We start from the raw sequence: 72,089 nt of genomic DNA, 5'->3' as shown, positions 1-72,089 counted from the left end.
AGTTCTAAATATTTTCAAATTTTGCCAATTAAGTTCACTAGCCAATTTTGATAGGAAATTTTGATATGGATACTAGTCATACCCACTAGCCATCTTACGTGGCACAGTTGTCACCCACATAGATAATTTTTCCAATTTAAAAAAATCCACAATTTTTAATTTTTAATTTTTAATTTTCTTTTCTTTCATTTTCTTTTTCCTTCTTCCTCTGCCGATAACCATGGCCGACTAGAGGCGAGGGCTGGATGGATTATGTCGGCAATTTTCAAAAAGTTTAGGACTGAATTAGTATAATTAAAAAAAAATTACGACTTAATTGATACAATTACAATCAGTTTAGAACTTGCTATTGGTAATTTTATCTAAAAAAGAGCGTTGTATAGTTGACTTGGATTAATCTATATCGAATATGTCACGCTTCGATCCTCGAGTGCACGCCCATCCCTCACTGGTCGATTAATTTGCAACGTCCCAAGACGCATCACCGACCCTTTCATTTTAATGCCCATGCGGAAGCATATATAAAATCCTCAGACAATAAAACAATAGGATAGAAAAGAGTAGGACCACAGCTCATAACCAAAACAAGCCTTTTATTAAACAAACAGTTTTATACACAAAACCAAGCTGTTTACAAAATTATCGGCTTAACAAAAAGGGAAATGTCCTATGACCCTCTAGTCAGACAAATTCGCCGATTCTTCAATCTCCACTTTTTCAGACTCCGGGGCTTCCGGTCCTCCACCAACACCATCTAAGGACCTGAAAATGGTTATACAATAACCAATGAGACAATATCTCAGCAAGTTTAGCCCCCTAAGACTCGATTAGAAAGGAAATACGTCATAAGGGCTGCCTAAGCACAACCACGAATTGGAGGTCTTACCATGGCCTTAGTTTCCTTCCTGCAAGTTAATACAGTTCAAATAACTATTCAATCACCTCACCCAATTAGATTGAATCATCGATCAATCGACTCAGTCAATTCTATGTCAACAAGACCCTTCCCCAGTCATTTCAGTCAATACTATCTATAAAGTCCAACCATCTTGCGGACAGCTTACTCTAAGCTGAAAGATAGATAGTAGCTAGCCTCAAGGCTAATAAATAGTATACTGTTCATTCTCTAAGATGACCTATCGAGTTATCGAGCTGATAAAATATACTATCCTTTCTCCAAGATGATATATAGAGTCATCAAGCTAATAAAATATACCGTCCTTTCTCCAAGATGACATATAGAGTCATTGAGCTGATATAAAATACTATTCCTTCTCCAAGATGACATATCGAGTCACCAAGCATATAATAGTATAACGTTCTTTCTCCAAGATGACATATAGAGTTGTCGAGTCGTTATATCATATCGTTCTTTCTCCAAAATGACATATAGAGTCATCGAGCTGGTATTGTGTACCGTTCTTTCTCCAAGACGATATATAGAGTTATCGAGCCGGTATTGTATACTATTCCAATCGTACAATCAATTTACCATTTTTATCATACCCGATAAAAATACGTGTGTGGGTACACGGTCGGCCTTAGCCAAAATACAAGGTTTTCGCTTTCGAACCTCCCACTATTTTCAGCAGTCCCAAAATAGATTTTTGGCGCTATAGACCGACGCCCGGTAATTTTCCAATTTATAACCACAATTATCAATTTTTGGGATAATTACCCACAATCACTAATCACGTTCAATTTGCACAATCAGGTACTCAATTAAATAAACAGATAGCACCACTACAATCAGCACGAAATTCCGGTCACCAGCTATCCTGATGTAATTTTCGGAAATAAATAAATAATTAAATAATGATGGAAAATATTAAATAAATGCCAATAAATCCAACTTAGGCTCGTAATGCCTAATTGGACGCCGAAATGGACCCGGAAAATTTCCGAATCACTCTAGATAAATACTAAAGCTCGTCTAGGCCCTAATTGCACTAACTATCCACCTAACATGCATCGGCAAATCATTAAATTTCACTAATCTAATCTAACTAACCACCTAACCATACTTAACTTAATCTAATCAATCCCTAAGCATGAGTAACCTACTAAGCAAGGATTAGTAAGTTAAACTCACTTGATTTGCAATCCGATCGGCTCAAATTGTCAGGGACGCAACAGGGCTCACTTCTCTCCAAATTAGGCCTAACTTTCAGGGTCAAGAACGACCTTAAAACGGGCCAAGACTCTTGCTAGAAACTCACTTCCTCAACTTTTGTTTGGTGTTGGTTGGAGGCTGATTTGGTGGCGGAATGGTGAGGCAAGAGCGGCGGTGGACCGGCAGAGGTCTTAGCAGCTCGGATGGGCGGTGGCAGTGGCTCATGGCGGCGGCAGGGACTCCAACAGTGGCCCACGGTGTTCTAATGAGCTGCTGCACGCACGGCTAGGTGAGACGGCGAGGCTAGAGGCGCGAGCAGCGACGGGCTAGCGCGGTGGCATGTGTGCTGGCAACGGGCGGCATTCCGGCTTGTGGTGTGCAACGGCGAGGCTCCTCGGCGGTTCTTCTAGCTTGGCTGGAGTTCTCACGGCACAAATGAGGGGGAGAAAGGAGCTAGTTGCCGATCTTGGAGAGGGAGAGAGAGAGAGATAAGGGGACAAGGGGTCCACTTTGCCAAATTTTCTCTTCAATTGTCCCATTGACCAACCTCTACCACTAGTTGCCTTCCTAGGCTGGAAATCAGTCACCAATGCTCATATTACAACCCTTGAGAAGGTCCAAAAGCCATAGGAAAGGGGGAGCTACGAATTTTATGCATTTTCCCTCTAATTTGACACTCAAAGCTTCTCAAATCAATTCAATTTGACTCTCATAAATTCCGTTGTCCAGTCCTCAATCAAATTAGTATTTTTCCTCACCAATACAACCCACTTGCTTCTCAATTTTGTGATAAAAAATGGTCTCGGAATTTTTCTGAACAAAAATGACCCTTCCTCGACTTTTTCCCAAAAAGTCTTGGTTTGCAAAAAAATCTTTTGAGATTGAGTCGACACTCCTAGAATTAATTGTGACATGACAGAACTTTCAATTTCTCAAATCAGACTCAAATTCACGGTTAATTTCAATCTGACCCGATTTTAGCATGACCTAGGTTACCGGGTAGCTTTCAGAAACTTTTGATGCAAATGACCCGTGGTCGATTTTCTTCGAGCCACAATGAACCCACTTGACACATTGGCGACTCTCATTTGTCGTGAAAATCTTGATGATTCAAATACGGACACAAGGTACCAGAACGATAGAAAAATCAATTTAGTGCCGGTTGACTAGAATTTTTCAATTTAGTGGAGTCATCCACATTTAGCCACACATTTCAATCAAACTGACCTATCTCTGATCCCTAATCAATTTTTAACTGTGTCATAATGTCCTCAAAAGATAAGCACGGTCGAGAAACCGATTCTTGATTGAATTCTCAAATCTATTGTGTTAAAATTCGTTAATGCCTTCCCCAAATAGTCTAGTTATCTCAAGAGTGATCGGCTCTGAGAACAGCCCTATAGGCGCGTCGATGAAATGTCCGATATATTCAATAGAAAACAGGATTGAAAATCTAGGATGTCACAAAATAATTCCATATTGAATTGGTGAAACACCTGTCAACATTGATAGAGACTTAGATATGCTAATGTACAAGCACCCATTAATGAACGAGATAGACCATGGTGCCAAATATTTCAGTTTCCATGGCTATACAATTCAATTATTGTCCATAAAAGTCTTAAGATATTATTATTCTGTCCATTGCCATTAGATCCCAAACTCGACATAGATGAATATATATTTTTTGTAACAACTTTAATAGGATAAATTTTTCCTTTATTTATGTTCAACATATATGATACCACCAATGGCGTGCAAACTATATCAAGTCAGGGGCCGGAGAATTGGACTTCACCAATTTGTAGGACTTGCAAGGTATTTCATTAGCCTCCACATAACCGGGTTCTGGTGGCCGTGGGCCTTGACTATTTTTAAAAAGAACAGTAATTTGTCACGATTGAAGTCAAAAGAAAGAGGGGAAAAAGATTTGTCCCAAAAAAAGTGAATCTAATTATTTTTCAAACAACTTCATGAGCTGCTGAAGTTTCTAAGAATCGTGGAATTTGGACTCTGCCTTCAATAAACTGTATAATAATCTAATTTTGAGATGTGGTCATAGCAAACTTAGAGCAATAGAAAAGACTATCATCACTAGAAGAAAAAAATTAGGTAAGAAGAATTGGACAAAAGATTTACAACTTTATTCTAAATGGAATATCCCTACATTCGAGGAAGACATGAGGTTGTCTCTTTCTCTATCTCTCAATTTCAGACATCACTCTCTGTCTCTCACTCACTCTCACTCTCGCTCTCACATGAAGAGTTGGACAAAAGCTTTACTACTCCATTCTAGATGATTTTTTCTCTCTTTTTATTATTTTATTTTTATTTTTTGCTTTATTTTGGGTTTTTGGATCTAGGGCCAGAAAGGGTTGTCGGCCAACTCTCACCAGCCATGGGTGAGGTCGCAAAAAAAAAAAAAAAAAAAAACCATAAAATATTCAAAATATTATTTAAAAAGTACCACATCAATATCAGTTATTCATGTTAGTAATTTCCAGCCAAAATTGGCCAAATGGTTTAATTGGCAAAAAGTGAAAATGTTTATAGCTAAATTGGTAATAAGTGAAAATGTTTAGAACTCAATTTACAAAATTAAAAGATCTAGAATTAAATTGGTAAAAGTGTAATAAATTTAGAATTTTTTTGGATAATTTTCCCATGCAAAGGCAAATTGCCAAATCATGGAGGTTGGATTCTTAGTGTCGGCAAGAACGAATAATTGTCTCCGGAGATTCCCATAGTCAATGCATGCATTCGTGTTTCTCGTCATAGAATTTGTCCCCTCGTTGCATGGTTGACTGGGCAGTCCTTGTCGAGTTCAAAAATCACCGGGCCAACAGTAACTAAAAGGTGAAACATTGGGTCATCTGTAAGGAAGCAACATCATGTTGTAGTCTGCTAATGACGTTTCGGGCAGCTAGACAAGTAAACTGACTTGGCCCTCCTTCTAGACAAATTGATTTTTCTTCATCCATTGAGAATTATAATAACAGAAAAATGTAATATTCTGTACAACATCAAATGAAGAGTACATGTTTTACATAATAACTATCTAAATTAACAAATCAAGACCAATAAAAAAATACAAAACCACATAATAATATTCAGAATTATAGAATATCTTAATTGAGAGATCTGCTCCAACTCCAGTTTAATGGAATTGAGGATCGTAGACAAGTTGAGAACTTGTCGAAAACATATGGCAAGGGAAAGGTATAAGGGTTGTGATGGTCACACCCTAATGCAAGATCTTCTCCCTCTAATTTAAGAGAACTCATGTCGAAACAAGTGTTGACATTGGTTTGTGAGATATTAAGCATTCTCTGGAGATCCATGTTTCAAGACCTGGTGGCTTGATTAATTCCAAGATCGTGTTGCATTACTTCTTAGTCATATGGAAAAGATCTTTTCTCCCGGATTCTTAATTGTAATTGGATCAACACAATCTAGATAAATGTATCCTATTGGAAGGTAATCCTTCCCTCAATTTTGTCTCTTCTTGTCCTTTTCACATGCATACAAGTCTGAGCTATATGTGATGGATTGTTAACGGGGTTCAAGTAAGATGTTTATAACAAATGTTATGCGGAGGATCGATTGTCTAGGGATACATTATGAGATTGTTTGACCTTTTGTTCTAAATATATTAATCTTGAAGATACATTAGTTGATTAATCCTATAGGAATGGCCTGATGAATTTACATGTTTTCTAACGTCCCATACGCATGTATTATCATTGGGATGTTTGTAGAGGAGCATACCAGTATTCCACTAGGACAACGTAAATCCCAACATGCTCAGGCCATTTCACAAATCGTCCCTAATTACTCAGGGATGATTATTAGATGTCCCTACCGGGCAAGAAAATTGTCCCAATCTGCACGGTTCCGTCCAGAAAATATCGAGTGCATTTAATATGCCATATAGGATGGTACAATAAACTACTCAGAAATTGATACACGTCGAATTGGGCCCACATGCTAGATTTTTAAAATTTTTAAATGACCCTTTTCCTTGTCGTTAAGCTCCGTCCCACGCTCAATGAAGCTCTCTCTCTCCATTTTCTTCTTTTATTTTGCCTTGAGGCCATGGACGACGCTTGGGATGTGGATTGCAGCGTCACCGACCAGCCATGGACACCCTGTTCATGAGCACGCCAACGCTCATCCATGGCCGTCCTCGGCATCGTTTGGATATGCTATTGATCCCTGAGTATCGTTTTTTCCCATCCAACATGGACGACGCTCGTGGAAAGAAAAGAGAAGTAGAGAGAGACGAGGGGGAGAGAGAGTCACACAGAAACGGAGGGGAGGAGAGAAAGAGAGAGAGAGAGAGAGAGAGAGAGTCACGCGCAGAAACGGAGGGGAGGAGAGAGTAAAGGTAAGCAAGGAGAGTTTCCGTAAGCGTTAACGGAGAGAGAGAAATTTTGATGGTTCAATTGACAGGTGGACTCAAATTTGTCATATGTGTGGATCCGTATATCATTTATTATATCATCCTATGTTGTATATAAAATGCACCTAATATATTCTCACTGACGGCAAATACATTTCTTTGCTTTGCACTCACGCGACCTCTTTTATCTCCATTCCACGCGCGATGTCATGCACAAGACTTGTCAACAAATGCAATTAAATTCAACATGTGAGCTTTGAAAGTTCCATGTTAAACTCTAACGATGGTGAACTTCAAAAAGTTAAAATTGATGTCTTTCTTCACTACACGAAACCAGAGAAAAAGGATTTCTCATATGGAGACAAGCAATTATTAGATCTGCATCATCTTTTCCAAAATGAGATTGAACTTGGATTTTTCTCCCGGATTCTTTGCTATCATTATGGTGCACGTGATAGATGGAGCAAGCTTGGTACGCGGGTGCAATCAAATACATGTATCCTATTGAAGGCAATCCTTCAATCAATTTGGTGGTCTCTTCATATCCTTTACACAAGCTCGCAGCAAATATCATGTGGAAGGATTTGACCTTTTGTTCAAGATATTGTAATTGCGAAGATACATTGGTCGACGAACTCCACAAGAATGATAAAAGTGAATTTACATGTTCCTAATGTCCCAAACGCACATCTCATCTTTGGGACGTTTGCGGATCGTCCGAGTATCCCATTGGGATGGTGTATATCCCTACGCGCTCGGTCTAGGGACGATTATTATTTGCTTTAAGCCTGAACTTTATTTGACGTGCTGCATTTTTTCTAGGTTGGTGTCCATATTTCCAACATAAAAACGGAGATAAAAGAGGCCATGTTATGTCAAAAGAAAAGATTAGTATCTACTGTCAAAGTAACAAAACCCCCTCACTGGGGTTCAAATTCGACCAAAATCTAGAACATACTCATGACTCATTGCAATTGGAAAATTTCAGTCTTTTTTAACAATGACTAGGTACAAAAATAATCACCGAACTACATGCTTGGTGCTCCACTCAGACGTACCGTTTAATTGGGAAATCCAGGAGACAAGGACTTGGGTTCATTTTTACTTGACGGATAAATAAATCGTGCTAAATTTGGTACCGATTTACTAAAAAGAATAACATGCTAAAGTGATGTGTGAAAAATCTTTTTTTTTTTTTTAGTTATACTTGATTCTGTAGACCACATCATTTATAAAAAAAAGGTTTATTGGGATATTTTCGGAATAGTTTTATTTTAACTACACACGGTCCAAAGTAGTAGTAGTAGTGGTGGTGGTAAGGTGGCCAAGTAGTAAGTAGTAGTAATAATAATAAGCAGCAATAATAAGTGCATGGATGCGTGCATCTCCACACGTGTTTGATCTACACGTAAAAAAGCAAAGCCGTGCATGGATGCGTGCATCTCCACACGTGTTTGATCTACACGTAAAAAAATTTTGGTAATTTTGAGAGCAATCGAAGGTTTTTGGACAAGTTAAAATAGCTTTTTGAAGCTCAAGTATTTGGACAAGTTAAAATAGCTTTTATGAGAAGCTCAAGTAAGAGTGTCATGGGTCAGTCGATTCCGAATGATCCCACACCATGCAGCCTTAGGATTTTTTATCCCAAGTCAACCTCACGCACACACCCTTGAACACAAGGGGTCATATGAACAAAGGGACAAAGTTATTGCTTATAAACAAGCTAAATACAATGAGGGGGAGGGTCCCCTATTTATACAAGTTCAGGTCTCATCTCATCTATTGATCTTCCCTATAATCTAATGGTTGTGTTTGAATGTATGCCATCATTATAAATTTGTACACTAGGCCACTCAATAGCTTGGCCTTGGGAAAGCCTACGGGGCGTGTGTTAGAAGCAAGGGTAGGCCCCGACATGAGCAAGTGGGCAATCACAGGTTGTGCATGGGCCAGCTAAGCATTGATCACGGGTTGTGCACGGATCGATCGTGGGCAGCTCATGGGCTGGCCCTTGTACTGGACACAGCCCTTTCATGGACGATCTTACATCATGCTCGTCCGTGGGCTGTGTCAATCTCCCCCACCTAATCAGGTGATGCCTTCGTTGCGTTTGCGACATGGAAGGCATCGATGTGTTTCTTGAACTACCACAGGGCCTCGGACGGTTCTCAACTTGCTTTACTCTCAAGAAGGCTCTTCCATCGGACGGGGTACTCATTCTTTGGCGCACAATATCTATTCTGTATGATGCGGTCTGCCATGATGCATTCAATGTCCCGATCATAGGAGGTTTTTGCTCCAAGGGGCGCTCGTTGCGATTCGCCTCAATCCGGATCTTCCTTGTCCGCATAGAAAGGTTTCAGCATACTCATATGGAACAATGAATGTACCTTGAGTTTGGCCGGCAAGTCCAGCTTGTACACAACCTTCCTGATCCGTTACAACACTCGAAAGAGGCCTTCATAGCGACGGATCAGCCCTTTGTGCATGTTGCGGTATCAAAGAACCAAGTGTAGCTTGGCCAACACCAGGTCCCTGACTTAAAATTCTATGTGCCGTCGCTTCTTGTCGGCCCATTTCTTTGTGTGCTTTGCGGCCCTATGTAAGCACGCCGCACCAAATCCGCATGTTCATCCCATTCTTTGGCAAATACGTACGCAAATATAAAAATTATATACACTGCTTCATTAGATCAGTTCGTTATTTTACAAGCCCGTTTTGAGCCAATCTGATAAACATCCAAAAGTGTAACAAGGGGTTACTCGTAGCACCTATACGAGGGCAACTATCAAAAATGGTTTCTATTTAGAAGCCAGCTCCTCACAGCTCGAGCTCAAGGTCACAATCCAAGTCGGAGTCGAGATCATTTACAGCTCCGTCAGGAGGGTTTGCCACCAAGGTGCACCGTTAAAACTACAAAGTGGCTCAAAGACCTCATCAACCTACACGAACCATGCCTCGTAAAGATGGGGGAACTAAATACCTTAGGCCCTCATCAACTCACACCGTATGGTGTGCCTCTAATATACGATGTCGGGTATCACATCCTCTATCGAGAATCCCTCCATCTACACTGGCAAAGCATAACGGGTTGGGGTTTGGGGATGACTCATAATTACGAGCCTGAAAAAGGTGAAACAACAACAAATGAATTGAAAACTCAATAAATAAATCGCCTAAATCTCGTATGGGCGGATGATTCAATTTGGAAACCTACTAAATCCAATGCCAACTTGTCAATGGCAGATCAATAACAAAGTATTTGTTTTACCTTAACTATGAATATGAATGGAAGTCCTCAACTACCCAAATATCCGTCCTATCAAGAACCTATGAGGTATCTCATACTCATTAAAAATTCTAAACATGACAATTAATAACCTCAACAATGTAATGTATACATGCTTATCAAGCCCTAAATAATAACATAAAAATTCACATGTACCTCATATAATACAAATAATAGTCTATAAAATTCCCATGTATCAAATATTAGCTTCTAAAATATTGTCATGGTCTTTAAGTCTCAAATAATGACTTCAAAATATTCATGTCGTCTCATGTCACAAATAACGGCAATTATATCATGCACATGTCTTCCAAGTCACTAAGGTAGCGCATGAGAACATTTTTGTTTCTCAAGATTTCTGTTCTTTAGTTCCCGAAACAAAAAAAGAACAGAAACCCGTTTGGTAACGCCAAGTTGTTTTTCTATTCCCGGGAATAGAAAGTTAGCCCAAGAATAGATTTGGAGTAGAAACGAGAAGCAAAAAAAAGTTGCTTCTTGTTCCCGAGAACTATTTCTAGAAATAAGTTAATTTTCTTTTTTATTATTCTTTTATTTCTCTCTCTTGCCGCGGCCACCTTCAACCGTTCGGAGCCACCGCCCACCGCCAGCCGCCGCCGGGTCACCGACAGCCGCCACCGCTGCCGGTCGCCAGCCGTCACCGATCGCCAGCCACTGCCAGTCATCGGCCGCCGCCGCCTGTCACCAACCGCCGCCGCTGGTTGTCGGTCGTCGATCGCCGGCTGCCGATGGCTCGCGGTCGTTAGCGACCGGCGGTTGTACAGCAGTAGCGGTGGTGACAAGCGGCGGGCGGAGAGTGGCAGCAGTGATTCGTGAGCAAGAATAAAAAATGAATAAATACAAAAAAGAAATTGTTGCGTTATCAGACGCATTTCTATTATTTTTCTATTCCAAGAGTAGAAATTTTGTGTACTTACCAAACAGGTTCTTTTACTCAGAAATTGTTCCTCGGAATAGAAATAGAAAAGAACTACTTCTGAAAAAAAAAATAAATAAATAAATAACTCTTTCCCAACCAAGAAGCGTTATCATGCGCAGCCTAATACTGACAAATAAATTATGTACGTGCCTCTCACTTCACAAATAACGGCAATTATATCATGTACGTACCTTTCAAGTCACTAATAATGACAAATAAATTATGCACATACCTCTCATGTTTCAAACAATGCATGTGACATGTAACAACTTCAAAAGTATGCATGTAACACTCAAATACCTTGCATACGATTTTTGCCCCGAGAATCACATAATACCCCATAATATTATGCTATCTTGAGTCCATTTATTATACACACATAACTGAAACTCTACAGCTCTTCCGGAAATCTTTGGGGCATCATCCCGCCCCATCGAGCATGACATCCGAATCCATTGAGCATCATTCCGATAACCATCCCCGCAAAAGGCATTCGAAATCCATCGGGTATCGTCCCAAAATCTATCAGTGACGCGTTCCTCATAAATCTACACGAATTAAGCACACAACCAATTCTTATCTTCATTTTTAAGTCCAAGTAGTGTGTATCTCATAACCTATCGAATTTACATCAATAAAATATGTCGAGCACAAAACAAGAATTCATGATTTGACCCATTACATTCGAGCACCAACCTAAGTCCAATCCGGATCAAAAACGATATACCTCAATATTGTCGAAGCAAGAGTACTCAGCCCGGCATGCTTCCACGTATGTCTAACAACTATCACAAATCTCGTCTTGGAGGCTCGAGGTGTTCTCAAGCACCGATAGTGGACTATAGACATGTATATATAAAGATCCATTCAAACAAACACATATAAATCCTTGCCATCAATAATAATTAACATCATATAGAACAAACACATCCAACAATAACAATGATTCCAAATAACTCAACTTAGACAACAGCAATAACTTAACCACATAATAGAACAATGACTTCTTGAAACCAAGCATGGACATGAACATAAACAAGTCGTTTAAGCCGTGCAACCTTGATAATAGCGTAACCTTTCCCTGTCTACCTCAAACTTCATAACCCAAGCAATCTCATGAGCAAAACATACAAAATTAACACATAGTTATACCTTCTCTAAAATGGTTCAATACTATCTAACAAAATCGACCTAAATCCAAGCCACGTAACATAACGGCCTACTTGACATTTAGGGAATCTACGTACAAAAATCAAAACAAGAACAAGACGCAGACAACGACGGCTTGCAGCTCACGGCAACGCCACAGTGGCAACAAACGGTGGTGATGCAATGGACCGGGTTTGTGACTAAGTTTCAATCGAAAATGGCCTTAACACAACCTATGCTAATTAGGCGGCATCAGCGATGCTCGTGCAGCCAGACCTAAACTAAGTTTGGCATCTGTCCAGGGATCTATGCATGACCTTTGTTTGAGCCTAGCCGACCCATGAATGACCTTTGATTGTCATATAATCATGTAGGATCGATCGACTTGTCTTGGCCCATGGTCGCACGGAATCGGATTAGGGTCGTTCACAAACAGTACAGTGACTATGCAGAGTCAGTCGCGACCAATATATATTCAAGCTTAATTGATCTATATCCATCCACTAATCGATTCGTGATGACATGTGATTATCTACATTGATCCTTATGGTCAAACGATCTTTTCATGGTCGAACTCTCTAGTCTAACGTAGCCCTGATCTAGAGTCGCCTTGCCCCTAATTAGCTAGTTGGCTCATGAACAATCCCTAGGATTGACTCACGGCCTATTCTCATTATTGACATATCGATCCTTAGTCAATTCCTCGCGCCCGAGATAGGGGTCCGAATCAAGAATGTCACACAGATTCTAGGACAAGTTTTCTTTTTATTAGCTTCAGAAGCTTTGGACAATCTTCACGCTTGCCATTCACTCCTCCTCCATGCAAGATTTCAATCCAAGGAACGTCAATATCCCATAAATAAATCTTTTATCGTTGCATTTTAAGCATAGTTTGTAATCTTTTGTACACTATCTAGACAGGCCACCATAAGCGGGAAAATTATTGATGATCCAAAGCACCGCGACATGCATCTAAAAATTATGTTGTTCAACATAACGGAAGGTCTTACATCCCTCTTCTCATAATTTCTTTAACTTGACGATCAATGGTTAAAGATAGACTCTATCTCTCTTTTGGGAGTGCGACTTGGGAATCAACAATGAAAGCAAATTAAAGGACGACTTCATGCGCTTCCAAAGCGGCAAATTATATGGGAAACATATAACCAGCCACATGCATATTGAAAGTTTGTTTGTATAGAAATGCCTTGTCCCACATTGAAAAGATGTAAATACGCCCATAGACAAGATTCGGCACTAATCGATGATCATTATTTTTATTTATTAAAATTCATACTTATAATTAAAAATAATAATAATAATAACCATTGTGTCCGATTGAAACAGTGTGACTATTCATAAAGGAGTTACGGTTATTATTTATTATTTATTTATTTAATTCCGAATTTTATTGTTTCTTCCAATAGTTATCTCAGAATTCGTATTTATTCTTAATCCTTATAAGGTTGTGTTTGGCCGAATATAACTTTTTATTTTTTGCTATTAATTACTAAACAAACCTATTCATTTTGCAACTTTTTCCAAAGGGTTGCCTCTATTCAAAAGACAAAGATTACTATGTCGGTTTTAGGTGTTAGATTTTGTAAGGTTACTCCGACTATTCTAAAAGTTTAAACTGTTAAAAAAAAGCGTGGTTTATTATTTAAATATTCTAACACTCCCCTCATGCTTCATGTGGTCTTTCACCTAGTACTAAGCGTGAAAATTTAACTGGGGAAGCAAATGGGGCTTAAAAAAATTCGAACTCAAAACCTCTGGCTCTAATACCAATGTTGAGTGGTCTTTGGCCTCTCTCACCCCAAAAATAGCTCAAGAGGTGAGACTTTCCTTCACACTTATAAATTAACCATCTACCTAATATCATATAAAATAATAAACTAACAAGATGAGAATGGATGGCAATTGCCAATAAGTGTTTTTGTGTTTCGGCAATAGAATTTTTTGTTACATTCTTCAACTATGCACTGTGGTATCTTTACATAATACAAGCTAGGGTTACAAAATTAATGAGGGACACAAGCATGATCTCTTCTCTTTGGAAAGATTTGATCTTGCTTGATGAGAAAGTGGTGGAGACATTGTAGCTAAATCAAGACACGTCATTGTGATATTTTTTCTTTGTAAAGAATTGATCTTGCTTAATGAGCAAGTGATGGAGAGATTGTAACTGAATCAAGATGCGTCATCGTTCCCTTTAACATTAATCGATTATGATCAAATCTTTTCGAACTTTCTTTCCAAAAAATACAGCCATATTTTGTAATTGTTTCCATTGAGAGAACTCAGAGAAACACTACAATTGCTATCTAGTATTCTCAATCAAGACTATTTTGTATCCTAGAGGAAATTTGCCAGTAATCATTAGCAATGTTGTAGGGCAAATAACTCCTTAAAGAAAGTGATATCACTCATCAAACTCCAACTTTATTTTTCTTTCCAATCGTTCATCATATATTCCCAACAATGCCACAATGTAAAGCTGAGGTTGCCATACGGGATGTGTCACGCCCCGATCCTCCGAGCGCGCGAACATCCCACTCTGGTCGATAGAAATGCGACTTCCCAGGACACGTTGCCGACCCATTCAATTTTATTATGCATGCGGAAGCGAAACAAATCCCCTGACAACATTTAACTTGGGATAGAAAAACAGGCAATCAATCACAACCAAATAAGCTTTCTATAAACACATAGATTTATATACAGCACTGGATTGTCTACAAAATAGACAGGCTCAACAACTAGGGAACTGTCCTATGACCAACATGTCAGACACGTTCGCCGATTCTTCAGCCTCCACCTTCCGAACTCAAGGACTTTCGGTCCTCCACGACCGTCATTTAGAGACCTGAAATATTATCCCACAACCGGGATGAGACTACGTCTCAGCGAGTCCTACCCTCTAAAACTCAATTAGGAAGAAAATACACCTCAGGGCACTCTAGCCACACAAATAGGATAGAGGACTTACCTCGCCTCAGTCCCTTTCCTGCACGTCAGCACAATTCATATTCAAACAATGTTCGCACAAGCTGAAACTACCGACACACCCATCGGTCTATCAATTCAATCAATCCAATCAATCCAATTGATATCATACGATCCACATATCTATCAATTCATACCATCTATTAAACCATACCATCTATTCATCCATCAATACAATTACAGCTCGCACAAGCTGAATTGGATGCAATGCTCTCACAAGTTAATATAGATGGTAGCTCGCACAAGCTGATATATACATAGATGATAGCTCGCACAAGCTGATATATGGATCGTTGCTCTCACAAGCCGATAAACGATCATTGCTCTAACAAGCCGATAAATGATCATTGCTCTCACAAGTGACATACAATGCTCGACAATGATGCTCACACAAGCCGATACATATATAAACCAATTGCTTGCCAAAGCTGATAATTTAATAATAAACCAACTCATACCTCAATTCAATCAATCAATCAATCCAATCGATTCAAACTAGTCATACAAACCAATTACAGTGCTAAAAGCCAACACCGGGTATTTTCAAGTTAAATACCACAACTTCATCAATATCACTCAATTCCACACTTTTGGAATAATTAACCATAATCATCAATCACTCAATTTCTCAATTTAAACATACAATTAACACAAACCGACCGCACTGCTGCGATCAGCGCGAAATTCTAACGACCAACCATCGAGGCATAATTTTCGAAATTATTAAATAATTAAATTTAATTCCGAAAATTAAATAATTAAATATTATATTATAATAATATAATTTAATAAAATAATATTTATAAATTCGAAATAATTAATTAATTAATTAATTAATTAATTATGGCTTAAACAAGATTACACTATTTTAATCATACAATTCGCCATAATTAAACATCCATTAAGCTAATCATACAACTAATCTAATTTACATTAAAATAATCTAATTTAATCACATAAACCTAATTATACTAATCTAAACACCCCTTGAGCGTCATTAACTCACTAAGTAAGAATTAGAGGATAAACTCACCGGTTTTGCGCGCCGGTGAGTTCACGGCGACCATGACACCAAGGCGGTCGATAAACCCCAAAGCAGCGACACCAACGGAGGCCGGGAAGACACAAAACGGGCCTCGAAGTCTGGAACTTCTTGCTGTCTTCGCTTCGATCCGGGCTGGCGCAGAGAGAAGAAACCAGCAACTTCAACGGCGAAAACAGGCCGATCGGAGCTCCGGCGAGCGGGTGGTTGGCAAGCGGCGGCTCCCGGGGGTCAAGGAGATCTTGCTGGTGGTTGGTATGGGTGGAGGTAGGGTAGAAATGGGGAGAAAATGGCTGCAAACCGCGAAACAGGCGAAACAGGCGGAACCAAGCGAGTCCAGACGGTCCGGCGAGCGGCGGCTTCGGGCGGCCGTACGGGACGGCCGGAGAATCTTTCCGGCGAGCGGCGAGGTGCTCGGAACGGTCTGGATGTCGTCTTCGCGGCGATGTGAGGCTCGTTCGCTGATTCAACCGGGAAGTTAACTTTTACTCGAATCTTTGGCGAAAGGTCGGCTGGAGCAGAAACGGAACGAGGAGAAAACAGGGGAGGAAAACGGCCGACGATGGCCTTCCGGGCGTGCGACGATGGCCTTCCGGGTGTGCGACGATGGAGGGGCTGGTGCTGCTCGGTTCCTCTGGTTTTTGCTGAGCTTCTTCCCTTCAACAACAATGGAGAAAGCCTTGGATTAAGGGAGAAGCAGCATTTGTTGAAGAGTGGGGGTCTCCTTGGGCTCTCTAGAGCTCAACAATTGCCATCTTCTCATTTGCCCCCACCATGACATCACATGACCTCAGCCACTCTCTCTCCTCCAATCTTCCTCTACAAGCTTGGCAATAGGTGCAAAATGTCCCTAGCCCCATGGCATACGAATTTTAGACATTTGTGCATCAAATTCAATCAATTCTCACTCAATTCCATCCAATTGAAGCTCAATTAAATCAACCCATGTGTCCTCAACCTTCTTATGACTTTTCCCCATCAAGTGATCCAACTTGCATCCCAAAGATTCGATTAAAAATGGCCATCTGACAATCTCGAACAAAAACGGCCTTACTTTACTTTTCTTCCAAAAATCTCGGTTTGTAGAAAAATCTTCTGGAGATGAGTCGACATTCCTAAAATGAATTGTGACTTGACAGAACTTCCAATTTCTGTAATCGGGTTCAATTTCACGGTTAAATTCAATTTGGCACGACTTTAGCGCATCCTAATCTACCGAGTAGCTTTTAGGAATTTTCTGTGCAATTGACTTGTGGTTGATTATTCTCAAGCCACAAAGTGCATCTTCAACACATTGGCGACTCTCAATTGTCGTAGAAATCTCGAAGTTTCGATTACGAACACAGGGTACTCAAAACGACAGAAGAATCGGTCTAGTGCCGGTCGACGAAGATATTGCGATCAGGTGGAATCACCCACACTCTAATCACATATCTCAGTCGAATCGACCTATTACTTATCTCTGTTCAATTCTGACGGTGTCGTAATGATCCTTGCAGATTAATACGGTCGAGCAGTCGGTTCTTTGTCGAATTCTCAAGTCTATTGCATTTAGATTCCTTAACGGCTTCACCTGATAGACTAGTTATCTCGTGAGTGGCCAACTCAGAGAAGAAAGCTATAGACGCGAAGATGAAATGCCCGACTTATTTAATTGAAACCAGAATTGGAAAATCGGGATGTCACAGGATGAACACCAACAATTGCCAAGGCAAGTCTCACAATCCTTGGATCTGATGCGAACCAAGGAGAAATTTAAGACATTACATTGTCTGCCATCGTATTTCCCCTTATATGAATTGATTTATGATCCATTTTCTAGAATTAGATGGACTCTACTACTGCAACTTAGAAACTCCATGATGAAGGAACGGGTAGTTAGAAATAGTGGTCTAAAAATTGCCCAAGTTAGAGATAAAGAATGGCAGTGGAAACCAAAAAATAAAATTAAAATTAAAAATCTTTGATATAGTAGATATTGTATCCACAATGGCGGTGGAAGAGGCTTATAAATAGGTCTTCAAGTGCTAGTATAAGAACAGAACATGCTAAGGTCAAAAAGCTCTTCCCATGCTTCAAACTTCATAGATCACTTTCAATTAACTATTCCCTTCAGCCTAAGAAGCAAGAACTAGCCCCATTTCCTAGCCATGAAACCATTTCTCACTGAACATTATTCCCTTGTCTTTTGGTCTTTGTTCCTTACTGTGAATAGCCTACATAATATGTACACTTACTCGCTCTCCAAAAGCCAACATAGGCTTCCGCAAATCCAATAGTGATATCAAAGCCACATTTCCAATTGGTTTTGGGCATTTGTCCTAACCACCCTCTACTAAAATCACCAATCCAAATTTTCCAACACCAAATCCATGGCCAACTTTGCCTCATCCTCATTTCCCATACTTATTTTTTATGGGAATATCTATGACTATTGGAGCATTAAAATGACTACTGTCTTGATGGCCAAAGATCTATGAGACATCGTAGAAAAGGATTATGCAACTCCTCAAGAAGCAATTGTTCCTTAAAGAGCAACTCCAACAGGATGCAAGGGTGCTATGCGTTATTTAGTAACCACCCTCCGAAATGGTATGTCCAAATATAATTAGAGTGAAGATTGCAAAGAAGGCTTGGCAGGCTTTACAAGAAGAATTTCAAGGCACTAGAAAGGTATGCACTAGTCAACTTCGGACTTTGATAAGTGAATTCGAGAATTCTAAAATGAAAGATTATGATACTATTCAATAATGTTGTAGAATACTAAAAGAACTAATTAATCAAATAAGAGCCTATGGAGATGGTTTCATTGACCAAAGGGTTGTAGAAAAATGATTTATTCTACTTACTAGAAAATACAATCCTATTATCACCACCATAGAAGGAACTAAGCACTTAACAGACCCAATCGATAAGTGAATTAATTGGCTCTCTAGAAGCATGTAAGAAAAGATTGATGTCACAAGATGAAGATTAAGTTGAAAGTGCCTTTCATTCTAAAACAAATATTCGGTCTCATCAATCTAAAAATGGTGGAAGGAGGTCATGAAAAAATAAAAGAGTTGGAGAAACTACTCAAAAGTAAAAATATCCACATTGTGGTATTTGCGAGAGAGTTAATCAGAAAGATTGTTGGTTTAGAAATAAACCACAATGGTGCTTTTATAAAAGATATGGCCATGTAAAAAAAGATTGTCACTCGAAAACAAATAATCAAGTCAACTATGTTGAAGAAAAAGAAAGTGAAGAGAACACATTCTAGGCAAACCAAGTGGCAAACAATAAGAAAAATCATACATGCTACATTGATAGTGGGTGTATCAATCATATGATGCAAGATGAATTTCTATTCACTGATATTGATACATCAGTCAAATCTCAAGTGAAATTGGGCAACGGCATATTAGTTTATGTCAAAGGAAAGGGCACTATCCCGATTGAATCAAATAAAGGCCTAAAATATACTCATAATGTATACTTAGTCCCCAGTCTTGCCCAAAATCTACTCTACGTGGGTCAAATGATACAAAGTGACTATTCTCTATACTTTGGAGGAAATGTCTGCATTATTTGTGATAAATATAAAGATGTCATTGCCTCTGTTAAGATGGAGAATATGAACTTTTCTATTTGATGGGAATTTGTTAGAATTATATTCATGAAAGCTCAACTTGATAATTCCTGGTTATAGCCTCAAAGATTTAGCCACTTCAATTTTGCTAGGTTAAAATTTCTTCAGAAAAAATATGATGAGAGATTTTCTAGCCATTTGGGAATTTTCAAATGGCTGTGAAGACTGCCTTCTTGAAAAATAACAAAGGTAGTCCTTATCATCTGGAGGCCCGTGGAGAGCTAACCACGAGCACGGTTAATGACAATCGATATACACGTCATTTTTTGGGAATCCGTACCCCACTTTTCAAGGTGTTCCTATTATTATTGTCTCCAAGTGGAGTTCTTTCAAGCGACTTTTGGAAATGCTCATATCTCCTCTCCTTTCCATCCTTGGAGCAATCCCATCGTCTCAGAGTTGCACTAGAAAAGATCTTTGTAATTCAAAGTCGTGCGCTAGGTCATATCATGGAGTTCACCACTTTCATTTTGTTTGCTGTATGGGGACATTAACACCGCCGTGCTGATGCATCATCGGCACGTGCCTCGGCTTCGATTGATTTAAATATTTGCATTTAACATATAAAGAAATCCGATGTCCTCTTGAACTAAGGATGATTCGAAATAACGATACACCGACATGAACTAATCCATAGTCGACATGTTCGGGTTATCTCTAGTAACTCATATCTTCATCTGCTGTTTGCGATGGACCAAATCAGTTAAGAAGGTTACCTAATTAGCGAATGATGATTCCATGAACATGAGAGATCATGTGAATCGTCCTTTTTGCAACTCAATTTTGCTCCAGGCTTAGCCAACTATTAGTTGATAATGAACTCATTCATCTTGACAAATTTTATGATACTCTCTTGAGTTGTATTCCGTGCCTTTGTCGCTCCTTAGAACTTTGATTCTCAACGTGGTTTTTGAATTTCCAGAAAATAGAGAAATTCTCTGATCTTTCTCGAAAAATGCAAGAGTGTCGTCGTCGATGATTAGGATTATATTGATTGGGTGTGGGGATCTTCATTAAACCACATATATCTGTATGAGCTAATCCCAGTGGCTTTTTAGTTCTCCATGCGCCTTTAGATGATAAGAACTATCTTTGTTGTTTTCCAAGGAGGCAGCATTCCCAAACACCTGAAATTCCTAAAATGGCTGGAAAATCTCCCATCATATATTTCTAATGGAGAAATTTTAACCTAGTAAAGTTGAAGTGGCCAAATCTTTGGTGCGATAATCATGAATCATCAAGTTGAGCTTTCATGACAATATTTTTGACATATTTCCATCAAATAGGAAAGTTCCTATTCTCCATTTTAACATAGGCAATAATATGTTATGTTTATATTTATCATAGATAATGCAAGCATCTCCTCTAAAGTAATACCCACTTTGTATCATTTGGCCCATGTTGAGTAGATTTGTGCAAGACTAGGGACTAAATATACATTGTGAATATATTTTGGGCTTTATATGTTTCAACAGCGATAGTGCATTTTCCTACTACATCGACTAACTCGTTGTTGCCCAATTTCACTTGAGATTTTACCAATATGGATTCATCCCCCATCATATGAATGCTACACCCACCATCAATATATTGTGTATCATGTTTCTCATCATTTGCCACTCAGCCTACATAGAATGTATTATCTACACTTTCTTTTTCTTCCACAAGATTGGCTTGATAATTTGTTTTTGAGTGACAATTTTTTTCTATGTGGCCATATCTTTTACAAGAGTAGCATTGTGGTTTTTTCCAAGATTAGCTATCTTTCTCCAAACGATTGTTTTGCTTGCAAATTCTATTGGATATTTTTCCTTTTGTGTAGGTACTACTCCTCCTTTATTTTTCCATGAGCTCCTTCCATCATTTTTAGATTGATGAGACTGCATGTTTATTTTAGACTGAAGGGTCTTTCAATCGAATCTTCATCTTGTGCCATCAGCCTTTTTTCATGTGCTTCTAGAGAGCCAATCAATTCACTCATTAACAGGGTGTTAAATCCTTTGTTCCTTCTATAGTTGTGACAATAGGATTGTATTTCCTAGTAAGTGACACCAATATTTTTTTCTACAGCCCTTTGATTAGTGATTTCATCTCCATAGGCCCTCATTTGATTAACTAGTTCTTTTAATTTTCCACAATATTCTCGAACGGTCTCATAACTTTTCATTTTGTAATTCTTGAATTCTCTTCACAGAGTTTGAAACTGATTAGTGCATACCTTTTCTGATCCTTGGAAATTTTCTCTTAGATCTCCCAAGCCTTCTTTGCAGTCTTCACTCCCATTAATCTGGGAAATATAGTTTCCGAGAGTGCTTGTTGAATAACACATAGTGCCGTTGCATGAAGATGTTTTTGCATTGTCCATACTAGTTTACAAGGATACAGATATTTGTCTATCAATTCCTGATCTTACTCCTCCTGTTCTTTCTCTGCTACAAAGCAAAGCAGTGGAAGTGATAAAAGTGAGTATACCACTACCGAAATAGATTCTTGCCCCAATTGGCATGGCTTAAGAGTTATTTCGTACACATTTTGCAGGCTGTCTAGGTTTTGTGAAAGTATTAGTGTCTTGCTTACAAAATGAAGACCCAAAGTTTACTTTCCGACATTATTGATGGTGTTATTTCATGGTCATCAGTCTTCAGACATTACTTCAGATCATAGGCATGTGAAATTATACTGGGAGTTTACTGAGATGTTTTGTGATAATTCCATGCATGCATCCTACCACGGGCCTCCTTTTTGCAAGCTCGTAATGAATATCCATTATCAATGTATATGCAGGTCACAATCATTCTTGAGATAATGATTAGGAAGTGGGGTCCTGCTGTCATTCAGCTTGCTACCCAAGAAAAGTACGATTATACAGGTCACAATCATTCTTGTGGTTTTGCTGTCATGTTTTACCTTTCAGAATCGACGAAACAAAACCTCAAATGAAGGCGGCATAGCAAACAAGGAAGCTTCTGCAAGTAAGAAAGATCTCCGGGATGAGGATATGAAAAAAGATTGAAGAACCAAGACAGCTCCCTCCACTCAGGAGAATATTAAACTTCTCTTAGTGCTAATGGCAGATTAGAAGGTCCTCAATAGGATGGTGATTCAGCTGCATAAAAATTTTCTAAGATTCAATCCAATGAATCTGGAAAGAAAAGGAGGAGGACCTTTCACCAACTTAGAATTGGGGAAAAGAGAAGGATGGAACTGAAAAGAAGTATGAACGTGGAAACCACAATAAGGAATCATAAAGCATCCAGAGCACGCAATGGCAATAATGCCGGATGGAAAAAAAACAGAAGAAATAAGTAGGAAGGACGAGGATACTGGCGTCTTTTTTGCAGAGCATCTTAAACTTATCTTGAGTTTGTTTCTCCTGGGCATGTCAAAAGTTGTGCATTCGGGGACAAGTACACTTTCTAGGCTTTTGCATATATGGCCCATCGTTTTGGGGGGAAAACAAAGATCTGAATATTCCACCCGGGCCTGCTTCACAGGCAAGGACTACATTTGGAGGTCCTGGGTTTGACAAGCTCGTTGTCCTAATTTTGGTGCATCGTAAGGAAACAGAGAGCCTGTTTAAAGGGTGATTCGCCATGAAATTACTGTGTACACTTACCTTCCATTTTTTTCTTGGAAATGAGCGGAAGCTATATCTGACATAAGTCGTAACTCATTGCGCGACATATGTTTCACTTGTAATCAATATATTTTATCATCCACTATATTGAATTTTCCAATTGCTTGTGGTTGATGGCTGTTTTTCGAACAAGATGTAATCGTGACCGCTTTATCACAGGCACACATATGCAGTTACATGGTTGTCATCATTAGTGTTATTGAGGAAGGCGTCATGACAGATGATTGAGTGTTCCAAATAGCAGTTAGCATGCTTAATGTTTCCAGAATGTACCTGCTTTATCAGCACCTTACCCACCAAGGTTATGTCAGTGACGCATGTGTTCCTTGTCACAATATCCACGTACAGTTTCCCTTTCCAGTTTAATATCTATGACAAATTCGGCTTTGGATATTTATTTTTATTAGAAAGAATGTGGCGAAATTTATACCGATTTCTCGGCCTGGATCCACCCTTTCCTCTTCGTAATAAATGTAGATTATAAACCTCTTGCAAAGCATAAAATTAAGAAAGTAGTAGTAGTTTGTAAACAAGCTAAGAATAATTTCCATTTAACAAGGACGCCATTCTCTTCTTGTACCTGAGCATTAAGAAGAGTAGCAGTTTGTAAACAAACAATTGAAAGAGAAGCACGGTTACATCCCACCACTTGGAGTGATCCGGTGATATGCCGAAAGTTGTTTTGAGGATGGTCTCGCCTTTCAGTTTTGGTTCTCCTGGCTCTGCTGAATCAAACTCACAGCCAGTCATGACATTCTTGTATTGACCCTGCAAGGTATGTGAGTGATTTGTGTGAGTGAGTTATAATTCATCAGATATTTGGGAGCAGTCTTGCTCACTGATCCAAAACATATGTTGGTATTGTCGACTGCCGTGGCCAGTCGCAGAACTATTACGTGAATAATGCATGAACTGTTAAAGCGCAAAGCCAGCTGATGACCAGGGTACATGGGGCTGGGATTCAGGGTCTTCTTAGGAATAATGATGTTCACCAAGCTTCAATGGTAATGAACGCCTCTTGACAGCTTGGGCAATAGGCAATATTAACTACAGGGATATATAAGCTTCTGTGAAGCCATATTTACATCAATATCTGAAAGAGACTGATAACAGAACCTATCTAGCATGACACTATTACATTGATTAACATAATCTCTAGCATATGGAAGAGAAGGCCAACAATGAAAAAAGGAACAAGGGAATGCAAAACTGTCAACATTTCAACCCATTTCTTCACAGCAAAATGAAAGGCATCTTAATTTCTGTTGATTTGAGATTTCTTTCTCATATATGTACCGCGGGCGCAAGATAAGAATTGAACTGCAATGAGTTTGAATATGCAATGCTTAGCAGTAGCAATTTCTCAAGGTGGAGTTCTACTAGTCAGGCAGCATTTTTGAAACTGAAGACGATTATTTTCCATGTCACGGCTCTATGCAAATTATATGCTGATAAATTTTCAAGCTTGATTTCAGAAAATAGTGAATCACTATGCACTAACTACCTCAACTGCCCATTTGGCAAAACTGATGTAGGACATTGGGTACTGCCAAAAGAACTTGGGAAGATCGGGGAGAAGTCTAAAAATCTGTGATGCCATCATCATTAGAACCTGAATCCACACAAATTAGCTATGAAAACATACTTTATGACAATTACAAGAAGGAAATTTTAGGAGAGAAAATTTGCTTACGATGACACTAGCTCCAGTTCCTATGGCCATCAAGGCATTGGGGACAAATGAGGTCACAACCATCATGCAACTCTCAATAACGGTGATGCAGCAGAAGAGATTAATGCAGAAATAACCATAGTGAGAGAACTCTGGATGAAGCTTCACCATGTAGAATATCGTTGTTCCTGAAAGCAGAGAATTCGCCACCAAGAAAGGGAGCGAAGAAAGGAAATTCGCAAGCACGAACACTGTCTCGCCATAATGCCCATTGAGTCTCTCAGCATAAAATACCTGATTTAGACAAGAAAAGGATGCCATACACTGGAAAGGTTTCTCCTTTGTTATGTAATAAATGTATATTCTTTCTTTAATCTCTCTAACTGATTGTGCAATTCTCACATTCCTCTGTGACCGAGTCAGAGTAGGCCGTCAACTAAAAGTTCATTAGTTAGATTTATGTTATTAACAGCGTGATAGACTACGACATGCAACTTCACACCTGTCATGGTGGGGCTTCTCTGCCCTCTAGAGGAAACTTAGTTCTAGTCCTAGTAACATATCATTTTAATATTACCTCATGTATGAAGATACTGTTGATATATAATAGAGAAAAATAGATCAGCCTCGACACTTTGCTATACCTTCAGTTCTTCATCCAAGAAAGGGACACCACCACAAGATAAACATATCATGAAGCCGTAGATAAATGAAACGCACTTTCCTCTGTTGATAATTGCCCCATTGTCGTATCCAATGTCAAAATATAGAGTTCCGGTACTTATTGATGATAAAACGTAGAACGTGATCCTCAACCAGGAGTATCCAATGTCCCTATACATGTTGATGAAGGACCGATGAGTCAAAATCCTGAGCTGCTTCCACTTGCTGGAATTAGTATTCTTATTCAACTGGCAGACCTGATAATCCTTCTGTTTTCAACAGAAGAGATTCAGTTTTGATAACATCAGTTCCGGAAAATGCTACTTCAATATAGAGGTAACTCCATTAGTTTCAAAAAGCACAGATGGAGACATTGTTCATTAACTATGGTAAGTGGGAAAGATGAAAAAAAATGACTGCATGAGCATGATCTGTATTTATATATCTTCTGAGCTGGAATGCTTACAGTAGCTGCAATTTCTTGCATTTTCCTCCTAACTGCGCATGAATACTCTGAGGATTTGTAACTTTCGATGAGTGTGGCTTTAATCTCTGCTGTTTTCATCTTCATTGAAAAACCAGACGAGGCCGGATTTTGCTGCAAGATAAAATAGCAAGCCCGGATAATAGGCGGAAGTCACTTTACATATTAGGAGAACTGATGCAGAGTCTAGAAGTCTTCGAGTTAAAACTCACACAATTTCTAGGAGAAAGCAATAGAGTGGCAGTCACAGAATCGAAGTCCAAGCTAATACACCGCAGAAAGTGATCAGAGGGATTTTTCCTCCTCGGACAAGCAAATCCAGCATCTGCAAAGAACTGCACCGGGAGTTAAATTAAATGATCTTGCTTCTGCACAGCCGAAATGCCTCTTGAGGTAGAATGAAGTGTTGACTCTTTATTACCTCAATGGCCATTTTGGCTTCTCCCAGAAACACAGTTTCTCCACTCGACAGAAGGAGTAAATCATCAAAAAGATCGAAAACTTCACTGCTCGGCTGGTGCATTGAGCAAATAACTATTCTACCTTCATCTGCAATATTTCTTAGAGCTCTTGTGACAAAAAAAAGCCGAGGCGCTATCTAAGCCTGTGGTAGGCTCATCAAGGAGCAAGATCAGTGGGCCTGTCACCATTTCAAGGCTGATGCTGAGTCTTTTATTTTCTCCATTGCTTATGCCCCTCAAGTGCCAGTTACCAATCTTGTTCTCTGCACAGTCTTCAAGTCCCATCTCCTTTATGGTCGTTTCGACCACCTCATCAATCTCGGCTTTTGTCATTTCGGAAGAAAGCCTCAGATGAGCTGTGTAAGCTATTGTCTCTTTGACAGTGAGAGTGCCCAAGTAAAAATTTTCTTGAGTCACATAGGACTGAAAAAATGCACAAAGTGAGACGATTCAAGAATGAGACCCTGGTTGAAACATCAATCACCAGATATAAATTTATTTGCCATTTTGCAAGCTCAAATTTCAGAAAGGAGAAACATGGCAAAACCAACCAAATTTTGATTATAAGAATGTCGTCCGGTCACACACATAAACCGCCAGACTGAATCAGAGGAAGTTCAATATATTATTTAATCTTTTGTGGGCTAAAAGGATGCTTCATGAAAGAAAATTGACAGAAGAGTGGCCTGCCGATGCTTCATTTTAGAGGTCACTAGCCACAGTATTAGTATGGGAAGCTGAAACTATAGCCAGAAAGCGCGGATTAAGCTGATGGAAGCAATCTTGTTATTCCACAGATGATCTAACAATTGCTAGACTAAAATTTTCTTTTAATTGCTAGAAAAGTTGGGATCATTTGTAAGACGAAAACTATTTTGGGAAAAATATGTCGTGGGGGTACCGATTTGGGATTTTTAATCCTATAAACCTAGAGAATTATCTTCCACAAGAGTCAAAATACTTGTCTCGTAATCTATTTTCCTCTGTTGTGTAAAGTTTGTCCACCACAAATAATTTACAACAAAAGCTAACTTTAGACCTAATGACTTGATGTGCTTACCAGATCTTTGTGGTTTATGGGCTTCATCTTTTTCCCACTTAGGGAAATATTTCCCCCTCTTCTGATGTCAGAAGATATCCGACCTGTTGAAAAATAAAGCATAAGTAGTCGATTGAAGTGGGTGCTAAATGGTTGAAATACGTATGCTTGGTCAAATACGTAATTATGGAGTAAATGTGACTATGTACCTAAATTATGGAATGCCACGTTAGAAATCTCTCTCTCTCTCTCTCTCTCTGTATACACTCTTCTTATCCCATGTCGACCATGAAGCAACCAAATAGTCCCTTTAAGTGGAAGTTGGTGTGCCTAGGCATTATCAGGCCATTGTATGAAGAGGACGGGTCGGCTCCGGACCTGGGAAAGTCTCCGGGCCATGATCCGCAGAGATGCGGTCTCGAAAATGAGGGCGACTTTGAGGGCGAGAGTTCCATCACTCGACGTGCGATGAGGCAGGGACGTGTGCGGAGCCTCCTTGAACTCTTTGCCCGGAAGTCGCATTGACCGGTTCTCACAGTCATTCGCTTGATCCTAACGTCGTATGGGAATTAATAGAACAGGTCTTACACTCCAATGGCTTCCCTTTTAAAGTTGTAATTTTACTATAGCATGTATATTTAGGACAATAGTTTTGCACCATAAAATATGAATCACTCCAAGCCCCGTCAAGAAAGGAAACAAGTATGTGATTTTACAAAAAAAGAATGCTCAGTCTTAGAAAGCATCAACTTCACCTTGAATTTCAATTTTGACACAATTTTTTTTTCATAGAATAATATTAGCTTTAGGTCATAACCCAATTCTGACCCATATTTTTATCTTATAAATAGGTCTTGACTTTACTTTGTGGCCCAATTCTAATCCAAACCTTTTTTCTCGCAATAAAATACCAACTTTCACATAACTTCATAAATTTGACCCTCATTAAGTTCTTGCCAAGTACAAATGGAATGACTTGTTGAATCTTTAATGCCATCATTTGATGGAAACATGACAAGGAGCTAGATTTGGGTACCAATTCAAAGCTGTGGATTTTTATAGGATAAAAAAATAAAATAAAAAAAATTGTGCCAGCATAAGAGCTTGACCAAAAGTAAGTCTTAATTTTCTAAAAAAAAACCAACTTATATTGACATGAACTTTTCTTCAGTCTAAAAAAAAAACCAAGGATTTTCACCATAGTTCAAAATTTGCCGTACGCCCAAAAATAACCACTAGTTTCTTTGGAATTATCAATATCAAGGCCAATTAGACTTTCATTACTAAAAACATGTGTTTTTTTCAACACCCTCATATTCATATGGAACAATAGCAGTCTTTTGATATTGATAATTTTAGAAAAATAAAAACTAGTGATAATTTTGGGACACAGGGTACATTTGGAATTAGAGTGAAAGTTAGTAATTCTTTTTTTAGACAAAAAAAAAGTTGAAGCAAAATTAGGATTAAAAGTTAGGAAAGCTTTTGGGGAGCGGTCGTTTTTAAGCAAAATCATGAACGTAAACAGCTTCCTGCACTTTGGTTAGTCACAAAGTTAAACTCCATGTGTAACTTCGTTTCTACACTTATAAATTTGGCTATGGAAAAGGAGTAATCATCGTAGCCTTCTGCAATATCTTCAATGCTATTAATGATTTTGGTGACTATGTCAAGCTGCTGTAATAACTCAAATAAAAATGCAATAATATAAGGCTAAGTTAATGGATATATTGTTGAAAGAAAATGTTCCAGAACGAGAAGGTTGGCAGAGAGAAGGAGAGAAACCTGCCAATGAGTCGAGGAAAGTGGATTTTCCAGAACCGGAAGGACCCATGACGGCCAAGATCCGACCCGTCTGAGCATACCCGCTGAGCCGGTTCAGCAGTTTCCTCTTGGAACCGGCCGACACCGACACCGTCAAGTCGTCCCACACCAGGTAGGACGCGGACGATTGGCCGCGAACGCTGTCGCTCTCTTTCTCTGCAATGTCATTGTCCATCACATCCTTCCTCACCTCCATCATTTTCCTCTCTCTCTCTCTCTCTCTCTCTCTCTGGCTTGCTCGCTCTCTTGGTGGTCTCGTTTTCTAGCTCACAGTCACGGACGCACAGAGAGGGCGCAGTGCAGTTGGCGACCGCCACCTTGGGTTCATGCGCGAGTTTAACGTACATTGACCTGCGCGCACTCGGTCCTCGTTCATGCAAACACGTACAGTTGTGGCTTTTGACTAAGAAAGAACAAAGAAAGCCGTTTGGGTCGCTTGGCTTTGTTCTCTGCAGTCTCTGACGTGTGTATGGCCATTGCTCGTAACGCCTGCATGCTCTGTACTCTCTCTCTCTCTCTCTCTCTCTCTCTCTTCACGTGATGTTTTAGCATCATCTTTCTCCCCTCAAGCCCTCACCATCGTGAGTAAACGATAACACCATCCATGAGTTATAACAATGATTACATAATCATATGATTAAATTAATAGCATATTTGTTACAATATAAACTTATATTTAAGTTATGACATATATTAACTTATACCATTAATATATAAATTAATAAATGTTATAACTTATAATTTATGACTTTATCAACTTAATAATTTCATTAACTTATTACAAAAACATTAGAATACAATAAAAGTATAACATTATCATAACTTTAATAAGTAAAATAAGTTTTAATTAGTCTCAACTAAATATATATGTGATGAACTTAGCAATTGTTATGTTAAGTTAAACTTATACTAACGTTAATACATACCCATTAAAAGGTGTAATATATATATATATATATATATATATATAATTTTATAATTTTTTTTTCTGAGTTCTTTAAAAATGGGTTCAAAAAATGAACGTTGTTTTCTGGGAGAACCAAAAGGAACTTCAGTTTCCATTCCCAAACTGTTAAAAAACAAAAATCGTTTTTTTGCTCTTTATTTCTCAGCCGATCTTTCTGGCGAGGTGGCACCTTAGATCTGTGCCAAGGTTTAATGTAAAAGGAAATAGGATCTTTATCTGAATACCGTCTGTCAACCAATTTTTGGAAATTCGGTTTCGATAATTGAACACCATTATAGGTGCATTTAACATGCATTTCTCTATTCCAATCTTTTAAGTCCTCAGACCACTCGGGAAATTGAAATAATAATATACGGGCTATATTTTTAGCTAGTATATATATATATATATATATGTATGTATGTATGTATGTATTTTAAAAGAATATAAATGTGATTCGTTAAGTTTTTATTTTGTAGTTCTTGAAAGAAGGTTATTCTTATTTAGATTTTTTAGAATCTTTTCTTCAGGCACCCACTTATAGTTGGATATTTAGGATACAAGTTTTTGCTACTCCAGAAGCGAGCACTGGGTTACATGGCTACATCTAATTTATTGCATGTAAATCAAAGATCGAAATGAATTGGAGTTAATCTAACTTGTTGAGACCTCTCGATCATACATGCAACCGTTGTCCGTGCTCTGTTTATCCCTTTTTTCCTTTCTTCCTCCTTTTTGTTTTTGCCGACTTTAGCTTTATGTTTCTCTCTCTCTCTCCTCTATCCCTTCACGATTTTCAGAGATGCACAAAAGAGAAGAGTTCATTATGCTTCTCTTTTATTCAAGTAGATGGGTTGAGGGACTGACGAAAGCATAACTTGGCTTTAAGTGATTACTTTGGTTTGGGGAAACAACAAAAACAGTCCATGTACCATTGCCCCAATTAAATTTTGGTCCATGCACATTATTTTATAACTTATTTCATCCACAAAACAAATCTTCAATCCAGATTTCAGGACAAGTTTGCCTCATATTCGCTCCGGAAGTTTGGTCAATCTTCACGCCTGCTGTTAAACATTCCGAATCCTCTCCATCCATGATTCATTGATTTGCATCTGAGGAACGTCGATATCCTGTGAAACAAATCTTATCACAGTCTCAAAGTGGTGCTATAAGTGCATTTCGGGCACAGTCTGTAATCTTTCGTACCCCATCTAGATAGATCACTGTAAGTAGGAAAATCATCAATGATACAAAGCACTGTGACATGTATCCATAAATCATGCTGTACAACATGACGGAAGGTCTCACGTCCCTCTTCTCATGTCTTTAACTCCATGATCGATGGTTGAAGGTAGACTCTATCTCTCTTCCAGGATCGGGTGACTCAGGAATCAATTATGAAAGCAAATTACACGATGACTTCACGCACTTCCAAAGCGGCAAATTATATGGAAAATCTGTAACCAACCACATGCCACATTGTAAACCTGAGGTTGCCATACGGATTAACACCATCAATCGCCAAGGTGAGTCTGACAATCCTTGGATCTGATGCGAACCAAGGAGACATTTATGGACATTACATCGTCTGCCATCATATTTCCTTTTACATGCCACCCCCACGTCTCATGCCGCATGTCTTGACGTGCACAACCGATGCAATCTCCATATAATTAAAAGTATCGCAACACTTTGGCCCAAATCGTCTTTCATTCACCGCATTTGTCCTTCCATCTAGAAAATGACTGGTTGGGCACTAATCCAAGTACTTCTCTTTCCAATACGAGGCAATCTGGCGGGCAAGCATGTATTTTTTCACAGGCAAGAGCCCCTTCATGAATCCGTTGAAAATGCCTGTAATTTCTGATTATTGTCCACAGAGATTCTTAGAACCGAAAAGTATGAAGGAAATGAATGCACAGGAATGCATAAATTCAAATGGATCCAACATAATATTTACCGGAGAATAACAAGAGGCAACAGAAAACAAAACCTTAATGTTTAAATAAGAAGACCAAAGGAATCAATGCTCAATTGGGTGTTCAGATTCAATTTACAGTTAGTGGATCTGTATACTAGACCTACGACAGGAAGAAACTGAACATCACTATTTCCATTTTGACTGGACAAAGGGACAACAATTAAGTAATTTTAGAGACCAACTATTACTCTTCCAGAGACCTACTTCACATTAGGTCACATTACACAGAAAATAAATCCGAATACAAATAAACTCCTGCAGATCCTAAGAACTTTTCATGATGTAGTATTGACTTCAGGGACGTCATCAAGGATGAAGGGACCAAGTTTGCCTGTTCTAAACAAAGTAAGGAACTTCTTGGCTACCATAATACGAGCTTCCGATGCCTTGTGGGGTATCCTCAGAGCCTTTTGCAGTGCCTCAAACTGCTGTTCGATGAGGCACTCCAAATCATTCTCATTTTCCACATTACCATCGAATTCAGACAAAGAAAAGTACAAGGCACGTTGGACTTCTGTCACCATATCCTGCAAGCAATGCATGACTATCCATGAGCAAATAGTAGTTAAGCAGCTATCACCCTAGTAGTTGCAACCAAAACAGATTCAACTTTTGATCATTGTAATCCATTAACTATAAGCTTCATTGTAAAGGCACCAATGAGGTGCAAACCCATACACAAAGCGAGCTGAAGCTCCAAAAAGATACCAGTTAGTAATTCAAAAGAAAGGAGCTCACTCCATCAAACAGACCAGTAACAGCAATTTTACAGGGCATGAAGTGCGGGGTTTAACTATGAAGAAACACCAGCTAACACTGTTTAAATGAACATTAAAGCAGTTTCAGAAATCATCAGTTGTGAATGGCTTCTAAAAACACAAACTCTTAGTATACAACCTTCTACCTTCGCAGTGTCACCCTCTTGACTATATCATAACCACCTTTTTTATTTTAGGGTTGAGTACAGATTTAGTCCTCTAAATTCCAACATTTGTGCAATTTGGTCCTCTAATTTTTATTTGTGCGACCAGGTCTTCTTTCTGGATTTGTGCAATATGGTCCTCTAATTTTTATTTTCTGCAATCAAATCCTCTAAGTTCCTTACTTTATGCAATCAAGTGTTTTGTTTACCCACTGTGACTAATACTTTCAAATCAGCATTCCCCCTTGTTTTTTCTGTTTACGTTCTGCTCATTTGGTGGCAAATTAGCATCACATATAATTTTCTGTCACTTATGCAATGCCACGTAATTAATTAAATTAAGTTAGACCGAAGGATTTGATTGCACGAATCTAGAAAATTAGAGGACCTGATTGCTCAAAATAGAAATTAGAAGACCAAATAGCACAAATCAAGAAAGTTAAGAGGACTTGATTGAACAAGATAATAATTAGAGGACCAATTTATACAAATACTAAAACTAAAAGGATTAAATCAATACTTAATCTTTGTAACGAATGAAATTACAGTAAATACATGTTTTCTCCACTATCTCAAACCATTGAAGCACCAAGTTCATATCTTCAAAGGCATTTTTCATTTCTAGACTACGCTGTCCTTTCCAATACTGTTTCCCACATGATATATATTAAAATGAAAATGGACTATGAACCGAGTCCCTTGTAATTTTTTTTGCAACATGGTCCGCTGACCAAAATTTCTAGCAATATAGTGGGCGAGATATTTTTCTATTTGATTCTTTGTATCAATTGAAGATGCTGCACAGAAACCACAGTCATACTAAATAAGAAGAGTCAATAAAATTCCAAAGCATAAAGCATAGTTTAAGATAGGGTCACATTGCAAAAAATCATCTCTTCTGATAGCTGCACAGATCTGCTTTTACTTTAATCTAAAGGCGGAACACATCACACCTGAAACCCAGTCAAAACTCCAAGTTTGAAGTGCATATTGAGTCAAGTGGATCACAATTTTCAAGGCAAGTTGTAGCTATCATCAACAGGAAGAATTAAGCTGGTGGCTTTCAATGACATGGACTGCTAACGAATTTCAGATCATTATCATGAGAACGTATGGAAGACTATAAATGAATTTAGTATCTAAGTACCCAAGACCACAACTTCCAGGTGCATACAATCGCTTACCAACAAATACTGTAAGTTTATCATGATGCATTATAAACCTCACATATAGGCACATATTGTACATAAAAAGTACCTCTATATACAGGACATCAGAGACATTAGGTGGCTTCTTCTTTGGCCGAAGATCTTTAAGGTTGTAATCATGCTTTTCTTCTGGTTCATATCGAATACCCTCCATTCTTCTGTTATTTGAATGCTTCCAGTGAAGGGGGGTGCCTCTTGTATTTAATACTGCCAACAAGTACTGAGCAATGCGCTCTTCACCAACCACTGAGTCTTTGACAGACCCTGCAGGTACATTTAATATGTAAGTTATATTATAAAGAAGATACAAGATGGACTGATACTAAGCTATATCTCCAGGCATAGGGGGTGTGAAAAGAGGGCAAAACTGAAGCAGGAAACAGTGAACAACTCACCAATCAAGAAAATGCAAATTCCACCAACAAGGGTAAAATTTAACCAAATAGAGGAGGGAAGCAATATATATAAGATATACTTCTGTTTACCAATCAAAAGAAAAACATGAAACAAGTACCTGATGGATTATACTTCTCCCTCATCAAGCAATGTGGTTGTCTAGTCAAATCATATTGAGACTGCACTATGTAAAGCTAAAGAACAAAAGACAACTTCCAATGCCCCAAGCTCTGCTTAATAAAGTCATCATAGCATATTCTAGGATGAGATTCATCTACCTACCATTTCTATAACCAAAATGACAGTCAGGACTGGGTTACCTAATGATGAAACTGGGTTCAAGTCTTGTATAATTCAGCCACCTTTGATACTTAAAGAGGAATGCGTGAAACATTCTAACATACACTAATTTCCCTACATTTATAAGCTGGAAAATTATAGAATCTCTTTTCGATAATGGTGAACGATTTTTCACAAAGCTCTGCCAGGTCACAACATCTAGAAGTTGATGGCCAACGTCCAATCCTTTTCCCCTAGTGTGCACTCCACTATGGCAGACTAAGTTGAATAGAAGTAGCAGAGAGATGCCCAAATCACAAGTTACAAGTTTATTAGTTTAGAAAATAACTGCCTGCAGCAAAATGAATTAAGCAGATGATCACATTATAGAAGGTATAGAGTGCAAAAACACAAACAGAAACAATAGCCAACCTGCAAGAGCTAGCTTCAATCCTGTCTCTATGTCTGGGATACTAGGAACTAATACACCAGGAGTGTCAAGAACATAGATACTTGGATGATGAGCGATCTGCACATCACAGTCCAAAGTCAGAAAAGATTAAAATATATACAACTATATTAAGTAAGAGAACATTGGATAAATTGGAAAGCTTTATGATTAGGTCTATCTATAATGAGAAAAGAAGGATAGGAAAGGATGTTAACAGATGGCAAGAAAGTTCATCTTTGATTGTAATCAAGCACATATAAAAGCAAGAGTCTCTGAGGATAAATTATAAAAGTTTGCCAATGTCTTTTCACTGCATGTTAATACAAAAGCAGTCAATCAATAAAGCCAAGATCATGCATCTATCAAGCAGTCAATCAACAAAGCCAAGATCATGCATCTATCAATCTAGAGAGTTCTGAGTTCATGCACAAAATTGCAAAGTCAGACTGCTTGAGAGAATGCCGCCATAATTTTTATAACAGCGGAAGAAAATTTGACCTTGAAACCAGCAATATCTTGCGTAACACCAGGCAAGGGGCCCACTGTTGCTCTCTTGATCTTCTCCTGCACTAAGAAAAACTCAAAGCCACCATCATAAAGCAATAGAAAATAAAGCAAAGTTACCAGGTAACATTATGATATATCCATGGTACTTGATTAAGCCTCAACCTCACTATACTTAGTTGTTAAGAAAATTGTATTGCACCATCAAATTATCGGGTGTGGAGTATCTTTCTACACAGATGAGGTCAACTGCCAAAGAGGAGGTTTGTATCTCTTACCAATACACATTGCGAGGAAGAGGAAACTCTTACCAGGAAAATGAGAGGATGCAATTCGATGAATTGAATTAATTAGAGCTGATTTGCCCACATTAGGAACGCCAACCACCATGACTAGGAGAGTAGGTTCCCTTGAAATCACTTCCTTCAATTTGACCTCCACAAGATCCAGAAGCTACGGAAAAGAATTACAAATATCCAAGGCGTCAAATCTCCAAGAAGAGAAAAGGCACAATCGTGTAGTTACTGCATTGACGTAAGCAGCATTCCCCTACAGTAAGACATATAATACAAAGTGTCTTGCAGCAATTACTAAGAAGGGTTAGCAAAATGCAGGTCAAAAGCAGCTAAGAGAAAAAGACGCCTAGCAACAACAGAAGCAAATCTTCATAGGTAAAATCCAGTCGCAGCTTTCAAACCTCAAAGGCTAAAGCAAATTTAACACTGCCACATTGGACAAGAATGCGAAACTCCAGTAGTTGGTCTCAGCCTATGGCCAAGCAGATTGATTCTTGAAACCCGGGCGAAGGCTTTATGCAACAGAGTAAATCAACTACCAAAGTGAATTCTTGCTTTCTCGACCAACATCTATCTTATGCTTTACGAAATTAAGAGGGCCCCCAAAACTTCTATGAGGACATCCCTCAACGTTCTTGACAAGCAGATGCACTCATTAAAAAGTGCCGGTATCAAAAAGCAAACGCATTTCGACGGACCTTCTTAACAGAGCTCTTGCTATGGGCATTTATGGGGAGGCAGTCCTGATTGCGAGAGTCGAAGTAGTGAGTCCATTTCTGCACGGAAAACACAGAAGGGCGAGAACCCGAATGATCAGTTGCCACGAAAGACATGATCGAGGGAATCGTTACGGAAGTGGGAAAAGCAGAGAAAAGCGAAAGTTGGGATTTTTTTTACGTGCATGACGTTGGGGTTGGCCAAATCCTTCTTGTTCAGCGCGATCACCCGCCTCTTCTTGGAGAGGTGAGGCTGCAAGTCCGCGTTCACCGACGACAGCGGAATCTGATCGAAGACAAGCGAGGCGAATCACCAATTCCGTGCACACAGAATATCGGAATTCAAACAAAGAAAAAGAACAAGAAGAAGAGACAGAGTACGGACGCGGGAGTCGCGGACTTCGATGACGAGGTCGGAGACTTTGAGGCGGTCGCGGATGGCGCGGGTGGCCGCGGCCATGTGGCCGGGGAACCAGTTGATGGCGCCGCCGCTGCTGTTGAAGCCCATCTCCCCCAGCGCCTTCTTCACCGCCGCCTTCGTAGCACTGCTGCTGCTCCTCCCGATGGCCATCTCTCTCTCTCTTTCTCTGCTTCAATTCGCCGGACCGACACCTTCATCAGCGGGAGCTGACGACGACCATGGTCGCCGGTGCAATGGCTGAAGGAACGCTAACTAGGCGACGAGGGCACTTCAGGTCTGATGAGTCGACTGATTCCGGTCGGACCCAGAGTGAGCGAATTGGACCGGTTTTAGGCCGTTGATCTCAACCGCGGACTCTCTTGTAAACCTTAGTTAGCAGTAGGGCTGTGCATCGGAAACCGCATGAACCGGAACTGGACCGGACCGAACCGCCAATTTTGGGCGGTTCACGATGATCCAGATCAACTCCGGTTCCTAATTGAAATAATGATTGGTCCGGTTTAGATTTCAAGTAGGAAGCTGACCGACTGGATCGAATCAAAAAATTTTTATATATAATTTATATTCATATAATATATAAACACATATTAATATGAAACTTATTGCAATAAAAATTGTAATTTATGTAACAACCTCTTATGTGGCCAAGAGACCATTAAAACTCTTGCTGTTATTCTTTATTTATAGAAAAACTCTCCTCATGCTCACACCCTCTCTCTTGCTCCCCTCACTTGCAAACGACAAGGCACTTCAAGCCTTAAAAAGTCTCATATCAACTAAACATTCAAAGTATAGAAGAGAAATTATTTATAAAACATAAGCCAAGCACAACCTTTAATCACGTTGTTCATGAGTTTTATGCTTAAAATTAAGCATGAAACACATAAACTATTATTGATATTCACACAAGTGAAGTTTGAATATTTTGCACGTGAAACATGTGTGAGTAGTTTTATTAGATTGCTTGGAAACCGAATTTGATTTATCGGTCCGAAGCATGATTATTCTTTAGTGAATAGTCATTATTTAGTAAAAAAGAAAGTGCCAATTCTTTTGGATCGGACCGGACCGGAACCGATGGTCCAGTCCGGTCCACGGTTCCCCCAAAATTGGGAATCGATTCTCCCGGTCCGGTTCCCGGTTCCACCTTAGAACCGGACCGAACCCGGAACCGATCACCCCTAGTCAGCAGCCTACGTAGTTCCATCGTCGAAGTAAGGATAAAGTGTATTAAAAGTTCTCACACTTGTCATTAAATTGTAATTGCGTCTTAAAAATTCTAAAAAGTGTGAGTCATAAAAGTTCTACAATTGATGCAATCAAGTCATTCCGTTAACTTTGTCTAATTTAACTAATAAAAAATGCTGACATGACATAGCTAAAATTATGTCATTTTGGGCCAAATCTATTTTTTTTTTTAATACAAATTTTATTTAAGTTATGCTAAAATGAGAAAAATTAAAATAAAAAAAGGAAAGACAGAAAAATTAGGATAGGGCCTGTAGGCCCTTGGCGAGGGTCCTGAGCCCCTAACCGAGGCCCATCGTCCCTGGCCAACCATTCCTTCACCTTCAACGGCCCTTTGTAGAGATTGTGGGGCAACGGAGGTAAGGGTTGCAAGCCCTGACCTGCTTTTTTTTGCTCTTTTTTGTATTTTTTTAATTTTTATTTTTTAATATTAATTTAAGTAAAAGTTTCTATTAAAAAAAAAATTCTGATCAAATGACATTGTTTTAGTGTTATGTTTTATTTTTTAATCATGTCATCGTCACAGAGAAAAAAATAGTAATAATAATAATAAATAATATTAACATTTTTCATTTGTTAATTTGAACGGAGCTAACTAAATAATTTAATTGTACTAATTTGATCAATTTAATACTTAATTACACTTCTTAAAATTTTTAAGACTCGATTGTATTTTTCATAACAAGTTTTAACACTTTCGGTGAACTTATCTCATTAAATTATTAATATTACATAAAAACAATAATCACTTCATTGAAAATGAATTTTTAATGAGTAATGGCAGACGTTTGTAAAGTAAAATTAGAAAAATCTCTCAACTTCACTATTGTTGATTCATTAAAAATAAATAATGCGATAAGTATTTTCCTAGAAACTACCATTTATATCACTTGAGATGATTAGTTGATAAAAAGTGTTTTCATTATTATTAATAACAATATAATTTAAATATTATTGTAGACAATGAAAATATTTTTCGTATATTTATTTTAATATTAATATAATAATATAAGTGATTATTTTTAAGAAAATATTTTCCAACCCATTTATTTTTACGAAACAAAGAAGTCTAATATACTACTTAGTTTTGTACTATGTAGAAGAAAAGGGCAATATTAGTTTTGTACTATGTACAAGAAAAGGGCAATATTCCAATTCAACTGATTGCCCTCTTGATTGCGACAAAAATCTTAAAAGCAGTCGCTAGTAAACACATTGCTTCGTAATCGATATGTTCGTACTCTCATGGTCCATTTGGATTGACCTCTTATGTTTTATTTTTCTTGATCAAAAATTTTCAAACATTTAAAATTCTCACAAAATGCAAATGTTAATATGTAGATTCACATATAGTTCTTTAAAAGAGAAAATGACACAAACCATCCCTAAATTTTAACTAAACGTGAAATGTGATTCATAAATTAATAATTTATTCAATATGATCCATGGATTTTAACTTAATATGCAACATGATCTATAAACTTATAATCCATTGGCTTTTGATACATATTCAATGTAATCTATCAACTTCTAATCCATCATTGTCGACCACTAGGCAAGGGTTGTGGAACCTCGCTAGTCCAAAGCAAGGTCAAACAGTGGCCAGCCCGCATGGACCTTAGAAGAAAAATTAATAAAATGATAATAAATTCAGAAATCTTTTTAAAAATTATAAAATTTATCAACATCATTTATAGCATGTAAGACAACCAATTTCCACATCACTCATTTGGCAAAACGTAAAAACATTTAAAACTCAATTAGTAAAATTAAAATATTTAAGACTGAAATTTTTGAGCAATTTTCCCCTTTATTCACACGTAGCATTGTGATAAGAGATATACAGTTCTTCTCCAAGCATGAGCCTCAATTACATTCATCTTTGCCTCCTGATTTTCCATTTTTTCACACATATAACCGACGCTTTTTACCATCTCCCAGTCCATAGACAAGAACTCAACACATTATGACTCCAGAAACTTCAACATATTCAAATTGAAACGTAAATTAACAGTTATAGCCAAAACAAAAGGAAAATAAGAGAAAAATGAACAGATCGTTGATAGAGCTTTCCGGTCATTACCCTCAAAAAACAAAACAAAAAATGATAGAAGATTTTAAAGTCCATATCCCATCGTCGCTTACTAGCTCAAAGACCTGCTAAGAACACTCCCTCCCAGTTCTGAGGAAAAAGATGAAAAGAACACTATCGGAAGATGGTATAGAAACTCATAGTAGCTGGCTTTCATCTCAGGAAGTGTCACAATGAATGAAACACGCGCACAGAGACTCCAGCTGACCATTTCTTCAAAATTACAAGCTAACATACATCAGCTTCCTATCTGACATTTAAGATTAAAATCGATGGCTGTGATAACGATTAAGTAATCACTTCATAATCAACAGGCACCTCAAAAACTAGTGAACCTCCATCCTAATACGTATTAAAAGTTCCTCAAGACATAAATTTTGTTCATCATGGAATGAAGATATGCAAAGTCAAAAAAGTAACCTCTTCGGATCTGGTATTACACCATTTCTACTTTTCACTCTTGCTAGGCATATTGCAGACCAAGGAAGAGGGGCATATCATCACAGCAGTTTCCAGCATTTGAAACAACCATCAGCTTTGCTGCCCACTTGAGAATGTAAATACACCCCCATGTTGACTAACTTTTTCTTACAATGGTGGTGCTTATGTTAAAGACCCATCATGTACAATAAAAACTAGCCCACGCAAAAAGCAACCTGCCCATTAGAGGACAAGTAGGAACTGAGAGACTGCCACCTTGGATTCACAAGCTTCGGGCAACCTTCTCATAAATATCACGTGGCCAACTCCACTTCAAATTGTTGGCAAAAAAATTTGCGATCTGCAGATGCAAAGAAGAGCATCAAGTGAGCATCCAAAAAAAAAAGGAGCATAAATGTTGACTTTCAGTTGATTTTTTCCATCAAACAAACACAACATATGAAGATATCCCAAAGTGTCTAGGATTTACAATAGTCTGCTTTGGAGCACACAAAAAACTGAACTGTTCAAAAATTCAAATGCCCACTTGCCTTGGCTTTTAGAGCACGAAGTGATCCATCGGAATCAGGCACATTATCCATACAACTAAGAGCAACCTTTAGGATGTCAGGAACACAGGCTTGGACATATGGGGATAAGTTCTGCAATACATCTGCCGTAACATCTGGTGTTCGTGGATCCAATGGAAGGAATGGAAGTTTGGCAACCTCCCTCAAAGCATCCAGATAATGACCTGCTCTTGCCAATTTGTATATCGACAATATCGCCTCAAGCTGTCTTAACACTGTTTGTTGCTCCATAACACTCTCTCTCTCCTGAGGACTGCAGGAATTATGCAACTGAGAAGTAAATGTCTAACCATGGAACAAAAAAATGGCGACAATTAACTTCATAAATGATTAATATAGTTGAAAAGCCCCAAGGCCTCCCACACCTTTGTGTCCACAGTAAGAGTAAACGAATAATTTATTTCTAGTCACAAAGCACAACCTCAGTGTGCCCTAATTGAAGCAAGCGATTTGAATTATGCAATTATATGGCAGCGGGTAAGAAAATATTTAGAATAGGAAATCTAAATGATGGACCAATTTTCCAGTTTCATCATGCTGCAGCAATAAATGATGCAGCATGACAGAAGCTTTAAAAAGAATAAAAATAGTCCACCCAATAAGAAACTGCTACTTAGAAGACAGACAGCAGCTACCAAGGGATTACCTGATTTCAGGACTATATTTGTAGGTCTCCAAAATCTCATTTCCAGAATGAACCAAGCCAGCTGTCTGGCTCTCACCATCCAACCGTCCACGTGAAAGAGCACATATTGAGTCTGAAAGGCATTTATTAATGGTGTCCAGGGCCATTGAGAACGCCCCAATTCTCTTCAGAATCTCTATTGACTGATTTAATGAAAGGAAATCATAAGTAAAGGAAAGAATAAGCAAAGGAAAAGGGTATTAAGACCACACTAGATTCAATCCTGTCCCAAGATGAAATATCCATTAAAATTCTAGATTTAGCAATGCGGGATGATATAAATGGAATGGTATTGAAGATGAAAATTTAGATGTCATTGAAAAGCTGCACATAAAGAGTGAACTAAAGTAGTTAGGAAACCGAGCAAGCAATAGTAAATAGGAAAATGAACTATGGCTAATTTATTCACACAAACGAAATGATCTCCCTCCCTCCCTCCCTCTCTCTAGCTTCTCCATACATATATTTCTCAATATCACAACATATTTACTTTTGTTAATGAAAAACACAATGATCAGCAGAACATGAATCACCTCGAAAAAGAGATTTTATGAACCAAACACAGTCAATCAAAGTACTTTGGCTCTCAAAGGTTCATTGAAAACTTATTTCACTTGTGACTCCATAAAAGCAATAGGAGAAAGGGCAAATTCCATCAGCAGTCACTGAACTTGAGTGGATTATGATTTCAGTTACTGAACTTTAGTTTTGATCATCTCATGTTGAAAAATTTTATTTCTTTACAATTTATGCACTTTGACCAAATTCCAGTCAATTTTCAAGCAAAGTACCGATGTGGTATACACATGGCCACATGGCCAACATGTCAGCAATTGGCTGGCAAATTGACCAAATTCTAGTCATAGCTGAATCAATTGCCACTAAATGAAAGTAATTGGGCAATTGAAGTCAAAGTTCAGTGATATGATTGGAACACCACAGTCCAATATTAAGTAAATTTTACAAAAGGAGGAAAACAGGAGAAAGACCATACTTTGTCATATATCCCAGCTTCCAAGCACTGCCGAGCAGCTTCAAGCAGAAATTGTTGTCTTGTTTTTACATCCGGTATAAACCTTGTCAATTCACCTTCTTCCCTGAACCTCTTGAACCAAGTAAAAGTAAATCCCACCATCTCGCAATAACAGCTCCATGAGGAGTTGTTTCAGCATCAAACTTCTCTGTCTCTGCTGATCCGCATTTGCCCTTCCAGTCCAAGATAGTCGTCCACCACCCACTGCAGCAGCAGCCTGTGCATAATATTCCAATGCCATTGAAAGATCTCCAAGATATAAATATGAAGATCCGTACTGTTGAATCATGCTAGATGCTTCTGCATAAGCATCCATTACACCAAACTTTGATCCTGCCCCTGTACCTTCCTTAAGGACACCATGGTCAGCAAGCACGATAGCTATGTGAGTGGCATCAATGTTGTACCCTTCATCGCCTGCTTCTTTAGACAAATAGAGGATAGCTGGGAGAAACTGGACGCTTAGGAGCAGAATATATGGATACACAAGAGGGTCCTTCCCATTTTTGGTATAGCATGATGCTGCAAACTTATTTAGGTAAGCCTGCAAATCCTCTAAACTATAGGGGACTGAACTCTCACTTAGAATAGCAGATGAACCTCCGAGAGGGAACTCCCTGATGGCTGACAATTTAAACCACAAGAAATCCTCTATGGTGGTGAAAAGTGCCGATAGATCTCTCAGCAGCCTTTCAACAAGCCTTCGAGAACCAGATATCATGGCATATAGTAACAACCTTTTCTTATCATATGCAGCTCGACCCACCCGATCACCCATTCTTAACAACTTTTCACATTCTTCTGAAGCAGTTGCAGCTGTCTCAGCAGAAACCATACCTCCAGTATTTATCCATTCTGTGAGCTGCCAATAACAAATAACTATTAGGGAAGAACAACAATCAGTACATTAACGCAGTAAACAAATAGTACCAGAGGTGCAAACTGATGTGCACTACGGGATGACAAGGCAACATCTCTTGCTTCATTGTAATACCCAGTTCTCAGGCAAAAGTATATCTGTTGAAACAAGACATGTGTAAAATAAGTCAGCTACAGGCATAGGAGTTCCGTGACTTATAAAGCAACTGCAGTTAGCAATATCCCAAGAAAATAGGGCAGCCCAAAATACCCTCTTAACTTAAAGAACAATACAATATACTTCTTATCATAAATATTTTTCTTCTTGTAATAGTTCATATTCAGTAAGATGGGATAGCTGAAACATAAGTCACTGTCGTCTCAACCAAAAGACTCCAAATCTTAAGAGTAAAACATCAGCAGTTTTTATTTACAGCAGCATCCCAGTGAAAATGAGGATTTCACATGAATAGACCAAATTTCTACGTTCTTATGGTATTGACTTCGCCACCAAAATAGAAAATGGAATAGAAAAAGGAAGCATTCATAACCTGCTGCCACGTGGTGTCAACAGGTGGCTGCCTTCGAGCATCACCAACATCGAAGTCGAGAACACCATAATCACGCAAACGAATCTGCAACATGAGAATTAAGGATAATCAAAGATCTAACGCAAAATAAAGCATTAAAAATGTGGTACTACAGCTAATTGAATAATAAAAAGAGAACGGACCCGAAGGAAGGCACGAATCCTTTGCAAATTCCCAACACCACCACCAAGAGCAGCCTAGAAATAGCAGAAGGACAAAATCATGAGCACTAAACTCAGTATATACATTTTAGTATGTTAAATGCCTTGAAATCTGTTAGAGACAAGCTGGACAAAGAGAGCTCCAGCTCCTTGAATACTGCTTCAAAAAGGTCAAGTTTAATTACTATATGATGCAAGTAAGAAATATCTCCAAATATGACCGAAGCAGCAATTTTACTTTAGTCTAAACATAAGCAAGAAGCTTTAGCCATAGAAGTTTTATGGAACCAAAATGTCAAGAAAGGTAAAAATAACAACTTCATACTTGTGCAGGATGACTTTGTATCATGTCCATAATGTACTTCTCATGCCCCCACTCAAGGTGCCGCCTTGCACCAATTACCAATGACATCTTCTTTGAAACATTCCACCGAACAACTGAATCCTCATCCATAAGCGCCTAGCAAATTATTGCACAAACATATTTTATCTCTATGGCATAAGAAGAAAAAGGGAGCTATGGGATGGCATGGAGAATTAGCTAAGAATATATATAGAGCCACACCTGAATGAGATGCCATATTTTCTGCATACTGACTGATTTTCCCCCAGACGTATTAATAGCCAAACTTTCATAAGCACCCTTGAAAGCAGTAGCAGGCTGAAATTCGAACAATAACAGAAACAGATTATGCCCATATCATGCAAAAGTCAAATAGATTTAGTGAAACGATACAAATGTATACACTGCATCATAAATCTAACAAACGCACTCATGAAACAACCATCAGAAGGCAGAGAACAAGAAGTACAAATAATGATAATGGTAAGTTTCTCGAATACATATGCTGACAGTGCCAGCTGGCAGGCAAATAACAATAAACTGTGATTAAGATATGCTTCTATGTTAAAATCTTAGAACTGCCCCAGCACAAATTCGATGCCTAGTAAACAAAAAGATGTAATGAGCGGCAATAACTATTAAAGATAAATAAAAACCAGATTTCCATTACTTTAAATGGCAAGCCATGCTCTCTGGCACTGTTAAGGTCCTTCACAACACCACCATAGACAGAAGCTTTTTTCTCAAGAATCGACTTGTTTGCTACAGCTACAATCTCCATGCCTGAAGGACCAGATGAAACTTGAGGACTTGAAACTGTTGAGGCTATTTGGGGGAGACGAGTGCCTCCATAGCCTGAATCAACAATGTTAGTCTTGGGTAATAATGATATCCGGCTTAAGCTCTGAAGAAAGTCACGCTTTTCCTTTTGCCAATCATCCTGTCAGCCACAACAGCAAAGCACCCATTAGAAGCCAGGGCTGGAAAAAGTGGAGATAGCAATTTGAAGTATTCTATAATTGAGTTACAAGTTACAACCTCCAATACTTTCAGCATATAATCATTAAAACTTCTAACATTGTCCTTCTGTGCTTCCTGAATAGCTGAGACCATTGCTATTTCATGAACCTACATTAAGAAGCAGCAAATAATTCATCTCATCATTGGTACATAACCATAAATTCCATAAAGCAAGAGAAACAAATCATGGAACCTTATATTACCAACCATGTATTTAGGAAATATGACTAAAAATATCGGAAATATAGATGGACATGCACAGTTCCACGAAAAAATTAAAGGAGAGAACATTTACATATATGCATGTTGAGAGGGGAACAACTATTGAATGGGAAAAAGCTAGTAGATGAAAAGGCAGATCAGAAGCCAGAAGGCATGGAACTGTTTGTGATACTGACTCCAAGGCTGCAGGTAACCCATTGGAGAGGAGCATTCAACAACAAACAATGATGTATTTGGATTGCACGATCAGTTCAGAGAGGGACTGACAAATGCAACACCCACCCCAAAAAAAGAAGCATGACAGGATAGAAAAATGCTTAGGAATGCTTGTGAAACAAATATAAAACAGATGTACTCATTTGAGTTTGCTAGCATGAATCTAGTCAAGGGATCATGCTAACAACTATGAAAAACACAACTCTAAAGACCTAAAAAAGTTGCCCATATTCAGGAAATGAAGACAAAAACATCAACAACAAAGAATAGCACAGGAATAAATCAAAAAGCAGAAACAACACATACTACACAAAAAATTGTAGCACAAACTTAAAGAGGCCCATCTACATCATTTTTACAAATATATGCATGTTAACATCCACTCCCCAGAAGAAAAAAAGGGAAATCATATTTTTACACCAGAAATGACATTACAGAAGAGTCTGAGGAAAAACTAGAAGCATTTTAAAAAGATGCCATTAGTTGAAGAAATATATTTGCAAACCTAGTAAAGAAGACCTATAGCAGCATTCTTGGGCAATCTTTGCATTTGACTATTTTAAAGTAAGATTTGAGAAATCATATCGACCTTCTTGAGGCCAGCAAAACAATACACTGATTATTCTAACCCTAAAAAAACTATCTTTCTTATTCATCATGTACTAAAAACAACAAAAGCTTCAGATTGAAGCAAGAAAAGCCAAAAGCAAACAACACCTCACAGGACAAGCAAATGTCAATTCAGAAAACATACCATTAGTATGTTATAGGAGGCAGTTATATCCAACAAAAGAAGAGAGAAAGAAGAGCAGAAAGGAATTTCATAATACAACACATCTTCATCAACTCCACCCTTTCCTAAATACTATCTAGACCAAGTTTAGATAAAAGCATTAGCTTCTCACCCTCTCACTAAGGATAGACCAAGCACTAAAACAAAGGGCATATAAAGTGAGAAAGTGACACATTTAAAAATCCCAATATCCTGTTCAACTATAATTGTACAAGAAAAGGTTAAATCAATATCTTAATGGGGAAAAAATGTCAATAGGGGAAAAAATGTCAATACCTTGCCTGAACCTTTGAAAATTATGCTCTTGTCATCAAATCTATTTGGTTGCAGAAATCAAAATTCATGATATGCATCTTTCAGTCCTCGAGAAGAAAAATAAATGCAACAACAACAGAAAACAGTCCCACATGCCTATATAAACAAGGTGCAGATGACATACCAAAACGACAGACAAACAGCACCAAAAGAACCATAAAAAATTGAAGAATAGAAAGTACCTGCTGCAAATAATCCTCAACAGTTGTCGCCTCAGCAGGGAACACGTCCTCGAATGTAGTCTACAAACAGAAAATTCATTAGAAGAATGTCCTACACTGCAGGTTATGGCAATGAAAATCCTCACATTAAAAATTGTTGAACAACATGTTGAGATAAGTACGTTGTGAGCCCGTTACACAATCCTTTAAGATGGTATCAGAGCTAGATGTCTCAAGTTCAGATCAATAGTTCAAACTGATACACTCCTTGATATTACTCTGTCAAGTTGTTTAAATTAAATTTAGTTTCCAAATGTCACTGCCTCTGTGGTTGCATTAACATCTTGTGTTTCCCATGTAAGGACTGATTTACACACAGGAAGGAGTGTCAGAAATATCCTAGATATAAATTGTGGTTGCATTTCCTGACACTAAATCTTTAAGGAAGAAACAAATGTCCAATGATAACAATCTGCACTGAAGTCACGTTTGAAATTTTAATTGACTTTCAAGACACCCATAAACAACCCTACCCTAGCTAGACGAGTCTCCACCAACCAAAAAGATCAATACAATTACTACAAGATTGCCGAAAGTAGATTGATCATGCCAAAGTCAAAATGTAAAAATATACAAGGGGCAATGTGTTTTTAGTATGTTGAACAAATCGAAATATTAGGTTACCTTCAGCTCAAAGGACTTCAGATCTCGTGCAAGCTGTTCGGCATTTATCCCTTCACGTGCAAGAAGCCTGAAAACAACACAATTATAAAGATGCATTCACCCAACATAATTGCCATGTAGTCAGGCTTGACACAATGAGGATAAGTGAAAGCAATGAATTGCAGACAGATACAAGACCTGGTGGCTGCAATAGATTGAGATGGAGCTTCAGTCCTTAGAGTCTTTGACTTGAGCTTCTTGGATAATGCTTCCAACTGATCAAGGTTCCTCTGAGACATACATAAATAGCCAACACAAAATCACTATTAGATGACGAGCATGCTCTTCATGATTAACCCAGCATGCATACTTAAATTTAGTATAGTGTTGACCAAAAGCAAAATGGCAAATGCAAGTTTTTTAGCTAATCAGCTTCAAGAGTTCCATATGATGACATGAGATAGAGATGTGTGAAAAGTTCAAATTAACAAAGAGACAATGACATGACTAACATAAGTGTGGTGGAAACTGCAACCATATTTGATTGTGTGAGGTTAGGCAATTATCATGAGCTACTGAAATTGGTGACTGCAATAAGCGGTTGCATTCACAGAGGTTGCATGCATGGCCTTAATGGCATGACACCATCTAACAACCAATAATAAAATGGAAAAGCAGTTGGAGTAGTGTCTTGGCAGCAAACCAGTTAGAGATCACAGCAGGGAACCAGAGTCATAGGACCAAACTAGCAACTTAAGTAGCAAGAGAGAATGGAGATTTCACCGGGAAAAGAATCTGTCAACAAGATTTCTCTTCATATACCTAATTGAAGAACTGGGTTTTATCTTTCCTTTCCTTTTCTTTTGCCAACAAATAATTGTCTTGGCACGACTTATCTGGCTAGCTGATTCAAACCATTAGATACTATAACTTTTTCCCCCAAAAATATCTGGAGGAAATAATTCTCGCAGCAGCAGAAAGCAAAACCCATGACATTAATCTGAAGATAGCTGGGATAAGGAGCTAAGCTCCAAATGATAATGCATCTAATTACAACCCAACTTTGAACAGCTACCGATCCGAATTCAAAACTGAAAGCCCTTCAACTGGGACACTGTCCGGCGAAACAAGAACAAGGCAACCGAACAGAAGGAAATGGGGTGCAAATTCTACTACACATTTCCGCCACCTCGGGCAACCGGCCCATGCGATGCATCTACTCAATGATATAGAAAAGCCCGACGCCCTTTAGCCTGTATCCAGACTAACCCCCCAATAAGTTGGAAACCCATGTTCAAGCGCGAGCAAAGACAAAAGGGTATCCGCCCATTCGATCGCGCAGGACTTCTTCATCGTCGAAACCGAGATTCTAGACTCGAAACCACCACCTTCGCTCTCGACCACGAGGCTCTCTCGCAACACTTCCCAGTAAACACGAGCGCGCAGAGAGAGAGAGAGAGAGAGAACCTGGAGAGGAGGGAACTGAGCGGAAGGAGCGGCTTGCTCGAGGAGCTTGGTGGAGGAATGGAGCAGATCGGTCCAGTTGCCCATCTCTCCTTCGTTCGCCATTGCTTGCTTTCTCTTCTCCTGTCTTCCGCGGAGCTTTGAAGCTGAACTTGGGAAAGAGAGGAAAGGGGTTTTAAGCCTTTCCAAAGCCCTAATTCTCAAACGTTATTTTCAATTTTTTTTTTTTTCCAATTTTAGGGACAACTTCTTTATTTATTGTTTATTCTGATTAAATTAAAGTAACACAAAAAAAAAGAGATTATATCTATCTCGATATTTTTCCTAAAAATTATGAAATTTAGTATATGATGTTAAAAATTGTTTTATTTGAGGAAAAAATTAGCAAATGATAATCTGAGGAAAATGCATAATAAATTGTAATAAAGTATTTCTATTGACTTAAAGTGCGCATGACAAAATTTTAAAGTAGAAATTGATTTATAACCAGAAATTGATTTCTCAATTTTTATTTCAGAAATTGAGAAGTTGAAAAATTTAGCTTTTGATTTATTCTTCAAATTTATTTATGAAATAGAAATCCGTTTCAAAAATAGAAAAATCAAATTGCGTTCTTAAACAGTTTATGTTCCAAACTTTGTTTCGGGAACGCAGAGAAAAGTAGAGAAGTAGAAATTTTATCATACGCGCCCTTAGCAAATGATAATTTGGTTGATTTGAAGCCTAATAACTTCTCCTATCTCAAATTAATCACCACCCCCTCGCCATAAAGTGATTGATTATGATAGAGGACTAGTGCAATTCCCCATATTTTGTATGGATTTTATATGTTAAGATTAAAAAAATTATATTTACCAAGCGATGTCCATTTTGCGGAAAAATGAAGATTTGAAAATATATATTAAATGATCATTTGTATTACTTACAAAAATGTATTAATGAAAAATATTTCCATCGTAAATTTTTTAAAATTTTTAAACATCATGAATTATTTTTAAGCATTTATATTTTAGGAAAAATGTTTTTAAAATTATTCATTTTCTACAAAATATATATATGAAACTTAAAACTCATTAATGTCATAAAAAGAGGACTAGGACACATAATTTGAGGCCTTGATGTCAAACTTAGGAGTTGGATCCATGGCAAGACCACAATGCTGGAAATTTCATAAGAAATCGTAGAAAGATGTGATGATTTTTTTTCTAGATAATCCCCAATGAAAAATACACGCTATGCTATTCATTCTTTTCTATCGAATTAATCATAGCCACTGCATACATTCCACGAAATTGTGCATCGAACCAATAAAGAGACCCGCGATATTATAGAAAGATATCATGATCCCTTGTGGGAAAAACAATAGAAGAATTTATCAAGATGGAATTAAAGATATCAAATTCTTATAGATAAAATTGAAAGATCTAACTGATACAAATCTTAGTGAATCGAAAAAAAAAGATAAAAGCCGAACAAAAGTTACTTATTTTCGAGACCCCACGGATTCCAACCCCTCAAGGTCCCGATACTTTGTTTCAATTGGAGACCCAAGGTCATCAGTTGCATTTAGTTTAGCTTTGGGAAAAGCTTTTACACAAACGCAAAAACTCAAAGGCCAATGGGTTTTTTTTCAAGACATGACTAATGTTTGGGAAGTGTAATTGAAAAGTATTTTCAGGATTGACTTTGGTTTAATATGAGGTTTATTTTGTAGAAAATAAATGATTCAAAAAGTATTATCCTCAAATTAATTGCTTATAATATTTAGTCAAAAAAAGATATTTATATTATCAATAATAATATATTTTTATGAATATTTTCACACGTGATAAAAATATTTTTCATTTATTAAGATTGTTAAATGATACAAGCAATAATTTTAAAAAATATTTTAAAATTATTTATTTCGTACAGAAAAGAAACGCATTTTAATTGTTGTTTCGAAAAAGTACGCTCGTAGAAAACTTTAGGGCTGTTTGGCAACTACTTGACAGTCTTGAGTGATCGATTTTGTTCGAGAATCGGTTTGGGACGAGAATCGCGTTTGGTAAATTTTTGTTCAGGAACAAATTTGTCCGGGAACAATTTTGGACAAGATTTGAGAATCTAAAAAAAAAAATTGATTCTACGTCCGAGAATCGGAAAAGAATCAACACGGTAAAATCTTGTTCTTCTCTTTCAACATCTCGGTTGCCATTCGCCATCGCCGCCGCCGCCGCCGGTCGTCGCCACACCCGCCCAGGCCCCCCGCCGCCGGCCACCACCTCCGTCCGCCGCCGCCCGCCGCCCCGTACGCCGCCCGTCGCCGGTCCCGGCGAGGTCGCCGCGGAGGCTCGCCCGAGCCAGGGCAAGGTCGGCGAGCTCGCCGGAGGCAAGCCTAGCCACCGGCGGGCCGAGCTGTGCCACCCCGGTGGGGGCTGGGCAAGCCTCCGGTGGCGGGCGAGCCTCGCCCGGCTGGGCGAGGCTCGGCCTCGGCAGATCCGGGCGAGGTCGAGCCTCGCCCGGCTCTGGCGAGGCTCGCCGGCCATCGGCGAGGCTCGCCCGGCCCGCCGTGGCCAAGCTGGCCTCGCCTCGCCGGGCGCGGCCCGACCTAGCCCGGCGAGGGAGCCTCGGCGGGGGCAGGCGAGCCTCGCCCGGCGGCGAGGGGCTCGGCCGACGCGAAGCCCGACCTCGGCGGGGCGGGCGCTCCGGTGGCGTCGCCGGCCCTCGTCTGGCCGGTCACAGTCGTCGGCCAAGCCAAATGAAGAAGAAGAAGAATAGGAAAAAAGGGAAAAAAGAAAAAAAAAAAGAAAAAAGGAAAAAAGAAAAGAAAATAGTAAAAAAGTAAAGAAATTATTTAAAATTTATTTAAAAATCAAAATAAATTATTTAAAATTTATTTAAAAATCGAAAAAAATTAATTTGGAGCAGGAATCAATTAATATGGTGCCCAAAAACGCGATTACATTAGGAATAAAAAATTTTGAGCGATTCTAAACGCGACTTTTCTTTCGAGAATCGAGTTAGGAAACAGAATAAAAAGAATCGGTTACGATCGGAATCATTCTAGAACGGAATCGTTACCAAACGCGTCCTTAGTTAATTTGAATAAACCAATAAGGACAACCGAGCCGGCCACTCAAGCGACGGGCGGAGGCCAGTGGACAAATCCAACACCGCAGCACCCGCCCAAAGTCGCGCGACCTCCGGCGAGTTGCATCTGAGGACGGACGGACAAGCATCGAGCCTCGAGGTCGGCCACACTAGTCTAGGGCGCTCGCTCGACCGCGTCGATCAGGGCTCGAATCGAGCACGAGCGTCGGCGCGGCCCTCGGCTGGAGTCCTGCGAGCCTCGGGTAGAGACGATAGACGAAGAAGAAGAAGAAGGAGAAGGAGAAGAAGGGAAGAAGGGGAAGATGCAGAGGCTGAACTCGGTCCTCCGCCAGGGCCAAAAGGCCATCGTGGATCTCGGGCTGCTCACGGTCTTGCGGTCGGAGATCGCCCACGAGCTCTCCTCCAATCGCTTTCAGGTTCTCATTCTCTCTCTCTCTATTTCTCTCTGTAACTCTTCGATTGAGTCGTTCTCGAGCTCATGTACTGAATTGTTGTTGCCGGGCAGTTGGGTTTCGATTGACTTTTAGTGGGTGGGCTGCGATTTGACCGCCGATTGTTCGTAGGAGGCTAGCTGTCCCCGAGTCATGTAGGTAGAGCAAGGCGCCGTCTTTTTGGATTTCTTTTGCTTGTGGCGTGGTTAAGACTGGTGTCCGCCGGTCGATGACAGGAAAGATCATTAGTAGTATGCTGGTCCAAGATTGTCTCGGTGAAAGGCCCACTTTGGAACCCATCATAGAATTTGTACAGGTTCTTCATGTGGAGCTAAAAAGATATAGCCTTGGCATTACAAGTACCTCAGAAAAGCTACCGCTAGTGCCGTTTGTGACATGTCATAAGCACGCGTGGGAGGGAAGCTAAGATCGACTATCTAATTCCATGCGAAAGCTCTTTCCCTTTTCATTTCAGTTGCCGATAAAAAATGTTATGATTCTGTGCTGGTTGCCCTGCTTGGTGCCTAAATATTGCAAAAGCTTTTTCTTAGCTCGTATTAACGTGATCGACATCTCAGAATGACCAAATTGGTGATCCTGGGGATTTTGTGGTTGACTGGGATGCACCAGAATCTGAAGATGTGCTTTTGAGGAGAAAATGTGAATCCGGCGAGGAAGTTGCCGTTTCGGCATTGTTGGGTCCACAAGTCTACGGCCGAGAGGGCATATTTCCAAGGGAAGTTCTGATGAAGATCTGTGTCAAAAAGCCAGGCTTCAACTCCATCTTACAGTTTGATTGCGGTGTATGCAGTGGTACTGACAGTGGGTCCGAATTACACTTACACGGTGCCCACTATCTCCCATCACATGCGTTATTGCATCGTTCGGTCTACAGAGGCCCCTTGTTCAGGTAAAATGGTTCAGTCTTCAGCTTTCGGCTATTCTTTGCATTCTTGCAACAAATCAGTTGGTCTGACATAAAAGCTTGGCTGTAGGAGACTGGATATAAATCGGAGTAGAAAGGAATGAAGAGAGGAATGAAAAAAATCAATACAAACTCCATAGGTTTTTTGCTGGGATGATTTTATATTCCCACGAACGATGCAACTGCTACTTCTAAAAGGAATAGTTAGTTGTCCTCCGTGAATTTAAGGCATTTGAGAGAGACTTGTTGGAATGTGAAGCATGCGGTATGGGAAACGAGAAAACTTATGTTCTCTGAACAGTCGTGCAAATTGGATGCTGGAGTTCTGGTTGGTCTTTGTTTTAGAAATGGTTTCTTTTGCACACTTTTTAGATCTCTAAATTGTAAGAGACTTTTGCTGTCTTTCTTGTCAAAATGCCTTTACAGCCATTTCTTGTTTATAACAATCACACAGTTTCCTCTTGGCTTAAGGATGTCGTTGCTCTTGGATTTTCCCAATTTCAAAATTGTTTGTCTATTTCTATTGAGACTAGCTTCCGCTACACTGGTTTTCTGAGACAATTTGAACATAGTTAATATCTTGCCAAGTTCACGTTCATCTTTAATACAGTTGGAATCTTTATATGAAGCCAGCTTAACCATGATGTTGCCTACTAAAAACTTTAACTTGACTTTTCCCTTGACAAGGTTGTGGATTTTGAGTATGTGTAACCATGAGGCTTTGTTTGACTAGATGACTGTTATATTTCTTTGCGAAAAGAAAAATGGTTCATCTTACTTATAAGAAAAGAGATAGCTTTTGAAAGAAAAATGTGAAACCCCAAGTCCCATAGAGTTGGAGTAAGACTGATATGTAGAATTTAGTGGAAAAGAAAACTCATCTTCAATTATTGAATACTTCTGAGTTCTGTCCTTTTCAATTTTTGGGAAGGATTCAGTCCATTATGTAACACATGGTTTTTGAGGCACGGATTTATGTGTTATCAAGTTCTCTTGTAGCGTGCATCTCTTGCACCATGGTCTTAAGGGGTTGTGACTTTAGAGCACTCATGCTATACATGACTGATGCTGCTTGACTGATGCAATGATGAGCAGTGAAGGTGGTTTGTAAAGACTTGCTTATGAATAATTGCATGCTCTTTTGGGGCTATTGGCTTATTGGATTGGGACCAGCTATTACAAAGCTGAAAATAATTATATACACTCTTTGGAAGCAATAGATTTTCTGTTACAAGTGTGCTTTGTGCTAGTGTTATTGTGTTTTGTTGTCTTTCTGAGGCGCTATGCGAGAATGCTGGCTTGTGGCTTCAGTACTAGACCTGCTTTTTGACGACCTTGAGTTTCAAGGTTGGAACTCTTTATCTCTTTCCTTGCCAAGATTGGAGAATGTCCCAGTTGTTCTATGATCTTTCTGAGATAGAAGTTTGTAGAAACCTCAGCTGTCCTTTGCAAAATGGAAATTCATCAATGGATGGCCATGCCAAATTGGATCGGTGAAAATTCGTTAGTCTGGTCTTTTGATAACTCATAATACAGTGGAAAACGAAGTTGCAGCTGTGTGAAAATTCTATTGCCTAATTTTTTTAGTTTAGGTTATTATCTTCCCATCTTCCCAGATTAATTGAGTTACAAGCTGTCACCATACATTTTTACTTATCTGGATTCGCTTAATTCTGTTCCTTATCTGTTGTTTCCTCCTATTGCTCTTAATGTGATTATACTACTAATATCATATTTGCTGTCTGCAGCACATTGGACGATAATTTGCAGGATAAACTCAAGGAGTACCTTGTCGCAAAGGGAATTGGAAGAGGCCTTACCGACTTCCTTCTCTTATACTTGCATAGGAAGGAGCAAAACCAGTATGTAAGCTGGTTGCAAAAACTCGAGAGCATGTTGGCTACCGAAGTATGACTTTAGGCAATTGCTAGAACATTTATTCTGTCTTACAACTCTTTCACTATTTTTTCTCAGCACACCCAGAAGTATCTAGAAGAAATAAACTTTCTAAATCAAATGGCGTATGCTGGCCTTTTTTTTTTCCTGTTCTCTCTTGACCCTTATCCCGCTGCTTTATCAGTGAACTGAAGAGGAGTGTGCCAATTTATCTTTCGGCATTAGAAAAGCTAAACATCGACTAGTTATCGATAGCATTTCTTACCTAGCAGTACTAGCTTGCATTGAAACTGAAATCTGGTTGATGAGGAGCATTGTGGAGATGGGGTTCGCTGCAGCGGAAGTCATTTGATCACGACACCGGTCATAGTGACCGGCTCTTATGGCAGTGGCAACTATACAGGCTAAAAAGTGAACATGGGGAGAAAAGAGACATTCCAGGATGAAAAAGATGAGGCGATTCTCCCTCGTCTTAGCCCGATAGCCAGTTCTAGAATCGAAGAACCATGAGTCACCGTTGAGGAAACTTTTTGATATTCTAATCTAATTGGCGAAAAGCAGTGTAATTAGCTGGTAGGTGACCTTGCTTTATGCAGTGATCCCTGTTAAGCAGCTGGTTGAAATGAACCGACGTGTTTGTTCAATCATTATGGCCTTCAATTCTACCTTGTTCTCACGACTTGCTGAAAACAGCAGATTGCTCATGCCTAGCTTTCCAATTTCTTCACAGCTTTAGAAGGGATTCAGTTCACCCCTCTAAAAGTTGTGCTTAAGCGTTGCATGAGTAAATTTGAAATTTGGAACCTGACGCCACACCTTTGATAGTTCAAGCCGGTTTGAGATCAAGCCGAATTGTTTCCGTGAAGATACACTATTCAAGTGAAAATCAGGAGCGTAAACATTGTAAAGCATTAAGGTCAAGCCGAATTGTTTCTGCGAAGATACACTATTCAAGTGAAAATCAGGAGTGTAAACTTTGTAACGCAGTGGTGACATGTAAAGCTACCATGACAGATTCAGTTTGCAAGTTTATAAGCAGCACAAATAATCATTTTTAGGAAAATACAATTCAAATTATTTTTTTTGCAAAAAAATGGAACTTCATGTTTCAACGGTGAAATGCTAAGAAATAGCCCTTATTATTATGTTTATCCATTCATGGGAACTTTCTATATCTTGAGAGAATTTATATGAAAAACATGTTTCAATCAAGATTTGAGTCAGTCAACAGTGAGAGTGGATCGAATCACGTAATAGTTCGATCTAGTTCTAGACCATTTTTATTTCAAAATTGATATTAAAATCCGTTTTACTTTTCTTTTCTTTTACTTTTCTTTTCTTTTCTTTTCTTTTCTTTTTGGTCGAAGATATTGAAATCCGTTGACCTTGAACTCTCTTCCCTTGCTCGGCGTCCTCCATGAAACCTTTTTCTTTTGTTTAATATGGCCGTTGAATTTTCTGAAACTCGACTAAATACGGCCCAATTCGAAATACGGACCACGTTAAACCAGGCGGGCGGACCTTGCACCCATTGTTTCGTTTACATGAGGCCATTTCAACGGCTTGGATGCTTCCGCATCACCCTTATTTCTCTAGTTCATCTTCCAAACGACAAAAAATCTTGGCCTTTTGGACACAGAAAATAACTTCCTCCTGATCTCATCAGCTGCCTCTGCGAGCGTAACCCTCCATCGCCACTCTAGACATGTCTCCCATCTGATCACCCTCACGGGCCCGGGCGCGCACACCTTCTAAGGTCACACGACCTCTTTCATGGTCACGACCGCCATTAGAGGTCGACTAGATGGAGAAAGAGAGCAAAACAACAGCGGTGCTGACGGAAACAATGCATAGCAGGGTCGGCATCGTTGAATTAAAGTGGCAACGGCACATGGTGGAAGAAGGAAGAAGAAAAAGAAAATGAACATGAGCAGTGCAAAACCCTTGTGCTCATTTTGAAATTTGCGCGAGCAATCTATGCCGCTAGCTACTTTTGCTCAATCGTTATTAACTCAGCAGGTCCACGTGCGACAGTACTCCATCGAGGAAAGGATCACCTTGAGCTAAATTTTTTTAAAAATTCAAAGAAGACATTGAATAGCAAAGAAATTCGGGATAACATTAATTACAATGGAAAGGACCGATCACTAATAGCATCGCTCTTGTGGTTGCTTTTTTTTTGGGGGGACGGTCGTCCCTTTTCATTCACGTATTATTCGTAGTGTTTTATAATTCCTTTATTAGTTACTTTCACTCACCATTATCTATATTATCTGCATTATTTCTTTATGGGGGCAATCGTGCCAAAGTCAAACGTTTTCCATTATTAATTGGAAAAAAACCGTTCAAGTTCAACGTAAGCGCGTTAGCCTGCAAAATTCATGGGATCAACATGGGTTCCTATTTCGGCAAGTTCAGATCTAGTTATAATTGATTAATCAATGTACTAGTAATGATAAAATCTTTTTTAAAATATAATTTTTTTTTAATTTTTACTATAATTTAATAGCGCTAGTCAAGTGGAAAAAGTCTCTTTCTGTTAGTTACACATCCGTACTGGTGTGACACCACTATCCAGAAAAAAAAAGTTAGGGTCCAAAAAAAATATAATACTTGAATCTTTTCAGGAAAAAAAAAACTTAAACTTAATGATAGAAATATCCGACAGTTATCCAACGATCTGGATTATATGAATGGGCAAAATAATAATTTAAACAATACCAATATTAGTTTACAAAATATTTTACTAAAAATGATTTTACAGTAATTGAGGGGTAAAAAAGAAAAGTTTGAGGTATAAAATTAGTCATAGTGGCCGTCTTTTACGGGATCTATACAAGATAGAATATCTCATACAGTGCGCTTTTTCTTTTTTTTTCCCATCATCTTTAAACCTTACTTCAAAATTACAATGACCAAAGTTTTGAAAAAAAAAATGGAAAAAAAAATACAAAGTAAGAAAAGGCCAAAACTTCCTTCGTGTTGGGTCTGAACAAGTATAGGGCTCTTTTCATGGTAGTTTGAAAAGCAAAAATGATTACTAAACAATTGTTTTTTTAAATGTTAATGGGTGTTCGGAATTTTTTGAACACCCCTTTAATTCTATTTGCTGTGATTGTCCTCCATTTCGCGAACATCATATAATAATGGAGACACGCAAATCTGCGCTTCTGAGGGGGCCTCAAAAGAATACGTAAAAATGATGATTTGAATTTATGCATTGAGCGAGTAGTAAAAACACGAACATCAATTGAGCAATTTCTTAGGTTCACAAAACACTTATGCCTATTATGCATTTCAGCTACTCGGACTTCCGTCGGGCTCCCTTGTTTAAAGCCAAATAGCCACCTTGACTCAAATCACTCTCTTGGGCTAGTTGCTCTCACCCAAATTTGGCCATGTGAAGGTCGTGCCCTAATTAAGTCCTTAATGGGGCCGATAGCCATTGCTAGCAAAAGTGGGTCAATGCTGGTTGGAGCGTCCCTTCAAAACCCTCCACGCTGACGCGCCAACCCATAAAAGAGCCATATGATCAATCTAGTAATTGATTTTATGATTAATACTACAAAAGACCCTAAAATAGTATACTTGTTACAAATTTATCTCAAATTTATTTTTTGATTACCAAAAACTTTAAATTGACATATTTGTGACTAATTTACACTCCATTACATTAACGCTTTCTGCGTTCGTTTCACGGAAAATGAGCCATCTCAGGAAAATATTTTCCCGGAAGTCATTTCCAGGAAAATGGCTATATTTTCCGGGTGTTGGTGAAACTTAAATTTTAGTGGAAAACATTTTCCACCGTTCGTTAACTAATTTCTTTCTTTTTCTTTTTATTTTTTCCTTTTCTTTTCCTTCTCCTTCCTCCTTCCTCCTCCTTCTTCCTCCTCTTTCCTCCTTCCTCCGCCGCCGCACGCCTGACGATGGCGAGCCGACCAAGATCCGGTCGCCAGATCCGGCCGACCAAGATCCGATCGCCAGATCCGGCGAGCTAGGCAGGGCTCGGGCCTTGCCCGAGCTCGCCGGAGGTCCCCGGGCGCGAGCCGCGAGCTCGCCGGATCCGCGGCGGAGCTTGGGCTCCGATCAAGGCGAGCTCGAGCTCCGCCGCAGATCCCGGCGAGCTCGGGCGAGGCCCGAGTCCCGCCCGACTCGTCGGATCCGGCAAGGCGGAGCTCCGCCCCAAGCCGGCGAGGCTCCGCCTCGCCCGATTTGGCGAGGCTCACCCGTCCACCGGAAGCCTCGCACCGCACGACGAGCGGCCGGGCCCGGCGGGCTCCCCGCGAGCCTCCGGCGTCGCCGTGGTGCTCCCTCTTGAGCCGGATCCTCCCGAGCGGCTTCGAGCCACCGGGAAGCGGAGCGCGGCGGCGCCCGGCCGCGAGCGGGGCGGGCAGGAGCGGTCGGGGAGGGCGGAGGCTGAACACGGAGAAGGACGTCGTCGAAGCCGGCTTCGTAGCAGGGAGAGCAAGAGAGAGAGAGAGAGAACGAGAACCGGAGGAAGAGAGCTCGTGCGAGAGGCGAGAGGCATGGAAAATGTTTTCCTCTTTTCAAAAGAGGAAAACATTTTCCAAGATTTCAAGAAGGGATTTTCCGTTGACCGGAAAATGTTTTCCTTGACCGTGATTTTCCGCCCACCTGAACACCTGGGAAATTTCGGAAAATATTTTCCTGGAAGTTATTTTCCGCAAAACGAACGAGACCTAAATTAAATTAATATAATGAAAAACTTCAAACTAATACACTTATGACAAGCAAAAGTTAAACCCATAAATTAGTATTGTGACATTCTCGATTCGAATCCCTATCTAGACTACGAGGAATGTACTAAGAATCGGTACATAAATAATGTTGTGACATAACCTTGCCTCGGGGATAAGGAAAATGTCGGGTTTAGAGGTACTTGATCATGGGAATTCCCTCATGGTTTGCATCCACAAAGGCGTCATCATCTCGCCTTTCGGGATAAACCATTTGTGAGTTCCCTTGTACATCACAAGCTTCCAAGCTCGTATCTTGCGTGACAGTGGAAAGTATCATGATTTGCACCCACATAGGCAACAAAACTCAGAAGAGGAGGTCGAGTGTGGTGTGGATATCGAATTTCGGGGGTATCTTTATCACGAGTAGCCCTCTTCCCATGAATGGCATCATTTCATCTACTAGGAACTTTTCACAGCGGATATGCTAGGCCTGATGAACCTCATCGAGGCCCATACCCTTCACAACGGATTTATTATTTATACGATATAGTTATCTATAATAAACTAATAAGAACGGTAGTCATCGGTAGTCTCATTTTTAGGATCAACTAAAAAATCCAATTGAGGGCCGGAAGTTGTTCCTTGATTTCTACGCAATGGATTTCACATGGGATTTCCAAGAAGCCAAAGAAATCATGATTTTATTTGGATAATAGTTGATAGGTTGACCAAGTTAGCCTATTTCTTGGCAGTATGAAAAGATTTCTCATGAGAAGAATACGCAAGACTTTATGTCTAATAGATGATTCATCTTCACGTAGTACCAGTGACGATTACTTCGGATAGAAACCTCAAGTTTTACTATCACATATTGGAAGACTCTTTAGACTACTATGGGAATGAAAATTCAGCATAGCACAACTTATCATCCATAGACGGATGGTCAATCATAAAGGATGGTCCAAATGCTCAAAGATATGCTACGAGTGTGTGTACTCAACTTTAAAGGAGGATGAGAAGAGCAGCTACTCATCAAATTTGCCTATAATAACAACTATCTCAGTATTAGGATGGCATCATTTGAAGCATTATATGGACAAGCTTGTAGAACCCCAGCCTATTGGGATGAGATTGGGGAAAGAAGGATCACTAGCCCAGAGTTAGTCCAGCTGTTAGTAGACACAGTGAAAATGATCAAAGAAAACCTAAAGCCACTAGAAAAGTTAGTCAAATAGATGACACAGACTTTTAGAGTTTCAGATAGGTTATCATGTCTCCCTTAAGGTGTCACCTATGAGAGGTACGTCACATTTCAATAAGAAAGGAAAGTTAAGCTCGAGGTACATAGGACCTTTCGAGATCTTATAAATAATAGGGAATTTAGCTTACAGCTTAGCACTTCCAACTTGATTTGCTCAAGTGCATGACATGTTCCATGTATGCATGCTAAGAAAGTATGAGCCGAATTTGGCACACATGCTACATTTTGAAGAGAACAAAGTGGACAATAGAGTGTCGTATGTTGAAAAGCCTATACGGTTCGCAGATAGAAAAGAGTAAGCGCTATGGAGTAAAACCATTCCCTTAGTTAAGGTCATTTGGCAACATCACAGGATGGAAGGAGTAACATGGGAAAGTGAGGAATCAATGAGGTTTCAATATCCACACTTATTTGAAGAATCAAGTATGTCTTTAAATTTTGAGGATGAAAGTTCTGTTAGAGGAGAAGAGATGTGATATCCTCGATTTGAATCCCAGACCATGAGGAATGTACTAAGGATTGGCACGTTAGTAACGAGGACAAGTTGTGACTTAATCTTAGGGATTGTTCATGAGTCGATTAGCTGATTAAGGACAAGGTGATTCAAAATTAGGGTTACGATAGACCAGAGCATTTGACCATAAAAAAAACCACTCAACCATAAGGATCACCGTGGGCAATCGCGTACCATCACAAGTCAGTCGAGGGACGGGTATAAATTGATTCAGCTTGAGTATATACCGATCACAAGTGATGGCACATGGTCAATGTACTATTCGTGAACGACCTTAATCCAATCCTAAACAATCGTGAGTTAGGGCAATATGATCAACCTTACTCGATTACATGACAACTGAGGGTTATTCATAAACTGACAAAGCTCAACCAAAAGTCACGCATAAAATCTTGAACAGGCATCAAACTCAGTTTGAGTCTAGTTGTGTGAGTTATGCCAATGCCACCTAAATTGTAGGTCACGTTAAAGCTGTTTCCGATTAAAACTTAGCCACAAACCCCGGTTTGATTACGAGGTATTGATTGTAGATGTTATCAAGGCATTCATTTCCAATTGAAATGATTTTAGTGAGCCCGTTAACGCATTGATTAGAGAAATACGCTAAATTGAGAATATAGACTTTGACGAACCTAGAGGTGAGAATACTTTATCTTGTTAAGATTTAAACTGAGATAAGACAAATTTTGCTAGGCTATAAAAAAGGAGTAAGGGTCACTTTGGGATAGACAAGGAGGAATGGACCAAATTCCCCTCTCGAACCTAGTCAATAATTGAGAAGTCAAGAAACAATCTTGACCTTTGATCTTCGATGGTGATCTTGGTAAGATTGAGGGGTAAGATCTCTTCTTACCACTCAAGTTTGGAGCCATCATGAAGGAAAGGACAATAATGCAATGAGCATTAATGGTGAATGGCCCCCCTTTCTCTTCAATCTCTCCTTCCTCCATATGTCTTCTTCCTCTTTTCTCTTTCTCCCTCACCCCATTCGGCCAAACCCCTCCTCCTCCTTTCCTCTCTCTTGTTCTCTTCCTTTTCCTTTCTTTCCCTTCACTGCTCACTGCTTGTCTGCTCGTCACCTTGCCGTTCACCGTTGCACATCGTCTGCCCATTTGTTCACTTGCCGTCATTGTTGCACTGTCGCTTGCTCGCATTGTCCGCCATTGTCGTGCCGCCCTCATGCCACATCGTGCTGTTGGTGCTATGAGCCATGAGCCACCACTAATCATTCCTTGTCCCATCTCGATTATTCGTAAGTAGATTTCTTAAACGTCGGTCAGGCCGTTGTGTTACTTGACTTGGACTTAGGACCACCTCTAATTTCATAGGGCCATCCTAGGTGGAGGAACTCATGTGATTAATTTTATATGGTTTGCTCATGATATGTTTGGACTATAAGGCTTGGGAATGAGCAAGGAATGAGTATGAGAGAGTCAAGGTTGCTTGGGTTGGTGTGATTTGGGGAAATAGTTCATTTAGGCTTAGGTTACCGCTTGGATTAGAAGGTTTGCCGTGATTATTGTTTGTGGACTATTTGTTATTGTTACTGAGGTTAGATCTTCATGTTTGAGTGCCGTGGTTGGTTGAATAAGATTACGTGATGTGGTCTATTGCATGTTATGACTATCATGGTTGAATCATCTATCTAAATTGTCATGTGATTTGATATTCAAGTATCATGGTTGCAAAATAAATGTGATCTTTGCATATAATAGATCATGGTCGAAGCTTGAGTTCATATCGAGCCTCCAAATCTAGAACATCATTGGTTCTTAAACGTGCATGGAAGTATGTCAGGCCAGGTCACTCTCTTAGTTTGGTGATATTGAGGTGTATTGTATGATCCAAATTTTGGCCTAGGCTAGTAATCGAGCGTCACGGGTCAAACCGTGATTCTAGTTTCGTGCTCGACATACTTTATTGTCACATTTATTATAGGCCATGAGCTACATGTTGCTTGGCATGCCCTTAGGGCATTCATACTTAGACTAATATGGAAGATAAAATCGATTACTTGCATGCTTCATTCATGTGGTCACATGAGGGATTTTGTCACCAAGGTTTTAAGGGACAATGTCCCCACGTCAACGAGATGCCTCGTTAATGAGAAGAAGATGATGACCCCACGTCAATGGGATGCCCCTACATCAACAGGATGCCGTTCATGGGAGTGTTGTGTTGGAAAGATGCCTAAAAGAATGCCTGACAGGAGTTCGGATGCCATGATCGACAGAGTGAGACGATGTCCCAGAGGTTTCCAGAAGAGCCATAGGACTTCAATTATGTGTGATTAATCATTAGACTTGATATAACATGGTAGTATGGGATGCCACGTGATTTTCAAGGCACTAAATGTATGCGAAGCATTTAAGTGCTATATGCATACTTTGGAAGTTGTTTTGTGGCTCTTGCATGTTTGACATAACCTTATATGAGACGCATGAGATATGTGCATGATTTAATTTTCATTTTTAATGACTTAAAATGCACGCGCATGCTGTAATAATCATTGTTAATGAAGTGAGAGGAATTGGTTATTTTGAAGGTTGTCGTTTGATTCTAGAATGCTTTGTTAATGTTTTAGATGCTAACATCTAACACGTGTGAATATTTTTTGCTATTATTTGTACAATTTGTGGCATGTGTAGATTTATATACTTTTGTTTAAGGCTCAAAGGACTTAGGTTAAAGGATAAGTTCCATCATGTATATAGTTAAGCAAAACATAAGCTTTCCTATTGATATGCCATCGACATGTTTGGGTCGGGTAATCGTAAGGCTTCGATGCGAGGCATCCGCCTATATGAGGTTTAGGATCTTTACTTATTGAGTTTTCACCCTGTTTGTTGTTGTTTAACATTTTTCAGGATATGAGGTATGAGTCTACCATTCTCTCGTTTCGATCTTCTTGTACATATGGAAGTCATGTTGCTAGACTTCAAGAACACTACTACCGACATCCTCTTCCAGTGTCACACCACGACTGTGTAGGTGGATGAGAGTGTGGGGTATTTGGTTCCCTATCTGTTTGTGGCTTGGTTCGCCTAGGTCGATGAGAACTTCTACGGTTCTCTATGCAGGTTCAATAGTCACTCCGGATCGTTGATGAGTCAATGCTGCCCTCTCTTGGTGGTACCATGGACGATCCTCAATCCGACCTTGACTACGATCTAGAGCTTGAGCCGTCACCATGAGGACATTGGTGTTTGATGGGAACCATTTTTGGTAGCCGTCCTTGTAGAAGGAGCTAGGACTAACCCCTCTTATTTTTTTGTGTGGGGATGAGCAATCGAAACTGCCCTAGAGATGAGGGCTTGTAAATTTTAAATGTTTTGAGTAAATAAATAAAGCATGGAAGTCATGTAATATGTATGTTTTTTTTTCTTATTATTTATTGTTGTGGTTGATTGGATGTTGGAAATTGCACACTTCCACATGTGCTTAATGGAAAGATAAAATCAATAGGATGACGACGTCATATGAGATGTTGCAAATTAATCTCGTCATGGAGGATGTCGCATTCTCACGGTGAGGGTAAGGTCTGAGGGCGTGACAAGTATGCCCGTCAACTATTACGTGTTATTCAATTTAGTAATTTGACGTTAAAATTTAATGAAAACTAACGAATGGTAAATTTATTATGAGTATACAAATTTAAGGTTTTTGATAATCAAAAACATAATTTGGGGCAAATTTATGACATATGTACGAGTTTGAGGTTTTTTGTAATATTAACCATTGATCTTATTCGGTTTTGTTTTCCTTTATCTTTGGGTTTTTCAATTTATTTAATATTTTGACTTTTTCTACTGTGGTACCCATTTCACGCCATTGAGTGCCATATGACCGAGACATGATTTTCTTTTTCTCTAAAAGACACGTTGCCATTTTTCATGAAAATAATATGAAAAAGAACTAATGAAGGTACTCGATTGCACGAATTAGATAAATTTTAAGACTTCATTATACTTTTGAAAATTTCAAAACTTGTATTTTTTGACTTGTCAAAATGAGTCATAGATCCATTTCTTAATACAAATATGATGGATTGAATTGTTGTATGAGTTATATTCAGTAATGGGTCATAAATGAGTTTCTAATGGTAATATATGTGTTAAATTGGTTCACAACTTACTTAAAACCTAACCCACATTTATGTTCTCACTTTAATTTGGGTATAAGTTTTCCTAAATTGGATGAAATGTAGAAGTGTTTTACTAATATGGGTCTAGTTGAATATAGATTGGGTATGACGTAAGATAGATATAGATCACTAAATTTGTGTCGTATGAAAATGGGTTAATTTCGGTCGGATAATTTTTTACCCAACCCACTCATTTAAGCCTAGCCATACTTCAGTAATAATTTTTTAAACTTCTATTATACTTCTCTCTTTGAGAAGGGCATTCTGCAAGCGGAGAATTTTTAATTGTTCTGCGCGCAATCGAATTTTTAACTCCCCGACCCATACTAAACATGGCAGTGCCCGATATTTCTCTATCCGTAAGGGATAGTTTTTCTCTTGCTGTTGCGAGTTTCTTCGACATTCCCATGGCACCTTAAACCCTTGTCTCTTTTCCGTATCGTCCTTCTCTGATGGCTTTTCAATTCCTTCATACCTTTGATACCACTACGTCCGGTTCTCCCCTGCTACCTACTTCTTGTTTCTTCTTTTCGTCTTTCCTTTGCTCTAGTTTTTACATCCTCTGTTCAGCCCATCAGAAGTTTGCATGTTCGATTCTCATCTGAATTTGGGTATTATAGTTGGTTCTCTGGTTCATCTACCCCATCACCACTTATCCTAGTCTCCGATTCACTCTCGATTTCCGTTTACTTTCTTTCCCCTCTGTTGGCGGTAGCTATGGCAGATGAAGATGACGCTAATTCCCCCCGTTTGGCTGCCCTGTGTCAGCGATTGGGTCGCTTGTGCTCTCCTCACAATTTGGAGGTCCGGAATGCAGTCCCTCACTGCGAAATTGGATGAGTGCCGATTAACCCTTATCGGTAAGATATTTGCCGACTCCCGTGAATTTCTCTTTTTGAGCTTTTTCCAACGAATTTGGAGAGCGGAACAGGTAGACATTTCTCAGAGAGAGGATGGTCTTTATGCCGCAAAATTCAAGCTACAGAAAGATAAACAGAGGATATTAGATGGGGGACCTTGGGTTTTTTCTGGTCGGCTGGTTGTATTTAAGGATTGGATTCCTAATACCCCACTTCATTGCTATGATTTCTCCTCTTGTGCTATTTGGGTGCAAGTCTTCGGTCTTCCTCTGGAATACTGCACAGAACCACTAATTAGGAAAGCAATTATGACTGTAGGGAAAGTTTTGGAAGTTAGGGCAGATGGACATGATACTTTTACAATGCGGTCTGGTCAAGCAAGGGTGGAACTTGATTTTCAGCATCCTCTACAGGCGGGGCGTTTGATTCGTATTAATCACAAAACTTTTTGGCTGGATTTTAGATATGAGCGTCTTGCTCATTACTGCTACTTTTGTGGGAAGCTGGGGCATTATGCCACCTCCTGCACAGCTTGTCCAACTAATATTGATGAGTTACCTGGCGATGATAAACTACCATATGGACGTTGGTTGCGTGCTGAAGTGAAGACTCATAGCCCCTATTGGAAACTCTACTATGGTTGGACTGAAAAGGAGGATATAGTAGATGATAGTGTACCTGAAACTCCTCCCCCACCTGTTCCTTATCTTGCCTTAATGCCGCCGATACCTCCTTCAGAGGTTCCTCCCCTGCAGCAGACCTTGGCTACTTCAACTCCAGTCTCTTCTACTCCTCCAACTTCTCCAGTGACTGCAATTTCTCCTCAGTGTAGCCGTTCTCACACAGATATGATACCTGCATCAGCAAAGCAGAAAGGAATTCAGCTAGAACAAACCAGAAAGCTTAAGAGTCCTCGTCACACTACTAAATCAGGACCTGTTAAGAAGCTCAAGCGATATAATCCATATGACATGCGGAATGTAATGCCAGACAATATTGATGACTCTTTACTAACGGATGCTCCTATTGAGGAAGCAACGGGTGATCGGAATTGGGCATGGGTGGTGGCCCTCACAGCCCCCTCGTTACAAATGAAAATGATTAGCTGGAATTGTCGGGGTTTGGGCTCTACCATGACAATTCAAGCCCTTCGAGCCCCTGGTGGTTAAGGAAAACCATATCTCCTTTTTTTTTTTGATGGAAACTAAAATGGTGAAGCAATGCTTTCTCGGATGCAAGGTAGATTGCGTTTTTGAATCTTTGTGTATATAATCCCGTTGGTTTGGCAGGGGGTTTAGCTATTTTTTGGAACGCTTCAGTCTCTCTATCTTTTGTTTCTTCTTCAATCGCTTATTTTGATTTGCTCTGTACGGATGTTGCTTCTACCAACATCTTCCGCCTTACTTGTATTCATGCCCCTGCTGTTGCTCGTCTGCGACGTGAGGTTTGGCAGGATCTAATCACCATCAGCCATATCAATACTCTTCCTTGGGTCTGTATTGGTGACTTTAATGAAATTCTATTTCATTGGGAAAAGCAAGGAGGCAGACCAGCAGATTTTAATCGTTTAGCTTCGTTCCGATCTATTTTAAATGATTGTTCTTTAATGCCTATTGAAGCAAATGGGTGTGCGTTTACGTGGATTAATAATCGTCAAGGGGAGGCTGTAATTAAGGAATGTCTTGATCGTGCTATTCGCTCCCTGGATTGGAGAATCTTATTTCCTCGCCGAGGTTCGGAGGCTTTACCTTTGTTAGTTCGAGATCATAGCCCTCTCATTTTGAATACTCTACCACTCTGTGGATCTAGACAGCATTACTTTATGTATGAATCTTATTGGGACCAGGATGTAGAATGCCGGGAAGTTATTAATTCTTCTTGGAATGTTGTTCGTTCAAGGCCAGTCTCCCTACTTACTAAGATTCGAGCTGTCTCAGCTTCTTTACAGTCGTGGAGTCGCTCTAAATTTTCGAATAATCAACTTCGGGTTAATGCTCTGCAGCTATAACTGCAAAACCTTACTAATCAACAGCAAGGTTTTTATGATCTTGCCGAGGCAACTAACTTGAAGAAAGAATTGCAAACAGTGTGGAGTCGTGAAGAACAGTATTGGGCTATTCGTTCCAGGCTTAAGTGGCTTAAATGGGGTGATAAGAATACTCGGTTTTTTCATGCTACAACAATTCAGCGTCGTCAACGAAATCGCATTACTATGCTCAAGGATGATGACGATATTTGGGTGAGGGATCCTACACGACTAAAGGAGATGGCAACAGGATACTTTTCAAGTCTCTGATTACCGTTGGTAGCCGTGACTATGCGCCAATACTTGACCAGTGTACTCCTTTGGTAACTCATGGCATGAATACTAGTTTAACTGCACCTCTTACTTTTGAAGAGGTCCAGCAGGCTACTTTTCAACTAGGAGCATCTAAGGCTCCGGGCCCCGATGGCCTCAATGGATTATTCTATCAGACGCACCGGGATATTATTAACTCGATCTCTTTGCAGCGGTTAGTACCTTTTTACTACCGGTGTTATGCCAACGAATCTTAACAAGACTCGATTGCTTTGATTCCAAAGGTTCCTCATCCGAAAGTCGGAGCAATATCGCCCAATCGGTTTGTGTAATTATGCTTATAAGGTAATTTCTAAAGTTATTGCCAATCGGTTAAAACCTCTACTACCGAGCCTTATCTCTGAGGAACAGTCTGCATTTGTGGGGGGCAGGCAGATTCAGGACAACATTCTACTTGTCCAGGAAGTTTTACACCAGCTGCGAGTGAAGAGAGGAAGGAGTACGTATAAAGCAGTCTTGAAAGTAGACATGAGAAAAGCGTACGATAGGGTGGAATGGGATTTTCTTCAGGATTTTCTTCTTAGATTGGGCTTTCACTCTGTATGGGTTGGGTGGATTATGCAATGTATCTCAACTCAATCATCCTGTGTTAAACTAAATGGACAGCATCTTCGCTATTTCCACCCTACTAGAGGTCTTCGACAGGGTGATCCTCTCTCTCCCTATCCTTTTATTCTATTGGCAAACCTTTTATCTACCCTTATTAAGAAAGCAGTTGACATGGTGTTAGGGAAATCCCTTATGATGTTTTGAAGATGACAAAATAAATCAAAGGCTACTAACATGTTTGATGGTTGAGTAATAGACCATGCAGATGATAGAACATGTAAAGGATTTTATCAAAGTCGAAGACGCCGGAAGATCGAACGTAACATATGTCCAGTATATTTTGAAGATTTCCAGACTTTTGTGTCAAAGTCAAGATCGTGTCAAAGTCGAAGACATCGGGACTCAAGACTCATATTGTAAAGTCTGAGACCCAGATTGTAAAGTCTCAAGACTCATATCGTAAAGTCTAAAGACTCGAGACTTTACATCAGATTACGATGAATCGTAACTCAAGCCCAATCATACAACGGCTAGTGATCTGGTTTGGATTCCACATCAAGATTGATTTGATTGAAGACAAGAACTTTATATACGAAGAAGCTTTACTTATGGAAACCAAGATTTCGTTTGTATGGGCGATCGGAATCAATTTGGGATTCTACCTTTGTCACTCAACGGCTACTAAATCTTCTAAGATACAGAGCTGTCCAATGGGTATATTGGAAGACGATTCTCCGGGATACTGTCCAACGGGTAGTTTGGAAGTGGAGGAGTATTTAAGAAGATGAAGGACCGATGAGCAAGTAAGAGACGGAGCGTAGAATTTATAATTCCAAAGTCTAAGCGACTTTCGATCATATACTTGTCTCTTGAGAGCTTAAACGTTTGTAATCGTGAGAGAAATACCAAAAGAGTGACTTAGTGAGATAGTGTGATCTACTACTAAGTGTTTGCACTCGAAGTTGTAATCTCTTGTTGATTGCATAGTGGAATCCAGCCAAGAAG

The 72,089-nt window shown here is 39.3% G+C and overlaps 3 protein-coding genes and 1 pseudogene across 4 annotated transcripts; 1 reads left to right on the top strand and 3 right to left on the bottom strand.

The window, feature by feature from the left end:
• Positions 1–23,743: 23,743 nt before the first annotated feature.
• On the bottom strand, positions 23,744–29,571 carry LOC104427475 (annotated as a pseudogene).
• A 2,709-nt stretch (positions 29,572–32,280) lies between these two features.
• On the bottom strand, positions 32,281–37,784 carry LOC104425614 (short integuments 2, mitochondrial). 2 transcript variants are annotated; one of them, XM_010038346.3, is made up of 8 exons: positions 37,440–37,782; positions 37,236–37,340; positions 37,037–37,114; positions 36,354–36,495; positions 36,037–36,107; positions 35,520–35,616; positions 34,462–34,676; positions 32,281–32,809 (listed from the first exon to the last, which is right to left on the bottom strand). In XM_010038346.3, the coding sequence occupies exons 1-8, from the start codon at positions 37,623–37,625 to the stop codon at positions 32,558–32,560; spliced, it is 1,146 nt and encodes a 381-aa protein (XP_010036648.2). In that variant the 5' UTR covers positions 37,626–37,782; the 3' UTR covers positions 32,281–32,557. The 2 variants fall into 2 exon arrangements, with proteins under 2 accessions (XP_010036648.2, XP_010036650.2); XM_010038348.3 differs by lacking the exon at positions 37,236–37,340 and having other exon boundaries at positions 37,440–37,784.
• Positions 37,785–42,467: 4,683 nt separating this feature from the next.
• Positions 42,468–49,184, bottom strand: LOC108955995 (nuclear pore complex protein NUP93A-like). The gene is given in 13 exon segments (XM_039305739.1): positions 42,468–42,653; positions 43,505–43,619; positions 43,621–44,405; positions 44,474–44,560; positions 44,953–45,036; positions 45,135–45,188; positions 45,478–45,612; positions 45,718–45,813; positions 46,166–46,435; positions 46,534–46,623; positions 48,244–48,303; positions 48,907–48,973; positions 49,084–49,184. Coding segments are annotated over 13 exon segments (2,130 nt in total).
• A 4,278-nt stretch (positions 49,185–53,462) lies between these two features.
• Positions 53,463–57,338, top strand: LOC104425425 (uncharacterized protein At2g39795, mitochondrial). The gene is made up of 3 exons (XM_010038128.3): positions 53,463–53,858; positions 54,452–54,783; positions 56,547–57,338. Exons 1-3 carry the CDS (start codon positions 53,745–53,747, stop codon positions 56,710–56,712), a joined length of 612 nt encoding a protein of 203 aa, XP_010036430.1. The 5' UTR covers positions 53,463–53,744; the 3' UTR covers positions 56,713–57,338.
• Positions 57,339–72,089: the final 14,751 nt, after the last annotated feature.

This window comes from Eucalyptus grandis, chromosome 11 (genome assembly GCF_016545825.1).
Source record: "Eucalyptus grandis isolate ANBG69807.140 chromosome 11, ASM1654582v1, whole genome shotgun sequence".
NCBI lineage: Eukaryota > Viridiplantae > Streptophyta > Magnoliopsida > Myrtales > Myrtaceae > Eucalyptus > Eucalyptus grandis.
This window is presented reverse-complemented; position numbering and strand designations above follow the sequence as displayed.

Excerpts from the sequence above, each read along its gene's own strand:
- LOC104425425 (XM_010038128.3), top strand. The coding sequence starts at position 53,745 with ATGCAGAGGCTGAACTCGGTCCTCCGCCAGGGCCAAAAGGCCATCGTG. Across the intron at positions 53,859-54,451 it reads TCTCCTCCAATCGCTTTCAG|AATGACCAAATTGGTGATCC; the intron begins GTTCTCATTCTC and ends TCGACATCTCAG. Across the intron at positions 54,784-56,546 it reads TACAGAGGCCCCTTGTTCAG|CACATTGGACGATAATTTGC; the intron begins GTAAAATGGTTC and ends TGCTGTCTGCAG.
- LOC104425614 (XM_010038346.3), bottom strand. The coding sequence starts at position 37,625 with ATGGCCATCGGGAGGAGCAGCAGCAGTGCTACGAAGGCGGCGGTGAAG. Across the intron at positions 36,496-37,036 it reads GCAAGAGCTCTGTTAAGAAG|CTTCTGGATCTTGTGGAGGT; the intron begins GTCCGTCGAAAT and ends TCTTTTCCGTAG. Across the intron at positions 36,108-36,353 it reads TGCATCCTCTCATTTTCCTG|TGCAGGAGAAGATCAAGAGA; the intron begins GTAAGAGTTTCC and ends AGTTTTTCTTAG.